General features: G+C 38.2%; 6 protein-coding genes, 1 long non-coding RNA gene and 2 other non-coding genes across 10 annotated transcripts; 3 read left to right on the forward strand and 6 right to left on the reverse strand.

The window, feature by feature from the left end:
- Window positions 1-16,971: 16,971 nt before the first annotated feature.
- LOC138892644 (uncharacterized) lies at window positions 16,972-18,853 on the reverse strand. The gene is made up of 5 exons (XM_070176379.1): window positions 18,583-18,853; window positions 18,356-18,540; window positions 17,825-17,932; window positions 17,269-17,491; window positions 16,972-17,108 (listed from the first exon to the last, which is right to left on the reverse strand). The coding sequence occupies exons 1-5, from the start codon at window positions 18,851-18,853 to the stop codon at window positions 16,972-16,974; spliced, it is 924 nt and encodes a 307-aa protein (XP_070032480.1).
- A 2,514-nt stretch (window positions 18,854-21,367) lies between these two features.
- On the reverse strand, window positions 21,368-21,883 carry LOC138892645 (uncharacterized). Its single transcript, XM_070176380.1, has one exon. The coding sequence runs from the start codon at window positions 21,881-21,883 to the stop codon at window positions 21,368-21,370; it is 516 nt and encodes a 171-aa protein (XP_070032481.1).
- Window positions 21,884-21,946: 63 nt separating this feature from the next.
- Window positions 21,947-22,276, reverse strand: LOC138892646 (uncharacterized). Its single transcript, XM_070176381.1, has one exon. It carries the CDS (start codon window positions 22,274-22,276, stop codon window positions 21,947-21,949), a length of 330 nt encoding a protein of 109 aa, XP_070032482.1.
- A 6,634-nt stretch (window positions 22,277-28,910) lies between these two features.
- On the forward strand, window positions 28,911-29,303 carry LOC138892647 (uncharacterized). The gene has a single exon (XM_070176382.1). It carries the CDS (start codon window positions 28,911-28,913, stop codon window positions 29,301-29,303), a length of 393 nt encoding a protein of 130 aa, XP_070032483.1.
- A 12,934-nt stretch (window positions 29,304-42,237) lies between these two features.
- Window positions 42,238-49,490, forward strand: LOC104087810 (uncharacterized). Of its 2 annotated transcripts, none has more exons than XM_009592379.4 (12): window positions 42,238-42,397; window positions 42,503-42,568; window positions 42,657-42,827; window positions 43,970-44,035; window positions 45,587-45,652; window positions 46,130-46,243; window positions 46,630-46,778; window positions 46,935-47,025; window positions 47,150-47,218; window positions 47,685-47,776; window positions 48,396-48,459; window positions 49,108-49,490. In XM_009592379.4, exons 1-12 carry the CDS (start codon window positions 42,323-42,325, stop codon window positions 49,210-49,212), a joined length of 1,128 nt encoding a protein of 375 aa, XP_009590674.1. In that variant the 5' UTR covers window positions 42,238-42,322; the 3' UTR covers window positions 49,213-49,490. The 2 variants fall into 2 exon arrangements, with proteins under 2 accessions (XP_009590674.1, XP_009590667.1); XM_009592372.4 differs by having other exon boundaries at window positions 42,240-42,397; window positions 46,624-46,778.
- On the reverse strand, window positions 42,952-43,036 carry LOC117274566 (small nucleolar RNA R44/J54/Z268 family). The gene has a single exon (XR_004504687.1). It is a non-coding gene; the product is annotated as a small nucleolar RNA R44/J54/Z268 family (small nucleolar RNA).
- LOC117274564 (small nucleolar RNA R44/J54/Z268 family) lies at window positions 43,348-43,438 on the reverse strand. The gene has a single exon (XR_004504686.1). It is a non-coding gene; the product is annotated as a small nucleolar RNA R44/J54/Z268 family (small nucleolar RNA).
- Window positions 49,491-64,611: 15,121 nt separating the features above from the next.
- Window positions 64,612-67,160, forward strand: LOC104087798 (two-component response regulator ARR17-like). Its single transcript, XM_009592359.4, has 5 exons — window positions 64,612-65,086; window positions 66,289-66,368; window positions 66,568-66,645; window positions 66,773-66,843; window positions 66,947-67,160. The coding sequence occupies exons 1-5, from the start codon at window positions 64,942-64,944 to the stop codon at window positions 67,035-67,037; spliced, it is 465 nt and encodes a 154-aa protein (XP_009590654.1). The 5' UTR covers window positions 64,612-64,941; the 3' UTR covers window positions 67,038-67,160.
- Window positions 67,161-67,641: 481 nt separating this feature from the next.
- Window positions 67,642-68,611, reverse strand: LOC138891549 (uncharacterized). Its single transcript, XR_011407872.1, has 2 exons — window positions 68,227-68,611; window positions 67,642-68,078 (listed from the first exon to the last, which is right to left on the reverse strand). It is a non-coding gene; the product is annotated as an uncharacterized lncRNA (long non-coding RNA).
- Window positions 68,612-71,459: the final 2,848 nt, after the last annotated feature.

The following is a 71,459-nucleotide window of genomic DNA, read 5'->3' on the forward strand; positions in this document are numbered from 1 at the left end:
TTTGCTATGTCCATACCATTCATACAAAAAGTCAAAGGGAATGTAGGACTTATTCAAGCAGCCTAATTCGTCATTCTTCTTGTTCCCGAACATTTTCAGAAAACTGTGAGGTGTACGATTTTTCGGTACCAACAAACTCAGACTATCCCAGGGGAGTCTATCAAAACCTCTAATTTCCTATAAAATTGGGGTCATCTCCAAGTTTCCGACTTGAAATACGGCCCTCTTCTCATCCAAAACATAGTAGCAGCCTCGATCAGTTTGCTGCTCGGCCGAATGTCCATTAAAGACAGAAAATTACCCAGTATCCTTTTTGCATGATTCCTATCACACTGAGGGAGGTCGTTCCACCAATCAATCAACTTGGGTGGAATATTTTGGACCGTACCGAACCTAGGAATGTCGTGCTTCATTTTCTGTATTGAAGAAAAGAGTTAGCCCTACCCCCTTCAAATTTGAATAATTAAGTGACAATAGTCCACATGTTGGCACATTTTCTCCAAGTAATGCACATAGTATGAATGTATCCCTCGGGATTATAGAGATCCCTTTGGACTTCGGACAAGGTTTATCTAAATGGATTTAAAACGCCTCGGGTATTTAATCCATCTTAGATTTAACATAATGCATGCAAAGTTTCAATCAGAGTAGGTATCTAAGGGGTCTAAACCGGTACTCTCAAGTGGACAACTTGAGATAGAAAGGCACGGGACCGTCGACTGCACCACTAATTGGCTAGTCTGCCGCTAATAAGCCTTTCCGATTTAAAAAGGAGTATTTTTGGAAAGCGCAGACACTCATCAAGCACCGCTATGTTGATAGTAGGCACAAGTGGAATATAATGTTAAAATCATGCTTATGCAAAAGCGATAACATATAGTCAAGTAATTTTACATGGTGAAGAAACACATAAATAGAGTATTTAATAAAGGAAGGAGAGAAAAAAGAAAAAGAAGAGAGAAAGGAAAATAGTTAGCATGGTTTACAAAATTCGAAAAGCATGATTAAATCAATAAAGCAAATAGAAGGGGGGAGGGAGGTTCATGGTATAACAATTTCAAGCAAGTAAAGGGACGAGGGAAAGGATGTACATGAAAGAAATCAAGCAATTCTATTAATAATCCCACGCAAGCAAAAATCTATTATGGTAAAAGCCAAATATATTCTCAGCAGAGTTGTCATGTTGTCACGCCCCATTTTCTCGCAAAAGCGGGTTTCGACATGTGACAACTCTTTTAAATGGGTGCTGAAAGAGAAGAATGACCACCTAATAATTTTTAAGGTGCGTTAGGGAACCAGTTCATAAATAACTCTGTCGAATTGGTCTGTGTTACCAAAGAACCGGTAAAGGCTCAAATTACCTCGAAGAGAAAGTGTTAGACACACTCTGAGGTCCACAACTGTGGTTCCAGGGCGAATTCTAAACTATGTGGGATTTATCAAATTATAAATAATTATTCTAAGTGAGCATGCAAGTTAATCCATTATTAAATTAAGGGAATAAAAGGTATAAGTAAGTGATTAGTTATTCTAGATAGAATGAAATAATTAATCGAGAGAAATAATACATAAATGATGTAAAGGGACGAATATAAGTCATCCATTAACTAACATTAATTGGTACAACATATCGATTACAAATATGTTTAACCAACTTACAAATCTAAACCCCTTAACAATACTAATTACCAAAATATACATGAGCAATTATATATGGTGGGGGGTCCTAAATTTTTTAGCCTAAAGGATCACCCCGTGCAACATAAATAATACTTCACAACCTTTAAGTGCAGTGTTTGATCATATTATCCAGCGAGCACGGATTATCATATCCAGCTACCCGATTACTATCTTTAAGTTATTTACCTAATACACATTAATTCAATTCTAAGTCATACCCTAAACGTGCCTACCCGTCCCATGCCTATTGTCCAAAAGGTATTGGATAACTATATGTGTGGTTCCAGACTCATCCTAGGCTGCTCAAATTAAAAGACTATGCGCCACATAGTTTAAACAAGTAGGACTTCACAATGGTACAATTAACACAATATGGCTCATATTTATCTCCACAAGTAGACTCACATGAACGCCCAACAATTATCCATTAACATTATGGGGTAGTGGCAAAATTGATAAGTGAATCGCCGTATGAACATGATCTTCTAGTTATGAGGTTAAGCCGGACAATTATGAGTTAGGGCGTTATTGAATTAATTAGACCTAAAATATGATTTCTATGTGAAAACGTACACGTCCAGTAGTGAGTTAATCAAGTCTATGACTTATACATGGATAATCAACAAAGCAGATCTCATTATTGATGGTAGGCTATAATCGCGTATTTGAGTCGCTTATTGCACTCTAATTCACTGCACTTTATTCATGTTTGAGCTTTAATCGATAGTGTTTTGCACTTATGGTGTGTTTTATGCCTTGTAGGAGTGATACTGAGCTATGTAGATGTTGTGGAATGAATTCGAGTGATTTGGAGCTTTTAAGTCTAAGAAAATACCCAAGGGATCAAGCCGGGATCGTGTTCGAGGGTCGGGAACCAAGTCTCGACGTCAAAAATCAAAGTTTGGTCCATACTCTGAGAATTCCCCACTGCTGCGGCACGTAGGGCGGCACGTGGGGCTCTGCGCTTGTGCAATCCTCTACTGTCTGTCAGAAATTAGCTCTTTGGATTTCCCGACTAATGCCCCGCATGGCGCGTCGCCCCATGCGGCGTGCCTGTGCAATGTTTACAGAGTTATTTTCCTATTTCGGCTAGGAAAAGGTGATTTCATCTGGGCCCGACCCTACTTGGTATAAATACATGGAAAATGTTATTTTCTGGACTTTTGACACATATTCGACCTAAGGAAGCTAAGGAGGAGTTGGAGGGGCAAAAGCATAAAGATTTCATCATTCCTTACTTACTCAAGACGAGTTTGGATTGTATTTATGTTTTTCTCTACATTAACTTTATTTGTGATGAATTGCTCCATATCTATGGAGTAGTTCTCTTTAGGGTTTGATGGATTTGGTGTATTGATGATTGTTTGTGGATTATAACTCTAGTTTTATGTATTAAAGCATTTTTGGATAATTTAATTGTTGCATCTATATTCACTTATTCATGTAATCGAGAGAGGCATAACTTGTGATATCTTTGAATTATATTATTGGTTGAGTTCTTTAAATCTTCTTAGTAATCGAAAGAGGCTAGTTAAATCATTGATTAAACCTAGTTAGGAGGATAATCGAGAGAGGTTCTCCTAAAGACCAGTCAATTATGCATTCTTGCATATCTTCACGTGCTTAAATTAGTTCGTCTCGTGAGGTTAAGACTTAATCGAGAGAGGCATTTTTCCTGAACGTTTGAACTAATAATTGAGTGAATTTGAGAGACTCACTTAAATAATAGAAGTGAATTACCTAGAGTTAGATCCCAAACAATTATCTTGCACCTATCCTATCAACCCCTATTTTCTCCCACTAATAACTTCCTTGCTTATCTTTGTTTTGATTGTCATTAGTCAATAGCTTTAGATTCTTGGTTAATTGTAGTTAGAAATCATAGAAATCTCAATTGTTGATCATCTTGAATAGCAATCAAGATAAAAACTACAAGAATACGGTAATGATCCGACCGGTCATTTTTCTTTCTAGATCCTCGTTCCCCTAAATAAGACTCCCCGTAGGTGCTTTTAATATTTTATGACTTACGGGGATGGTTAGTTTGGGTTTGGAAGGGTTCGGGTTGAAATCGGAACACTTAGTTCCTTATTATTGGCTTAAAAGAGTTAAGTTTGACTTGGGTCAACATTTGCAGTAAACGACCTTGGAACTGGGATTTGACGGTCCCAATAGGTTTATATGATGATTTTGGACTTGGGCGTATGTTCGGAATTGGTTTTGGATGACCCGAGAGCGTTTCGGTGCATTGAAGGTTTTAAAGTTCTTTAAATTTGGTTTGAAGTTGGTTTTGGTGTTATCGACGTCTGTTTGGGATTCCGAGCCTGGGAATAGCTCTGTATGGTGACTTAAGACTTGCACGCAAAATTTGGTATCATTCTGAGTAGTTTAAGTATGATTCGGCGCGTTCGGAGTGAGTTGGAAGAACTTGAAGTTCATAAGTTGATTTGATTTGATTCGGAGTGTAATCCTTAGTTTTGATGTTATTTCTCGTGTTCCGAGGGTTCAAGCGAGTCTGTTTTATGATTTTGAACTTGTTGGTATGTTTGGATGAGTCCTCGAGGGACTCAGATGTCATTCGGACGATGCGCGAAACTTGTTTGGACTTGGAAGAATTTTGAAGCAGCAGGGCTTCTGGTGCATTCGCACCTGCAAAGAATTGGTCGCAGGTGCGGCACTACTGAAATAGCTGGTTAGCTGCAGGTGTGAATCTAGGCTCCGTTGGCTGAGTCCGAAGGTGCGGACATGGGGGAGCAAGTGCGCGACCGCAAAAGCGGTCACTGGTCCGCAGAAGCGGCCTTGAGCTGGAGGGCAGGTGCGAGGTCTCGACCGCATATACGAGCCCGCAGATGCGATGAGGGCACCACAGAAGCGGAAGGAGGCAATCTGGGGAGGACCGCATCTGTGATGCTTTTTCTGATGCAGAGCCGCAGAAGCGGCCGATTCTCCGCAAAAGCGGAACCACTGGGAGGCAAGAAGGGTGCATTTAAGTCGGGACTTAGGCTGTTTTGGCTCATTTCTTTCATCTCTTGGGAAATATTTGAGCTCTTTGAAGAGGGGTTTTCACCTAGCTATTGGAGGTAAGTAAATTCTATCTAATGTAAGTTAAATACATAGATTATGGATAGATTTTAACATGTAAGATTGTGGAAATTATGGGTTTAGTTGAAAAACCTAGGCTTTGATTAAAAAAATGAGATTTGACCACGAAAATGATTATGGAATTGGGTGAAAATTATATATTTGAGTTCGTGAGGTTATGGGTAACATTTATCTTCGAAAATTTTCGGAATCTAGGCACGTGGGCACGGGGGCGATTTTAGGAATCTTCCAATTTGGGTTGGGTAATTACCTCAATAAATAAATTATGAACTTTTGAGTATATATTGATTTATTTATATAATATTTGGCTAGTTTCGGGTTGTTTGGCACCAAGTTGAGGATTTAGCGCGGATTTGTGGATCGGAAGTGAGCTTGAGAACAAGGTAAATCTCTTGCCTAACCTTGTAAGGGGAAACTCATCCCCTTAGGTGTATTTTTTTATTGTGAATTACTTGTGTGGGGAGCTACGTACGCACTAGGTGACGAGGGTCCATGCGTAGCTATATTTCATGAGATGTCCGGGTAGTCTTAGATTTACATCATGCTTTAATTGTACTGTCATGTTTGTTGTGCATATTAATTATCTTAAATAGAGCTGAGACTAGAGATTTTAAAGTTGAAGACTTCCAAGCTAGATTTCTTATTTTGGGGAAAGAATTGAAGAATACTTAATAACTCTGAGAAATCCATGTCCTCTCACGTTGCAAGTACTTCTGCGAGCGAGGTAAGCGTCTCTATTCTCATGGGAGCGGGTCGTTCGTCTCGGCAGTATAATAGATGCATCTATGGTTTGTGTCGTTTGACCCTCGACAGTGCACACAGTATTGTGGATCGGGTCGTACGACCTCGGCATAAATCGTGCGTGATAATACTTGGAACCCGATTACACTTGATATTATGTTATGGCTTGAGAGGTATAATTTATTTAATGACCGAAAGTGATTTGGAACTAGTATGTGTTAGATGGAGATTTTGGAATTTATTATCAGCTAAGGAATCATTTATCACTGCTTGTTATTGTGTTATTATTATTATTTCCATGTTCCATGCATGTTTAGAATTCCTGCATTTTATTATTGGCCCATAGTAAGTGTCGATGTCGACCCCTCGTCATTACTTCTTTGAGGTTAGACTGGATACTTACTGGGTACATGTTGTTTATGTACTCACGCTATACTTCTGCACAAATCGTGCAGGATCTGAGGCAGGTGCATCTGGCAGTCATCCCAGCGTGTGCCCCCGATACCCTGAGGCTTAGTGGTGAGCTGCTTTCCTAGTCCGCTCTGCAGCACCCAGAGTCTCTTCTTTGCATTTTCTTTCTGTCTACTCTATTTCAGACAGTAGTTTAGTATTTTGTATATTCTACTAGTAGCTCGTACACTTGTGACAACGGGTCTTGGAAACATGTTAGTAGACATTTGATGGATTTTCAGTATTTATTACACCACGCTTGCTCTTATATTTGTTTACGCTTTATTTTATTAAATTTTTCACCTCTTATTTACTTAATAAATAAAAGTCAACTATTTCAAAATTGTTAAAAAGAATAAATACATGGCTAATTCATTATTGGCTTGCCTAGCGGCGACGTTAATCGCCATCACGGCCTATAGGAGAAATTGGGTCGTGACAAATACTATTTAAATCCAATCCCCATGGATATGATATTATACTATACTATATTTGACTAGCGAGCATAATTTAGGTGTTTGTTTTGAGCTCGTCAATTATTTAAGTCCGATGAGCTGGATCTCTAAATGATCATGTCTTAGACTGTTTTTGAACGATACAACAGTTAAGTGATGCAAGTTCTTGTTTATGGATCCTATAGCCATGATTTCTAGGCGTGAAGTGTTAAGAGCATAGTTGGTAGTATGAACAGTTGAAATAATTAATAAAATCCTATATGCATCATGATTTCTAAGTGTAGTAGCAACGAGTGAACACAGAATATGTCCTATAGGCATGTTCTCTAAACAATATTGTAAATCACGTAGGCAATGTCTAGTTACCAATTGCTTGAGGTCATAAATTCATGATTCCTAAGTGGAGTTGGAAAAGTTGAAGATCCTATAGGCATGATATCTATTAACAAGCAATATACAGAAGTAGAGCGTGATGGACAGGTAGCAGGTAAAGTCATTTGATCATATAGGCATGCTTTCTACCCATTTATGCGAGAATTAAACTAACATAGGTCCCTTATAACTATTTTCCCCATTATCTATCTTTACAAGTTATTACATACCAAATAAAATAGCTACATGCCCAATATAAATACAAAATAACCCAGTAAAACATCTGGGCCTTCACCAGCTTTAAATTTCATGTAAAACCAACAGGCCCAAGCTCCAGGTGCACTAGGATGAACAAAGCACGCTTGGATTCAGTATTCAGACCGGGCTCAATACGCCAGACCCAAACCATCAAACAGGCTCAATTATCCAACAGGATACCCCAAAATGTAAGCAGACAATTACACAGCCATGTTAACTTAGCACTCAAGCAAGAAATTCACACAAGATCAATCCCTGATATTCACAGATTATTCAAGAAGCAGGATTTCCCATATGACATCCTAAGGTGTGAGGTTTAGGGAAGTATGAGAGAATATAAACAAGACAAGAACGATTCAAACCTATCCACCCTACTTTGGAAGGTTCATAGGCATACTCTGAGTGTAATGCTTAAGGGTAGACAAAAATACATGTACTTAAGATAAGCCATACACCTATTTGAATTCATTCGAGTACACCCATCATGATCAAGGCTTAATCCTAGGAACACAACCAAACAGAAGCTCCTATAGGGAGGGTCTAGCATGAAAACTCAAGGCAAAACATGGTCTAGAACTAATTTTGAGAAGATAACGAAATCGAAGTTCTTGCAGGATAGCCTTTAGCATGAAAACCTAAGATAAAGCATGGTCAAGAACTAATTTTGAGAAATTGGCGAATAGCAGTTCATACATGAAAGACTTAGCATAAAAACCTAAAGTAAAACATGGTCAAGAGCTAATTATGAGAAGATAACAAATAGCAGCTCTAACAGGGAAGACTTTTAGCATGAAAATCTTAAGGGAAGTGTTACACCCCATATTTTCGTACGTGAAAGTACGCCATAAATAAATTGGTGAAAGCTCGAAAATGAGATGTTACATCCCGCATTTTCGTATGTTAAAGTTTCATCGTAAGTTAATCGACGTAAGTTCGGGAATGAGATTATTTTGGAGATCATAAGCATTATGCTATTTAAAACAAGTGGTGAGTAAATTCATGAAGGTGAGAGGGTAAGTAAATCGAAGAATATGAATTTCATCGAAGTTTGACATTTTGAGATAAAATATGGCCCGAGCTAAAATACCCGATATTTATGGACTAGTGCCATACAAGGTACCACATGACCATGATAGTGAGGTGTACAAGGTGTGCTAAAAATATGTAATATTTTAAGTAATTTGAGATAATTCTTAATTATATGAATAATTGGGTAATTATAGATTTTTAGTGGGATATTAACTAAGTGATTAAATTAATTAAGTAATTTGGATATGCTTGACAAGCCAAAAACGTGGCAACCAAGAACCTTGGTTAAAATATGACTCTTAAGTCATAAAGAAATGTGGAAACTTTAGAGAATCAAGTGTCTTAGTCATCTTATTATGTGGGGCCACCTAAAAAATTGGATAACTTTTATAATCTCATAAGAAAGCATTTCAACCAAGCTTCCATACATTAGTAACGTTAATTGTAAGAGCTTCAGCCAAGATTCCTTACATAGTAAGTGTTAAATCATTTTCCAAAATATCCTTGCATAGCAACGTTATTGCTAAGTGCTTAAGGAAAAGTTTCGGCCAAGATTTTCTTTGCATAGCAACGTGATTGCTTCGAGCTTTTCATACGACTTGTTCCGTGTTTTGTCGCAATTAACGTGTGTTAGAGAATTGTCAAGAGAATCGATTCAGGTATGTTAAGGCTATCCTTTTTTTCCTTTTGGCATGATCCAAATGATACAAATGAAACGAGCAAAATACGCAACTTTCATAAATGACTCTATTCATAGAAGTACTAGGGGTGTCTATATTCTTGATTTCCCATGTGAATTATTATTATTATATCTTCTGTTCATGGGTCTCAGAAAAATACGTATTTGATAAAGTTTATCCCATAGCCATATTATTTTTATGACAAAAGAAATCTTATTAACGTGCTTCATATGCATTTCATGCATTTATACATGCACATTGACTCATGATCATATGGCGTTATATACACGTATATATATATATATATATATATATATATATATATATATATATATATATATATATATGTGTGTGTGTGTGTGTGTGTGTGTGTGTGTGTGTGTGTGTATGTATATGTGATATGGAAAAGGTTACAGTGTTATATACGCACCACCACCTGATCAGTTGGTATACGTTGATAATTTACCCACAGTGGCCGAGATGATATGATGGGATGCCCTTAGAGGTTTGATGATGTTATAAACGCATATACCTATACATGGTATGACATTTATACGCATATGCATGGCATTGTAAATATCAATGATTCACAAAGTTATTCAAATTTACATGTTGAGTCTTTTACTCCATGTTTCTATCATATCTATTATTTACTGAATTTCCTTCCTTACATGCTCGGTACATTATTTGTATTGACGTCCCTTTTGCCTGGGGACGCTGAGTTGCATGCCCACAAGTCCCGATAGACATGCCGAGAGTCCTCCAAGTAGGCTATCAACTTAGCGGAAGATGTCGGTGAGCTTCATTTGCTCCGGAGTTGCTTGTTTGGTCAGTATAATTTAGACGTGTATTGTTTGGTATAGCGGGACCTTGTCTCGACCTTTATGATAAGTATGTACTCTTAGAGGCTTGTAGATAGATGTCATATATACGGATACTTGTATGGCCTTGTTGGCCTATATGTTAAGTATATAATGGATCACATTGGCCTTATAGGCCCGTATGTCACAAATATGAGTTTCTATATCAGATTGGGTCGTTCTATATCGGGTTTTCCCTCATGTTTACTCTGATTATCTCATGACGCCCCTTATGGCACACTTTCCTATGATAATGTAATAAGAAAGATACGTTATGTTGGTACTCGGTTGAGTAAGGTACCGGGTGCCCGTCGCAGCCCATCGGTTTGGGTCGTGACAGAAAGACACTTTGTATACATGGTCAATATTGATTCTATGAACAAAAAGAAGTTCCTACAGGGAAGATTAGCATGAAGATTCGAGGTAAGCATGGTCATAATTTAATTATAACAAACAGAAGTCCCTGCAGGAACACTTAACAGGAAGTTTAAGGCAAACCAGTTTTTGTGAACATAGTTCAATAAGTATAACAAATTAATTAACATGTATCCACCTAATTCCAAAGAGGTTAGAGATTCTATAGGTCAATTACATATAGCAAGAACAAAAGATTACCTCAAAAGTATTAGACTCAGGCAAACTTAACATTAACATACACGTATCCATAGAACAACATTTGACAATGAAATTACAACAAACCACTCAAAAGAGTACCACATTTGATTCATAAATTGCAAAGAAACCTAAGTCATGCTCTTCTATTTTGATAAGAATTCACACAGTAGTGACATACAGAATGCACATGAACATGAACAAGTAGAGAAGTGTTAGTTTGAGTGCCTTCCTAAATTACTAAAGAACTTGGTTCTTCCCTTACTCCTTAAGCATAAACGAAATAAACAGTAAAATGCAAAGACAACAATTTTTATGTGGAAAATCACTCGGCTCAAAGGTGCGAAAACCACGACCTACCACGTACGATTTTAGCTTCAACTTCACTAAAATAAATGAGCCAAATGTGCTACTTACCAGACCTATAAATCAATACCCACACAGTTCTCCTACTTCAACTATTTGAGAGAATTATAAGTTACTCTAACTTGCACACTCAAAACACTTACTTCAACCGATAGATTATGTATGACAACTCAATTTCCTAATACATATTTACGAATTGAATCAAGAAGAACAATAAGACTAGTAATCGACTTGAGTGTTAAAAATGTTGTTCCACAATTAACGTACAAAAGGATAATGTCCTCAGTCCATCAGGAAAGTATTTAAGTTCACTGGGCTTCGAGATCTTTTGGGTGTCATATGCATAGCCAAATTCTCACTTGATAGGACTCCTACAGTCCCAATGATTCCACAAATCTAGTGACTCTTATCTATCACTTATATGCGAGCATATCTTCTTGGACAACGGCCCTTATCACATTAACCGCCTTCTTCCAACAATCTCAGACTAGAGTAACTTTGTGAAAAAGTTACTACCTTGTAAGAACCTTCAACAGCGATCTTGAGGACCTGGTTCTTAGCACCCGTTCACTGGACACACTTTGTTAATCATCAAAATCCCAATTCTCAAAAAATAATCCCCTTTTTTTATGATGACAAACTTTGTGCGCATAAACCAGGTAATGGCGTAATTTCATTCATGATCAGCTCGTCACAACAGCAGCAACACAACACCATATCAAACACCCCCCAACTCAATCTTTCCCTTTTTGGTATCATAAAAAAAATAAAACTGTTAGACAGTCCAAGTATAGTTAATGCAAGATTCATTGCCATCGAGGCTACAATACAATCACAATATAAATCAAGACAAATGAACTACGCTAATAATAAAAACTATGCAAGAAGCAGGTAAACAACATAAGAGAGTTAAATAGTGCCAAATTAAGCCTTGGTCCTTGAATTAAAACATTTAAACAAAATAAGCTGAAATATCCAGCAAACGACTCAAAACTAGAATAACAAAAAAAATAAAGGCACCATTAGGTTAACAAAACAGATTGGAGACAAGGGGTAAAGGACCAGGATCAAAGGTGAGAAGAAGAAGGGGTCAAGGCTTTCCCAAGGGTGGCAATCTATTGAGCATGAGCCTCGCTGTCTTTTCTAAGCTCCTCCCTGAGTTTCCTGGTTTCCTTTCGTAACTCATCATTGTCTTCTCTAAGCTTAGCATTCTCCTCTAAAGCCAATTCCAACCTTTTGGAGAGTTCAGCTGCCCTGTTGCTCTCAAGTAAAATGGCAGAACTAGTTGGCCCTATAGCCTTTATCTCTTCATAACCACGCTGCTTGAGTGTAATAGTATCCATAACATTATTTTGATTCCCAAACTTCAGCACAGGAAAAGCTATGTTGAGCTTGTCAAATAGCTCAGTTAGCATGAAGCCATAAGGCATGGCATGCTTAGGATGGGAGGTGTCTGCGGCCCTTGCCATGTGCAGAATCATCAGGCTAGGAAGGTTTATGGCTCTACATGTATCCAGCAACTCCATTACAACCATATCAAGTAAGGTGGCCTCATGCCTCCTCTCAGATCTCTATAGAATGCAGGAGTTCACAAAGTGAAATAGCAGTTTGTGAAAAATGAGTCATGTCAGTCTTGTACACCTTCTGGGGATCATCCAGCTCAAACTTCCGGGAGAACTTTCTGGTAGCTACAATGCATGTGTCCACATCATTGTATATAGCAGGCCACTTCTTCTTCAGATAGTTGTCAAATCCTAGGGAAGGAATGTTCAGTAGCAGCCCAAGCTCTTCAACATCAAACTTTATATCAAATTCTCCTACAGAACTCTTTACTACCTTGCCGTCAAACTGGAAGTTTGCATAAAACTCGACCACAGCAGGCACGCATTTCAACCAACTAGGTCATACCCTTCTCATCAGTATTTGAACTATCTTCCAATTCAACACTTTTCTATTCTTGAACTCGATCAGCATGTCAACCACAACAGACACGGCTTTCTTCTCCTTCCCTTTGCTGGTCTTCTGAGAGGTAGGAGTTGCCCTGATGGGTTTAACAGTAATCTTTTTCACTGGTGGTTTCTTGGCCTACAAAAAAGTACCAGGTACATCCTCTTCATCCAACTCAACTATAGGTTGAGCAACAGGAATTTTCTTTCTTATTTTCTTGGCACTTCTAGACTCCTTGATCATCTATTCATCAACAGCTTTTCTTTTGCTCCTGGTGAGAGGAGTCCTATCAGAAGGAGCCACTTTATTTCTTGCCTGGGGAACTGGTCTTGTAGATTTGACATAGGCCTTTCTGCCCTTTTTCCGTACCTCAGATAGGGGAAAATCATCCTCATCATTATCAACCTCCTCAAATCCAATAAAAGGAGTTAACAAAGACCTAGGTTCTTTAGGTCTTTCCTCTTCACAAACTTCTTCTAAAGGGGGCATGACTATATTCCCAATAGCCACGGAGCCTTCAGATTCCTCACTGGCATTCTCCTCACTTTCACTTCCTTTTTCATCTTCATAACCCTCACTCACTGAGTCACCTTCTCCCTCACTTTCTTTTTCTTCTTCTGTAGAGTCTCCCACTTGATCACCTAGTTGTTCTCCTACCTCACTCTCTTTTCCTCACCTGATTCCCCCTTATTCTCATTCTTCTTCTCATCAGTACTATGAGCTTTTTCCTATACCTGGTTCTCCTCCTAACTGTCTTCTCCTTCTCCCTCCCATGAGCTTCCTCATCATCCTCATCATTAGTCCAACTGTAAGAAGTACCATCAGAAGCCTCTTTATTTTCTGTTTCTTTCTCTGCTTCCCCCTCAACCACCGGTATATTATCAATGGTGTCCACATTTTTCTTCTAAGTTACAACTTCCTTTTCTACAACAGTATCCTCTACATGTGGTGTGTCACTCATGGGTGCAATAATTTCCAATAGGGCAACCTCAATAGCAGACATTAGAACATTAAGTTTTGATTGAGGTTATTTTACCTGATCAGCCGTGACAGATGTAGATTCCTATTTCCCCCTGAGTTATAACTTCCTTAACTTCTGGTTCGCCCTTAGTAGTAGCATGAATCACCACCTTGCCACTCTTTACTGATTTCCTTGAAGTAGCCTTGACCGTAGTGGGTTTAGAGGTAATTTGGGTGACAGATACAAGTGCATGGGCAGTTGGTTTTGGGGATGGAAGTCCAGTAGAGGTAGGAATTATAGGTGCAACAATAGTAGAGGATGACGGTGTAGGTACAGTAGAGGGCATGGGTGGAGATGCAACAGGAATGGGTACAGATTCACTGGTTGATTTTGCACTTGTCTTAGGCTTGAGCTTCATAATTTTGGGGTTCTCTTCAGTCTTAGATGAAGATTTCGCCTTCGAGGGAGTTTGTCTTAACTTTGTCATAGTGATGAGAGAATGAAGGATTTGGTTTGGTTCTTGCTTAGGGTTTGAGAGGAACAGTGAGATCTGAGATATGTATCACGATAGGGTTTTAAAAAGAGTGTCACGACCCCAAATTCCCTCCGTAGGATATTGTGACGACATCTAGTATCTAAGACTAGGTAAGCCTAATCAATATGCAGAAACATTAAACAAGATATTTAAAACTTGAACATCCCAACAATTTTATAAAAAGAATCTACCAAAACTCAATACGTAAAATACCAAAACTTGGTGAGATATAAGTCACAAGCTTTAAGTGCAGTACTGAATAATCCTATACATCACTGTCTATCAAAAAAATAAAGAAATAAGAAAAGAACGGGATAGAAGGGGACTCCGAGGCTTGTGGATGCGGGTAGGTGTACCTTGAAGTCTCCAAGCAGATATACCTTGAAGTCTCCACACACGAGCTAGCTCATTGATATCTGGTCTGGTGGGAAAAACTTGGATCTGCACAAAAAGATGTGTAGAAGAGTAGTATGAGTACATCACAACTGTACCCACTAAGTACCAAGCCTAAGAGTAGTGACAAGGTCAGGTCAGGGCCCTACTGGAATAATAGGAAAAACAAGGCAGGAGATATAATAATGTAATTAGATGACAGAGAAGTGTAACAATAGAAATTCACAGAAGATAACAACCCGGAATACAAGAAGACAACTACAACACGTAAGGAAACAAGAATCTTACAAGTTAAGAAAATAACAACAACAAAAACAACAATAATATAGCAAATAGAGGTAAACAACAGAGGCACTCCCGAGGTACCGCCTCGTAGTCCCAAAAGTAAATATCCCACAACGGCATGGCAGAAACCTCGTGCAAACAATGATAACTGCACGGCAGAAACCTTGTGCCACAATAACACTCTGCACGGTAGAAACCTCATGCCACAATAACACTCTGCATGGCAGAAACCTCGTGCCACAATAACACTCCACACGGCAGAAACCTCGTGCCACAATAACACTCTGCACGGCAGAAACCTCGTGCCACAACCAATCAGTTATCTCAACAAAAATCACGAAAACAACAGATAATCAATGAAATCACAATAAGGAATCCTACAGTTAAAGGATGAATACGAAATTAAAGGAAGCATATAATTCAACTACGCATGTTGCACAAATTGCAAGTAAGAGATATGACACGTAGACATGTGACATTAGGCTAAACATGATGACTACACGTGCTAGAGTAACTCAATTAAGGGAATAAAAAAGAACTACTCAGCAAAAAATGAATTTTCAACATTTAGCCTGAGTACGCACTCGTCACCTCGCATGCACGGCCTTTACGTATTGCAATTTACCATGACAGTACCAAATCCTATGGGGAATTCTCCCCCCCCCCCCCCCCACAAGGTTAGACAAGTCACTTACCTCAAACCTCGCTCAATCAATCAATAAGAAGGCCTTTTCCTCGATTTTCCAACTCTGATCGGCTCGAATCTAGCCAAAACAATTACATACTATAAATATAACTAAACGAAACAAATTTAAATAATGAAACTACGACTTTAGCAAAAAATTGAAAAATCGCTCCAAAAGGTTGACCCGGGCCCACGTCTCGGAACCTAACTAAAATTATAAAATTAGAACACCCATTCAATATCGAGTCCAACCATACAAGAATTACTCAAATCCGACCTCAAATCGCCTTTCAAATCCCCAAATTTTAGCCTAAGAAGTTTTCCCAATTTTTATCTAAATTTCCAACTAGAAACACTAATTAAATGAAGAAAACAACAATAGATTCATGGGAATTAATCAAAAATGAGTTAAGAATCCTTACCCAAATGATTTCCTTGCAAAACCCTCAAAATATTTCCACAAACTGAGCTCTCTAGGTCCAAAAATGGATAATGAAATCAAACCCTCGAACTTAGCCCTTTTCTGCCCAGCGAAACTGCAGACCTCGGAGTCCCCCTCTATCCTTATTATGGTGTCTTCCTTATTCTCTTTAGACTCTGATGTATAAAGATATTTAGCATTTCTCTTTAGAGCTTGTGACTTATTTCTACCGGGTTTGGGGAGTTGTAACTATTTTGAATCATAGTTTTTATTTATTTCAGATGATGAGGTTTGAGTTTCAGCTTTATATTCAGTTATTCCGCATAGTTGTTAAGCTTACCTAGTCTTAGAGACTAGGTGTCGTCACGACATCCTACGGAGGAAAATTGGGGTCGTGACAGAGTGTAGTCCTGATTTGACTAGAAGAGAGAAGACAACTAAATTTGAGTTCTAATGGGACTCTAATAACGGTTACTTTTGATTGTTGGACTTTTAAAATTAATTAGACTCTAATTTCTCTAGGATTTTCCCTTGATCCTCGGCTTTGATAACAAATAGGAGTGATGCTAACATGATTAGAGAGTCTGAGTGTAGCAGTAATTCCAGTTATTAAGTTCAATGATTTAAGACAAGATGGCATGTACCTGAGTCCAAGAACCAACTTCTTAGAAACTCCTTAGTCATTTCTGCAGTAAAGCTTCAGCACAGTAAGTTAGTATCATAAAGAAAAGTCATCAGCTAGGCTTTTCTAGGCGTGTGTGCGCTTAGGGCAAGCACGAGACTGAATCAAGCATTTTATACTCAACTATCTACATCTAATGACTTCTCTTCTAGCCAATCATTGGGGTTCTAGTTAGAGGTGTTGATTAATCCAAGTTCTAGTCTGTTTCTTTCAAAGTGGTCCCTATTCAGTGCCTTAGTAAAAATGTCAGAAATTTGATCTTCAGTTTTACGGAAATGGATTGAGATATTTCCTTTATCAACATTATCTCTAAGAAAGTGATGTCTGATATCAATGTGCTTGGTTCTCTTATGCTGACAATGATTTTTAGCAATATTTATAGCATTGGTATTTTCATAGAAAATAGAAACACAACATAGTCCCAGAGTTGCTGCCTTATCCATAGCAATTGAGCACATCAAGATGTTGCTGCCACATATTCTGCTTCAGTTGTAGATAGAGCCACTAATTTTTGCTTCTTTGTTCCCCAACAGACCAGGCAAGAACCAAGAAAATGTGTTGTTCCTGAAGTGCTTTTCCTGTCAACATGAAACCCTGCATATCAGCATCAGCATAACCGACTAGATCAAAGATGTATCCTCTTGGATACCGTAGACACAAATCAGGAGTCCCTTTAAAATATCTAAGTATTCTTTTGATAGCCTTTATATGAGACTCTTTGGGATTTGCCTAAATCTTGCACATAGTCCCACACTGAACATAATATCAAGAATGCTTGTTGTGAGATACAGCAGTGGTCCAATCATTCCTCTATACAACTTTTGTTCCACATTTTTCCCTTCTTCATCAAGATCCAGCTTTGTTGTAATGGAAATAGGAGTGCCAATTGACTTAGAAGAGTCCATGTTGAATTTTTTCAACAGTTCTTTGATGTATTTTTGCTGATAGATCATGGTTCCAATAGGTGTTTGTTTGATCTACAGCCCCAAAAAGAAATTTAATTAACCCATCATGCTTATTTCAAACTCATTCCACATCATTTTAGCAACTTCCTTGCACATTGCTTCATTGGTAGCTCCTAAGATGATATCATCCACATAAAATTGCACAATCAGAAGATTTTTTCCTTTATTCCTCAGAAACAATATGTTGTCCACTTTACCTCTTATAAAGTTATTGCTTAATAGAAATTTTGAAGCCTCTCATACCAGGCTCTTGGAGCCTGTTTTAGTCCATACAATGCCTTGTCTAACTTGAACACATAGTCAGGGAACTCTTCACTTTCAAATCTAGGAGGCTATTTAACAAACACATCCCCCTTCAGGTAACCATTCAAGAATGCACTCTTCACATCCATCTAATACAGAGTGAATTCCATGTGTGCAGCAAAAGCAATTATCATTCTTATAGCTTCCATTCTGGATACAGGAGCAAATGTCTCATCATAGTCAATGCCTTCTTCTTGATTGTACCCCTGAACCACCAGTCTGGCCTTGTTCCTTGTGATATTTCCTTGCTCATCCAGTTTGTTTCTGAACATCCGTACGGTACCTATGACAGTTCTATTTTTAGGTCTTTGCACCAGGTGTCAGACCTTGCTTCTCTCAAACTGGTTTAGCTCATCTTGCATGGCTATTATCCAATTTGGGTCCTTTAAGGCTTTTTTTTTTTTTTGGTCAACAATCCTTTAAGGCTTCCTTTATGCTTTTAGGCTCAGTTTGTGAGAGGAATACAGTGAGTGCACACAGGTTTCTCAGAGATGACCTAGTTTGCACTCCAGCATTTGGATCAGAGATGATGTTCTCAAGGGGGTGTGAGCTTTGATGTTTCTATGGCCTAACTTGCATACCCAGAGAGGGTTCAAGCAAGGAGTGACCCAAAGGACCAGGGTCAGTAGTTGTAGCTTCACCTGTCTGAGTTTCAATCGGTGTGGTTCTCTCTTCTTCCTGTTCTTCTTGATCACTCTCATTTCCCTCAGGATTCCCTAATCTCCCTTCAAATTGTTGTTTAGGTTCTCTAGAAGTTCCTTCATCAGTAAGCCCTATATCATAGTCTTCATACTACAAACCTTTCTCAGCCATATTGTTAGAGTCATCAAAAATAACATGAACATTTTCTTCAATACGCATAGTTCTTTTATTAAATACTTTGTAAGCTTTACTATGTGGTGAGTAGCCAAGGAAAACTCCCTCATCACTTCTGTCATAAAACTTACCTAGAGCTTCTTTGCCATTGATGTGCACAAAATATTTGCACCCAAAGGCTCTTAGGTGAGTGATGTTGGGCTTTCTTCCTCGAAGTAACTCATAGGGAGTCTTCTTAAGAATAGGTCTGACCATGCATATGTTTAACAAGTAACAGGTAGTATTGACTGCCTCAGCCCCAAAAGTTCTTAGGCAGTCCACTGGCAATTAGCATGGTCCTGCCCATATCTTCTAGAGATCTATTCTCTCTTTCCACAACACCATTTTGTTGTGGAGTTCTGGGTGCAGAGAAGTTGTGATCAATGCCATGAGTGCTACAGAACTCAAGGAATTTAGAGTTTCAAACTCAGTCCCATGATCTGTTCTTATGCTTGAAACAACACTTCCCAGTTTCTTTTGAATCATTCTGACAAACACACAGAAAACATCAAAAGTTTCATCCTTAGATGCCAGAAACAAAGTCCATATGTACCTATAGTAGTCATGAACAATCACAAATATATACTTTTTCCCTCCCCTGCTCTTCACTTTCATTGGTCCACATAGGTCCATGTGAAGGAGTTCTAGGGGTTTGGAATTACTGAAAACCTTCTTAGATTTAAAAGATGAACTTACATGTTTGCCTCTTACACAAGCATCACATACTTTGTCTGATGCGAACTCAACTTTTGGTAGTCCAAGGACAGTCCTTTGTTGCCAGCTTGCTGAGTTGAGATAGACTGGCATGTCCCAGTCTTTTATGCCATAATAGTGTGTCATCTTTCACTACACTTAAACATGTATGCTCACTCTGAGAAAGAGACATAATAGATATCTTGTAGACATTGTTATGTCTCTTACCATTCAGAACAATTTCATCAGTATCCAGCTTAGTGATAGTGCAAATTTAGAATTAAACTTTACCCCATTGCCTTTATCAAACATTTGAGAAATGCTGAGAAGATTATGTTTAAGACCAACTACATAGTACACACCTTCTATAGCATGAGATAGTGACTTACCAACCTTACCAATACCTGTTATTTGTCCCTTTTTCCCATTTCCAAATTACACACTCCCTCCTCGGAAGGCTGTCAATGAAAGGAAGTTTTTCTTTTCACTAGTCATATGTCTTGAGCATCCACTGTCCAGATAGCAGTCTTGATTGTTTCTTCTCACTTTAGCCTGCAACAAAAATTACAAGTTAGTCTGGGGAATCCAGACAAGCTTGGGTCCCTTATTGTTGGAAAAGGGATGAATCAAATTTCTCCTTGCCTAGAAGGGGAGAGTGTTAACAATTCTTTTCTTATTAACCTTAATCCACTTAGTTTGGACAAGGGAATTTATTGTGGGTTCTTCTTCCTTCTCCCCATGTTTAAATAGCCCAAAGGTGTTTTTGAACTAAGCATGAATTAAAGCAAAAGCAGGGCAAATATCCCTTAAGTGTCCTACCTTCCCATAGTGAGTGCACATCTTATTGTCGGAGATTCCTACATACTTGGGATCAAACCTAGGTATAGGTTTGCTATAACCAATTCCTGATTTGTTAGTGTTGCAATTTTCATTTAGCCAATTTAGTGCATCTGAGGATCTATGCCACTTGCTTAGCCTAGATAGTTCATACTTTAACTTTTTAAGATTTTCTTGCAATACTTTATTCCTACAGTCAGCATCACAAAGACTATCTTTAAGCTCTTTCAATTCCTTTTCAAGATTGTCTTGCTGATCACTCATTATTCCCTTGCCATGTGCAGTAGATTGTTGCTCATTTTTAGAAGTGAGTTTAAGAACCTGGTTCTTAAGATCTTTGACCTCTCCTTCAAGATCAGCTTTGTCAGATTCAAGTTTTTTGAGGTCAAGCTTAACACATGAAAGCTTTCTTATTAACTGATCATTTCCAACACTCAACCTATCCATCTCACTCATCATGGTCACTATTATGGCCATTAGCTGCATTTTAGACATAGCATGGATATTTTCTTTCAAGTTAGAAATACTTACCTAGTTTGTTTCATCTTCAGCTTCTAAGTCACTCATAGCCATCATCCCTATCACTTCCTCTTCCGTTTGGCTTTCTTCAATTGCCATTAGGGCAACTTCAATGTTTTTATTTCTAAAATCAGCCTCCAATGTCCTTCATATATTATGAGCAGAGATACAAGAGGACACCTTGTAGAGGACACTCCTTGGTAAACTTCTATAGAGCAGATCATTTGCCTTCACATTTTTCTGGATCATCTGACGATTCTCAGCATCATAATCCTCCTCTCTCTTGATACTTTTGTTTCCTTCACTATCCACTTTGGCAAGGATAATTGGTCCATGATTGACAATTATCCATAGGTCAAAATCAGTGGCCTGAAGGAACACTTCCATACACATCTTCCATTCATCATAGTGGTGTCCATCAAACAGAGGAGGTCTTCCAATGTGCATTCCTAGCTGTACCGGGGGATCAGTCTCAACTGCCTTGTATGCATCTATCACATCATAAAGACTTATAGCCTCTTCCTCATTTTCTTCTTATTTATCACTTCCACTGTCCTCATATGCTGCTAGAAAGGCTTGTTTCATGGCTTCAATGAATCCTTTGCCTAGGATTTTGCCTTTGTTTAGGCCCTTATCTTTCGTTTTTTTTTTCCTTTTCTCTTTTTCAGCTCTTTCTTTCTTCTATTCAATTTTCCACATTGGGCAGTCTTTGATCATGTGGTCTAGCTTGTTGCATTTGTAGCACCCATCGTATAAAGCTTTGTCAATCTGCTTAGGTTTGCCACTATTTTCTCTGTTACATGTATTTGTGGAATTTTTCATGAACTTTTTGAACTTAATGAACATTGCTAGGCCGAGTTCATCATTGTCAGACTCATCTTCTTCGGATGCCTTAAGAACCAAGGCCTTATCCCTCTTTGGTTCCTCCTTACGTAGTTCCATCTTTCTCATCTCATGAGTCTTCAAGTTTCCAATCAACTCGTCCAGTGAAATATTATCCAACTCCTTTGCTTCCTGGATGGTTGCGACTTTTGATTCCCATGAAGCTGGAAGAATCCTTAGAACCTTGCTAACCAATTCTTCAGAAATGAATACCTTTCCAAGTGACTCTAGTTCATTTGTGATTATAGTGAACATAGTCATCATCTCCTGAATGGGTTCAGACTCCTTCATAGAGAAGAGCTCATAATTTCTCATAAGCAACTCAATCCTTGATCTCTTCACTTTATTAGTTCCTTCATGCGCAGTTTCAAGTGCATCTCATATCTTCTTTGCATTTAAGAATGCAAATATCCTATTGTACTCATCAGGACCAAGTCCACAGATGAGGATCCTCTTGGCCTTTGCATTCGTCTCCATCATTCTGAAATTTGGTGCCACAAATTTAGAGGGGTCTTTGGAAACAATCTCATTTTCCCCATTTTGTTTGGTCGGAGTCAGTGGTCCTCGATTCACTATTGTCCATAGTTCATAGTCCTCAGCTGTTAGAAAATTCTCCATTCTTTCCTTCCACCAACTGTAGTATTTTATGTTGAACAGAGGTGGTCTAGTAGTTGATTGTCCTTCGTTAATTCCAAGTGAAGCACTCATTTTGCTTCCAAGATCTCTCTAGGTATTAACTGAGTTTGAGAGCTCTGATACCAATTGTTAGTTTGAGTGTCTTTCTAAATTACTAAAGAACTTGGTTTTTTCCCCTATTCCTTAAGCATAAATAAAATAAACAGTAAAAAGCAAAGACAACAAATTTTATGTGGAAAATCACCTAGCTCAAAGGTGCAAAAACCACAACCTACCACGTAGGATTTTAGCTTCAACTTCACTAAAATAAATGAACCAAATGTACTAATTTCAAGATCTGTAAATCAATACCTGCACAGTTCTCCTACTTCAACTATTTGAGAGAATTACAAGTTACTCTAACTTGCACACTCAAAACACTTACTTCAACTGGCAGATTATGTATGACAACTTGATTACAAATCAATTTCCTATTAGACATTTACTAACTGACTCAAGAACAACACTAAGACTAGTAATCGACTTGGGTGTTGAAAATGTTGTTCCGCAGTTGACGTATAAAAGGATAATGTCCTCAGTCCATCAGGAAAGTAATTAAGTTCACTAGGCTTCGAGACCTTTTGGGAGTCCTATGCATAACCAACTTCCCATTTGATAGGAGTCCTACAGTCCCAAGGACTCCACAAATTTGGTGATTCTTATCTATCACATATATGAGAGCATATCTTCTTGGACAATGGCCATTACCACATTAACCGCCTTATTCCAACAATCTCGGACTAGAGTAACTTTGTGAAAATGTTACTACCTTGTAAGCACCTTCAACAGCTACCTTGAGCACCTAGTTCTTAGCGTAGGTTCACTAGACACACTTTGTTAATCATTAAAACCCTAATTCTCAACAGGAAGTAACAATTAAATTTTGCGAGTCAAGAACACTAATCAGTTGCAAAGATAAATGAGCAAAGGAATGAGAAAATCATAGTTTCAACATTAGTTCAGTAGCAGCAATTGAAGGAGAACAGTGAGAACCCCAAGTCTGCGGTGCTTCAGAGTTCACAGAAGCCTCAATGGGCTCCGAGCAGCGCTTGAACTGGAGGAGGTTATTGTGCCATACAACGGTGGCCTTGGCTTTCAACCGGCCAAGTACCAAAACGAACACAGTAATTTTAGAGAAACCAGAACAAAAATATAACAAGTGCGAGTGTTAGAATCGTGAATAAAAGTCTATCTAAGGGGGAATTGGGGAGGGGTTTATATAGTATTCGATTCACACAAATCAAAAAGGAAAATAATCACAAAATAAGGAAAGAATCTCATGCAAACCGTTTTCAAATTGGATTAGGGCATAATTAGGCAAACCCTAGCTCGGCCAGGGAATCGAAAAATAGCAAAGAATATCATCAAATCAAACTTGTGCAGCCTTGTCTTGAGTGTATTAACTCAAGAATATGGTAAACATCCATAATCGGAGCCAATGATAGCCTTTCCAAAAATAAATCGATGCCAAACGAACAAAGTCAAGAATCGGGGAAGAAACATTATTAGAGCTAGAAAAAGGAAAGAAGATTAGCAGAAGATCTCCATGTCAAATTGGGTTTAGGCTAAGGTTCTAGTGGGTGAGGCAACTAGGTTTCAGGGGGGGGAGAGAGGCAAAGAGAGAATAGAGACGGCTGAGGGGTGGAAAATGCTTTAGGTTAGGGGTTGTGAGGATATAAGGAAAGACGGGAAAAATATATAATAGGTTGTGAACTGGGTAAGAGGAAGTTGGGTTGTCCTGTTGGGCTTGGGGTGATTGGGCATGAGGTTTCAGACCTCTTTTGGGTCCGAAATTGGCAAGGTTTGGGCTGAATTGGAAAATAGGCAAAATTAAGGAAAAATAAATTAATAACAATTACTAACAAATATATAAAAATGCTATTTATGAAATTAAATATTTAAAAGTAGTAATTTGTGATTATACAAAATATAAAATATTATTTTGACATAAATAGTATGATAAACATAATTATTGTGAAACAAATAGGATATTATCGCAAATGATGCATAAATGATATAAAATACAAATAATTAAAGGAAATGATATAAAATATGCATAAAATGTTACCATATATAAATAATTAGTTTGGCCAACTAGTGACTCATAAATGGTTCTAAGAGAATAATAAATAAATTATTTATCAATTACAAATGCTAGAATCAGTTGAAAGTGCTTATAATATAAATAAAAAGGAAAACTCCATAATAATAATTTTAGAAACAAATCCATGAAGATAATAAATTGATATTTAAAACATGTCATGGAATAATAATGCAGAAAAATATTTTATAAATAATGCTCAAAAAATATATAGAAATACATTATAAAATATACCAAACCACAAATTGAGTTTTAACATATACTGGATTGGTTTGCACGCTGCAACAGTATTATTATATATTTGGATAAGGTTGCATGCCGCAACGATATTGGTATTAGTATGTGGATCGAGTTGCGCGCCGCAACAGAAATAATGTATTGTGGTTATTCTTCGTTGTTATATTCTGCTACCGTGTGTTATTGTAAGACTGTGCTATGATAATATTCTGGGGGCCTCTAACATTTATTTTCTTATTCTGTTTATTATGTAACTATTCGTTTCTCTATCTTGTTATTGTTTTTATACTTATAATACGTACAGGTTCACAGTGAACGTCTTGTCATAGCTTCGTCACTACTTCGTCGAGGTTAGGATCGATACTTATTGAGTGCATGGGGTCGATTGTACTCATACTACACTTCTACACTTCTTGGGTTGATTCTGGTGTTGGTCCCAGCGGCATTTAGAGGTGATTTCTCGGATCTGTTCTAGGAGACTTGAGGCAGTGATGTTTACCGTTTGCATACCCTGGAGTCTCCTTCCTATCTTTATCTACTGTTTTTGTACCAGACAGTATTATATTTTTCATTTCGGACTTGTATTTAGTATTATTAGTGACTCATGTACTTGTGACACCAGATTTTCGGGATAGTCTTAGACATAGATGGTTGTACTTCTATACTATACGTTTATGCTATTTCACCATTTTATTATTATTAATGTATCTTAGTAGTTAAACTGCTTTAGTTTTTGTATTGATGTTGGCTTGCCTAGCAAGCAGATGTTAGGCGTCATAATGTCCCCATGGTTGAGATTTTGGGTCGTGACATGTGGACTCGTATTCGAATGGGTAGTCAGAATTTGTGACTTTTGTTGGGTTCCATGAGGCAGGTCCGAGTTAATGTTTTGATATTTGATAAAGATTTGAGCTTTATTTTTAGAGTCGATTTATATAGTCGTGTTTGATGTTATTGAGTTATTTTTGGCTAGATTTGACCCGTTCGGAGGCCGACTCAAGAAGTAAGAGCATTTTAGAGTATTGATTTGGTATGTTTGAGGTAAGTATCTTGCCTAACTTTGTGTGGGGGAACACCCCTTAGGATTTGGCCTTAATATTTTATTCGTGTTATGTGAAAATCAACGTGTACACGAGCTGACAAAGTGTACATGGGTGTTATGTGTTGCTTATGACCAAATTAGGCCTTAGGCTATTAATATGCCTTAATTTGAGGATGTATTTTATATGAAAAATGCCTAATCATTTTATGGCTACGTGAACATGATCACTACAATTGTTTTAGCTATAGTAATGCTTTATATGTTAGGCACCCATCCGTATTTTACTATTTTCACGTCCTCGTGCACCTTGTTGATAAATTATGAGCTTATATCATTGATAAAATTTTAGCATTATTATTTTGTGATAATTGCGGCACATGTGGATATGTTGAGTGGATTGATTGGTTGTTGGCACAGGGTGTTTGTCGTGCAATTGTAATTATTGTTGTACATGTGGGGCGAAATAAGGGTGGCGTTTTCTCGGGTTGCCGACGTGGCGAAATAAGGATGGTGATATACGCATGTGGCAAAATAAGGAGGCATTTATTGTTATTTTCACTTGCGGAAAAATAAGGGTGATTTTGTTAATGATATTATGTGATGATTTTTGGGGGTGTTTCTCTTGATGTTGTTTTTGTGTTGTAACGGGTTTGGTATTCTGATCATATGCATGTTTTCTTAAAACTCTGTCTTGTATTTTTAATGAGTTGTTAGTTGAATTTGACATGCTATCATATGTCGCCACTTCTATTTGATGATTTGTTTACAAAGGTGGATTCTTCTATGTTGAGTTGTTATCACATGTTCTAATGAGATTGTTGATATTATTTTTTCTTACATATTATGTTGCCAGTTATTGATACATTGCACAGATTATTTGAATAGTAAATATCATATGACTTGAACCTCATCACTACTTCACCGAGGTTAGTCTTGATACTTACTGGGTACCATGTGGTGCACTCATACTATACTTCTACACATTATTGTATCGATCCAGGTGTTGGAGGCAGTGGGAGAGTGAGCTTGCATCGATTGTGAGGATTCAAGGTAAAGTTGCATGTTGTCGCAGTCCGTTAGAGTCTCATCCTTAATGTTGATATTGTTAATTTAAATTCGAGGAGTATTATATTTTGAATACTCCGTTTATATTCAGTTAGAGCTCATGAGACTGTACTACCTAGTTCTTGGGAGATATAATGAGTATTGCCATTTCGGCTTGTGCTAACTCTATTTCTGCTTTTGTATTAAACTATGTCTTATTATATCATGTTTTATTGAATTAATGATGTTATGTGATAGGTTTACCTAGTCTTAGAGATTAGGTATTATCATGATCCCTTTGGTGGGTGGTCATGACAAGTTAGTATCAGAGCTCTAGGTTCATAGGTTTTACGAGTCATGAGCAAGTTTACTAGAGTTTTGCGGATCGGTATGAAGACTTTTGTGCTTATCTCAGAGAGCTACTAAACTATTAGGAAACATCATCTCCTTTCATTCTTTATCGTGCCGATTTGTTATTCTAAAGTTTGAATCTTTACTCTTCTATTCTCTCCCATATGATGAGAAAACATTCTGCCGGATCAACTTAGAAGGCACCAGCACCCCCTATTAGAGTCGTGAGAGGCAGAGGCTGGGGCCGACGCAGAGGTCGAGAAGGGGCACGTGCTGCAGCTAGAACACCTGCTAGATCAGAATCGGTGGAGCCACTAGTAAATACAGTTGAGGAGCAGGATCCTGATCATGTTGAGCAGGTAGGACCCGCTCGGGCACCTGAGGAGCCTGTTGCTACACCGAGGCTCCAGGAGACCTTGGTACACTTCATGAGTATGTTTGGGAGTTTGGTCAAGGCAGAGTTAATTCTGGTTGCACCAGCTACTTCTCAAGTTGGGAAGGAGCTCAAACTCCCGTCGCCCATACGCGAGAGCAGGTTGCTCATGTTTATCAGACACTGAGTGTTGTGTCGGTATAGCCAGTAGTTGTAGTTCAGCCCGAGGTAGGGCCAGTTATTTTAACTGAGGTGTAGAAGATTTGGAGAGGTTTCAGAAATTTCATCCGCCCCTGTTCAGTGGAGGGGCTTCTGACGATGCACGGGGCTTCTTGGATCAATGTCATTACATTTTGTGTACCATGGGTTTGGTAGAGTCGAGCGGGGTCGACCTTACTAATTTTTAGTTGACGGGGGCAGCATACAGATGGTGCCAGACTTATGAGGCAAATAGGCCAGCTGGCGCAGCACCACTTACATGGTCCTAGTTCTTCGATATTTTCTTGAGAGAGTTTAGTCCACTGACCTACAAGGACGAGTTGTACATCGAGTTTGAGCAGTTGCGCCAGGGAAGCATGACTGTGTCCGAGTATGCTATGAGGTTTACAAAGTTATCTCATCTTGCCCCTTCCTAGGTTTCCACAAATAGAGAGAGAGAGAGAATGTACATTTATTGAGGGTCTCACTTAAAGCCTCAGATTTGGGATGGCACGGGAGTTGGATACCGGGACTGTATTTCATCAGGTTGTGTAGATTGCTTGGAGGTTAGAGAATATTCGTGGGCAGGAGAGGAAGGATGGGGAGGCTAAGAAGCCTCATGGTTTTGGATAATTTAGTGACTCCTACTATGGGGGAAAGGTCTGTCATGGTAGAGGTCATATCAGTCGGCCAGTTCAGTCCGCACTTCAAGTTTCCCGTAGTGCTCCAGCTAGCCATGAACCCTAGAGCACTCGTTTCGGACAGCCATCTTTCAATGTACTTGCTTGGGGTTCCTACAATGGTTATTCCAGTCGTCCAGGGTAGACTCAATACCAAAAGCCACGCCCACAGAGAGGTTGTTTTGAGTCTGGTGATACTAGGCACATTATGAGAGATTATCCTAGACTTCGGATGGGTGGACCTCAGCAGGTACTCAGGCTATGGTTCCCTCACCAATTGCTCTCCACTTGCACAGCCAGATAGAAGTAGAGGATAGGTGAGTATAGGCCATCCTAGAATGGGGGCCAAGCTCGTTGTTATGCTTTCCATAGTGGGACTAAGGCAGTTGCATCAGATGCAGTCATTACAGGTATTGTTCCGGTCTGTCATAGATATGCATCAGTTTTATTTTATCTAAGTTCTACTTATTCCTATGTGTCATCCTACTTTGCTTCATATTTGGATATGTCTCGTGAATCTCTGGATACTCATGTTTATGTGTCTATGCCCGTTAGGATTCTATGTGGTGGATCGTGTCTATCATACTTGTTTGGTCACTACTAGGGGCTACGAGACTAGGGTTGACCTGTTGTTGCTTAATATGGTGGATTTTGATGTGATTTTGGGCATGTATGGGTTATCTCCAAATCACGTTATTCTTGATTCTCATGCTAAAATAGTGACGTTGACTATGCTGGGGTTGTCGAGGTTAGAATGGAGAGGTTCTTTGGTTCATATTCCTAGCAGGGTAGTGTCTTTTCTGAAGGCTCAACGGATGGTTGAGAAGGGGTGCTTGGTGTACTTAGCCTTTGTTAGAGATATGAGTGAAGATACATACACGGGTGCTTCAGTCCCCGTGGTGAGGGAGTTTTCAGATGTGTTCCCTGTAGACCTACCAAGCATGCCACCTGATAGAGATGCCGATTTTGGTATTGGCTTGGCACCAAGCACTCAGCCTATATCTATCCCATTATATCGCATGACTCCAGCATAGTTCAAGCAAATGAAGGAACAACTGCAGGAATTGCTAGATAAAGGTTTCATCAGGCCAAGTTTATCATCTTGGAGTGCGCCGATTCTATTTGTGAAGAAGAAAGAGGTTCCATGAGAACGTGCATTAACTAGAGGCAATTGAACAAGGTTACCATCAAGAATAAGTATCCATTGTCACGTATTACTAATTTATTTGATCAGCTTCAAGGTGCTAGGGTATTCTCAATTGACTTGACATCGGGGTACCATTAGTTGAAGATCAAGGCTTCGGATATTCCTAAGACGGCCTTCAGGACCTGTTATAGGCATTATGAGTTCTTGGTGATGTCTTTTGGACTGACCAATGCCCCAGTAGCTTTCATTTATTTAATAAATAACGTGTTTACGCCTTATCTAGAATCCTTCATCATTGTGTACATTGATGATATATTGGTATATTCCCGTCGTAGGGAGGAGCACTAGCAGCATTTGAGGACTGTGCTTAGACTCTAAGGGTGAAGAAGCTATATGCAAAGTTCTCCACGTGCGAGTTTTGGTTAGACTCAGTGGCATTCTTGGGTGACGTGGTGTCTAGTGAGGGGATTAAGGTAGATCCAAAGAAGATTTAGGCAGTTCAGAGTTGGCCCATACCTTCTACCACTATAGAGATTTGGAGTTTCCTAGGGTTGGCTGGGTATATCGTCGCTTTGTGGAGGTATTTTCATCTATAGCAGCCTCATTGACTAAGTTGACTCAGAATGGTGCCTCATTTAGGTGGTCTGACGAGTGTGAGGAGAGCTTTCAGAAGCTCAAGATTGCCATGACTACAGCTCTAGTTCTGGTTTTACCTTCGGAATTGAGTTCATACACTGTTTATTATGATGTGTTGTAGGTTGGCATTGGGTGTGTGTTGATGCAGAAAGGTAGGATGATTACCTATGCTTCACGTTAGTTGAAGCCCAATGAGAATAACTACCCTATGCATGATTTGGAGTTAGCCGCTATTATACACACACTCAAGATTTGGAGGCACTACTTATATGGCATGTCTTGTGAGGTGTATACAGATCACCGGAGTTTTCAACATCTATTCAAGCAAAAAGATTTGAACTTTAGGCAACATAGGTGGTTAGAGCTATTGAAGGACTATGATATCACCATTCTTCATAATCCGGGAAAGGCCAACGTGGTAGCCAACGTCTTGAGTAGGAAGGCGGAGAGTATGGGGAATCTTGCTTTTATTCCAATTGGGGAGAGGCCTTTGACTATGGATATTCAGGCTTTGGCCAATAGGTTCGTGAGACTGGATATTTCAGAGCCTAGCAGAGTCCTTTGCTTGTGTTGTATCACAATCATCCTTGTTTGAGCGTATCAAGTCCTGTTAGTATGATGATCCCCAGTTGCTTGTCCTTAAGGACACGGTGCAACGAGTTGGTGCCAAGGAGGTGTCTATTAGAGATGATGGTGTATTGTAACTTCATGGCCGGATTTGTGTTCCTCGTATGGATGGATTGAGAGAGTTGATCCTTAAGGAGGATCATAGTTCACGGTATTCCATTCACCCAGGTGCTACGAAGATGTATTGTGATTTGAGGCAGTATTATTTGTGGTAGAGGATGATGAAAGACATTGTTGATCATGTCGCACGGTGTTTGAACTATCAGCAGGTTAGATATGAGCATCAGAGACCAGATGGTTTAGTTCAGAGGCTAGATGTATCGGAGTGAAAGTGGAGCGTGTCACTATGGATTTTGTGGTAAGGCTGTCACAAACCTTGAGGAGATTTGATGATGTGTGGGTCATTATGGACAAACTGACCAAGTCTGCATATTTCATTTCAGTCATGACTTCCTACACTTCAGAGTAGTTGGCTCAGATTTATCTTAGAGAGATTGTTCACCAGCATGGTTCTTGTATTTATTATCTGGGATTGAGGCACTTAGTTTACATCATATTCTTGGAGAGCGGTGTAGTATGAGTTGGGAACACAGGTTGAGTTGAGTATGATATTTCATCTCCAGATAGAAGGGTAGTACCATTCAGATCTTGGAGGACATGTCGAGATCCTGTGTCATTGATTTTAGGGGCCAATGGGATTAGTTTTTGCCTTTAACAGAGTTTTCCTACAACAACAGCTACCAGCCGAGTATCGAGATGGCTCCGTATGAGGCTTTATATGGGAGGCGATATCGCTCTCCGGTTGGTTGGTTTGAGCCTAGCGAGGCTAGGATATTAGGCACAGATTTGGTTCGTGATGCTTTAGAGAAGGTGAAATTGATTCAGAAGTGGCTTTGTACAACACAGTCCAAGCAAAAGAGTTATGCTGATAGGAAGGCTCGTGATGTGGCATTCATGGTGGTTGAGAAGGTTTTACTTAGAGTTTCGCCCATGAAGGGTATGATGAGATTTGGGAAGAAGGGCAAGTTGAGCCCTCGGTATATTGGTCCTTTCGAGGTATTGGAAAGAGTTAGAGATGTGGCCTACAAACTTGCTTTGCCACCCCACTTATCGAGAGTTCATTCAGTGTTCCATGTTTCCATGCTTCAAAAGTACTATGAGGATCTGTCACGTGTGTTGGATTTCAGCTCGGTGCAGTTGGATAAGGATTTGATTTATGATGAGGAGCCACTGGCCATTTTTGATAGGCAGGTTCGAAAGCTGAGGTCGAAGGATATTGTATCAGTGAAGGTTCAAGGGAGAGGTCAACTGGTCGAGGAGGCAACTTGGGAGACCGAGCATGATATGCGGAGCAAACACCCTTATCTTTTTGACATCCCATGTATGATTCTAAACTCGTTCAAGGACGAATGTTTATTTAAGAGGGGGAGAATATAATGACCCGGCCGATCATTTTGTGTATTTGAGCCATATTTCCCCATTTGATGCACCCCGTATGTGTATTTGTTGTTATGTGACTTGCGGGATGGTTGGTTTGGTTTCGAAAAAGTTTTGTATTGAAATGGAACGCTTAGTTCCAAGGTTGAAAGCTTAAGTTATAAGAGTTGATGGAGGTTAACTTTTGTGTAGATGACCTCCGAATGGTGTTTTGATGGTTCCAATATATTCGTATGGGGATTTTAGACTTAGGCGTATGTCTGGATTTGGATTTTGAGGTTCCTAGGTTGATTTGGCTCTCTTTGGTAAAAATTGGAAGGTTCAAGGTTTGTAAGGTTCATAGGGTTGACCAGGAGCTGACTTTGATGTTATTGGGTTTAGATTATTATTTTAGAAGTTATAATAGTTCATTATGTTATTTGGGACTTGTGTGCAAAATTTGGAGTTATTCCGAGTTGGCTTGACGTGGTTCGGCATGAGTTTTAGAGGTTTGAAAGTTGATTAGTTCATTAAGCTTGTACTTTTGATGTTATTTTATGTGATTTGAGGCCACGAGTAGGTCAATGTTATATTTTGGAACTGGTTGGTATATTTGGACGGGGTGCCGAGAGGTTCGGGTGAGTTTCGGATGAGTCTCAGATTATTTTGAAGCTTGAAGGCAGTAAGGTTATGGTGTTTTCGCACCTCCATGGTTTGGACTGCAGGTGCAAGACTGTAGGGGCGGACAAGATGGCGCAGAAGTGAAGTTTGGGCTGGACAGGGAATTCCGCAAATGCGGAGTCATGTGCACAGAAGCGCTGGCACAGGTGCGAGGAATTATCCATAGAAGCGGAAGGTGGTCTGCAGAAGCGGATGGTCGGCATTTGAGTGGAGCTCGCAGAAGCGAGACCGTGGTTGCAGAAATGAGCTCGCAGGTGTGAGTTGGAGCCCGCAGAAGCGAGAATCGCTGGGCAGTGCATCAAAATAGAGCGTTTGGCTTATTTTATCATATTTTGAGATTGGAAACTTGGATTGGCGATTTTTGAGGCGTTTTCACCCATTTGGATTGGGTAAGTATTCTTAACTCAGATTTGATTATTATTCATGATTCCATCCTTGAACTTGGCATTTGATGATGAATTTAAGTGGGAAAAACTGGAGATTTTGGCAAACTCGTTCTAAAATTAAAAAAAATAGAGATTTGAACCCCGATTCAGAGTCGAATTTTGGATGAAATTGTATATTTGGAATTATATTTGAATAGGTAGTCAAAATTTGTGACTTTGTCGGGTTCCGGGAGACATGTCCTTGTTGACTTTTTGATAAAGATCGGAGCTTTATTGCTTGGAATCAATTTTTATAGCCATGTTTGATGTTATTGAGTTATTTTTGGCTAGATTTAACCTGTTCGGAGGCCGACTCGAGAGGCAAGGGCTTTTTAGAGTATTAATTTAGCTTGCTTGAGGTGAGTATCTTGTCTAACCTTGTGTGGGGGAATACCCCCTTAGGATTTGGCCTTAATTGTTTATTCATCTTATGTGAAAAGCAACGTGTACACGAGGTGACGAGCATGTACACGGGTGCTATATCTGGCTTATGACCGGATTAGACCTTAGGCTATTAATATGTCTTAATTTGAGGATGTATTTTATATGAAGCACTTAATCACTTTGTGGCTACGTGAAAATGATCATTTTAAATAATTTAGCCGTAGTAATGCTTTATATGTTAAACACGCATTCACATGTTCCTATTTTTATGTCCATGTGCACCTTATTGATAAATTATGAGCTTATATCGTTGATGAAATTTATACATTATTGTTTTGTGATAATTGTGACACACGTAGATATGTTAAGCGGATTGATTGCGTGTTATCATGAGGTCTTTGCCATGTGATTGTGATTATTATTGTGCGTGTGGAGCGAAATAAGTGTGGCGTTTTCTCGGGCTGCCCACATGGCAAAATAAGGGTGGTAATATGTGCATGTGACGAAATAAGGAGGGCATTTATTGTTATTTGCACATACAATAAAATAAGGGTGGCATTGTTGATGATGTTATGCGATGATTTGGGGGTATTTCTCTTAATATTATTTATGTATTGTAACGGGATTGATATTCTAATCATATGCATGTTTTCTTAAAACTCTGTCTTGTACTTTTAATGAGTTGTTAGTTGAATTTGACATCCTACCATATGCCCCCACTTTTTTTTGACGATTTGTTGATAAAGGTGGATTCTTCTACTTTGAGTTGTTATCTCATGTTCTAACAAGATTGTTGATATTATTTTGCATTACATATTATGTTGCCAGTTATTGATACATTGCACAGGTTATTTGACTAGCGGGTATCATATGACTTGAACCTCGTCACTATTTCACCGAGATTAGTCTTGATACTTATTGGGTACCGAATGTGGTGTACTCATTCTACACTTCTGCATATTTTTGTACAGATCCAGGTGTTGGAGGCAGTAGCCTTGAGAGTGAGAGCTTGCGTCGGTCGTGGGGATTCAAGGTAGAGTTGCATGATATCCCAGACCCTTGGAGTCTCATCCTTTATGTTGATACTGTTAATTTTACATTCGAACAATATTGTATTTTGAATATTTCGTATGTATTCAGTTAGAGCTCATGACTCTGTACTACCTAGTTCTGGGAGATGTATTGAGTATTGCCATTTCGGCTTGTATTAACTCTACTTTCACTTTTATGTTAAACTCTGTCTTATTATATCATGTTTTGTTGAATTAATGTTGTTAAGTGAGAGGCCTACCTAGTCTTAGAGATTAGGTGTTATCACGACCCCTTTGGTGGGATTTGGGTCGTAACAAATATATATAATTCACGAATAGGATATGTGGTATATAGCTAGAAAAGGAAAGGAGATATATGTACTCGATATCCAAAAACCTTCTTGATTTGGTGAAGAAAGATTGCAATTTGGAAAACAAAGAGGTTGTGATACCGGCACTGGAGGAATCGATCACTACCCACGTGGAAGGGTACCTGAGTGTTTACTCGATCCGGTCATCATCGATTTTTGCAAGAAATAGCAGGTGACTCTCGGCCAAATTTATTCTTCTTTCTGGAGGATCATGATACTGCTCCGTTTTTTCGTGAGCAAAATCGATGGGCTTCTCTTTACCCTCGACCACCTCGTAAGGTTATATAGCCCTCGACTCTACCGAGGCGGGTTGATAAAGCTTCAAAGTCGGGCCACCAAGGTGTTTACCTCAAGTATAGATGAAGATAAAGATCGGGGTTGGATGGGCCGGTTCGTTAGGGTAAAGACCTCGGACCTGATTCCAGCTGAGAGTATGCCATTCCCCGAGAAATGGAATATGAAATGTAAGTATGATTTCCTTTTAAATTTTTGTTTGTTGTTTTACTTTTTCATCTTTTCTTATCAGTATTTTTCTCGATGCAGTCGTTGCTTGGATGCCAGGTGCGGTTCCCCACCTCGAGAACTGGGTTAGGAGCCTGGTTTCGACATCTAAATACACCGAGCGCGCATGGCGCGATTTGTTAAAGGGCCAGTGAAAGGCTCGTACTCATGGTAAACCTTCTTCTTAGCTCACCGATTTGCTTACCGTTCAAGCATTTTTTTCAAGCATAAGTTTTACTTACTTTTCTTTCTTTGTAGGTCTCAAAAAAGACGCGGTTATGAGACCCCCCATCAGGTGATGAAGAATCCTTACCGCCTATTTCAAAATCGGAGAAGGTGATTAAAAGAAAAAGGGCCTCGGACTCCAAGGGTCAAAAACCTAGGAAGAGAGCGGCTCGAAAACCCAAGGCGAACATAATCCCTTTGACTATGGAGTCGGTCCTGAGTCTAAGGGAAGAAGAAGAAGAAGAAGAAGAAAGTGATTCCGGGCTGGTGGCCCGTGCACGGGCTAGCATCGATACTCAAAATACTTCGGCATCGGTGGAGTTGACACTGCTCCGTCCAGGCTTGATGGGGTCGAGTAGGAGGCTTTGACCCAAGTCCCTGAGCCGAGGGAGACCGAGAATGTTTTACCTCGGGGCAAAGAGATCGTGAGAAGTTGTGGATGTCGGTGTGCGAAGAGAGCTTGAGGCTCCCCAAGACGGAGGTGGTGCTCAAAAAGACCTACTCGGGGGAATAGAGATCGGGAATTCCCCCTCTTTTCCTTCATTTTCCCAGTCGATGATACGTGACGCTCAAGCTGTAGAGACTTGTCATGGGGAGGGAGCCCATGGAGAGGAGGATCCTTTCCATGGTTATTTTATCAGGGTAGAAGATGCCACCGGTCCGAGTGACTTAGAGGTTTCGAAAAAGAGCTCGAGCGAGGTGGGAGCGTCTTGCCTTTTCAACGAAGCCCAACGGACCCTGAATCGGGTAGGTTCATACTTTCTTTTACAATTTTCATACTTGTTTTTTTTTTCTTGTATAATCCCTTCCTTTTATTTTTGTAGGCTTTTGTGCTTCATCATGAGGCTTTTCTCCAATCCCGAAGGGAGCTGAGTTGGTACGAAGCCGAAGTTCGAAGGCTTACTGAGGAGAGAGATGCCTTCAAGCTTCTCAGTGAGCAGAGAGAAGGAGAAGTAAAAAGACTTCGGGGTGAGCTTGAAGCATCTCGGAAAGAACAAGCTGAGTTAGTCGAGCAGGTAAAAAGAATCTTTGGATTTAATGATATTGATTCAGGAGTGATGGCTAATAGTTCGATCCCGCAGGTCGAGCAATAGCTCGACGTGATCAGGCAGCTTCGTGTTGAAGTGGACGTAGTGAAGTCGGAGGCCGAGGAATGGAAGAAGAACATGGACCGCATCACCTCAGAAAAGAAGACTGCCCGAACTCAACTGGCTTCGGCTGAGGCCCAACTCCGAAGCTTGAAAGAGAAAACCTTGGTGTAAGCCAAGAAAATCGAGGAGTTCTAGTTTCGATTGAGCTCAGCAGATTCTGATCGAGAGAGATTGGCCACGGAACTTGCAGCAGCCAAATCGAAGGTTGAGAATGCCATGGCCAATGCTGATGCAATGGTGGTTGTTTATCAATCTGATGCCGAAGCTGCTCAGGTTCGAGCAAAAGAGGTTGATGAGGCTGCTCAGGCTCGAGCAAATTGGGTTTCCGAGCATGTTAATACCAGTCTCGAAGGGAGATTCTTGAAGAGATCCATACTCGTGGCTTCGATCTTACAGTCGAGATCGAGAAAGCTAAGGAGCTTGAAGCCGAAACTAGAGTGTTGGCTTTTTCCGATGATGATGATACCGAGAGTACGAGCGGATATAACAGCGAAGGGGGCTTCGAGGGCGAAGATATTACTCCTGCAGAGGGCTAAGTCCTTTAGTATTTTTTGTGTTTCTTATAAGACCGTTTTGGTCTTTTGTAAAGAGATTTGATCGGGTCATGCTGCCCTTGTAAATGATTTTTGACATGTATAAAAAACTTTCTTCCTTTCTGCTTTATAGAATTGTGAAGTTGTATTCTAAGGTTGGGGTTTACATAATTTGATCAAAACCGAAATAGTGTAGCCCTTAGGCCTTTTGATCGAGTGAGTACTTACTCGAACTCGAAGTAAAGTAACCCTTAGTTTTATAGTTAAGCGAGGATGGTTTCTCGAACTCAAAGCATAAAACAGCCCTTAGGTTTTATGGTCGAGTGAGTGTTTGCTCGAACTCAAAATAAAAAATAGCCCTTAGGCTTTATAGTCGAGTGAGTGTTTGTTCGAACTCGAAATAAAAAATAGCCCTTAGGCTTTATGGTCGAGTGAGTATTTGCTCGAACTCGAATTAAGGTAGCCCTTAGGCTTTACGGTTGAGTGAGGGTTTGCTCGAACTCGAATTAAGGTAGCCTTTAGGATTTACGGTCGAGTGAGTGTTTGCTCGAACTCGAAATAAGGTAGCCCTTAGGCTTTACAGTCGAGTGAGAATAATTTCTCGAACACGAATCAAGGTATCCCTTAGGCTTTTTACGTAGTCCCCGATTCGGGGTTATAGTTCGAACTTGAATCAAGGTAGCCCTTGGGCTTTGTAGTCGAGTGAGAATTTGCTCGAACATGAAGTGACGTAGCCCTTAGGCTTTATACGTAGTCCCCGGTTCGAGGTTATAGTTCAAACTCTGTCAATGGTCGGCCCTTAAGCCTGTTTGCATAATAGATCGAGAATATGAAGCAGAAGAACCATTCTGAGGTATGAGGTATGAGATATCAGTAAAGAAAAATTTCTCTTTATTGGTTATTATACATGCGTACATATTTAGGACTCGAGCAAACTATGCGGGCATGGTTCGTTTGACCATTTGGCCCTTACAAATTTTTCCTATCGAGACCATGTTGCCATAGAGTAACGAGCTTGCCCAAACTTGATATCCGAGGGCGATGCCCCCCAGTATTCGAGGTTGATTTGTAAAGAGGCCTCTGATACTGTTGAATCGTTCTAAGTTAGCACGATCAATGGTTGCCTCGTTAAAAACCTCACCGGAAAACCCATTTGGGACAAAATCGGTCTAAGGAAAAAGGAGTGCAACATGTGCTTTCACACATAAAGGTTTTGTGTTTGAAGAATCCATCCCTGTTTCTGCTCGAACACCTGCAAGGATTAGTATCGAAATACAAACGAACATGGAAGGGTCGTACCTTAGCAGTAGTATCGTTTTATGTGTGATACGTTCCAATTGCTCGGTATTTATTTACCGCTTATCATACCGAGCTTGTAGGATCCTTTTCCGACAATTTTGAGAACCTGATACGGTCATTCCCAGTTCAGACCCAGTTTCCCTTCATTCGAATTTCGGGTGTTGAGAGTGACTTTTCTTAGTACCAAGTCCCCTATGTTAAAATGTCAAAATATCATCTCAGCTCATTGACGATCGCATTAATTACTTCATCCAACAACTTCCTTTGATTAGTTTTATCTATTTAAATTCTTTGCTTCAATAATTAACCTAAAAAGAATATATATATATATATATATATATATATATATATATATATATATATATATATATATATATATATATATATGTATAAATCTTTCATTTAGCTCACGCGACAGCAACAAACACACATATCAACCAACTCAAACATAAAGTCTAGAAAGAATAAATTATAGCTTGTTGTTTTAAAATTCGCTAAGGTAAAAGAGAATAACAAGAGGAGAAAAGCAAAAGATAACAGACCATGTTTTTAATCAAAATTATGCATAGAATTTTCTTTGTTAACGTTTTTGTTCCTCTGATCATTTCATACCTATGAGACAAAGACCTAGTTAGAATATAGAATTTTGCAATTGTTCTCCGTTCACCATTTTGTATTAGTTGGTTTAAGATCTAAGAAAATTATGTTTGTTATATCAGATAACAGCTTCTGTTATCTTCTGGACCCGATGATTTCTTTCTACATATTACGTATTTGATCAATAAAGAACTCTAGATTATACTTACATGAATAATCCAATCCAAAACATGGTCTATTATCTGCTAAAAGTAGGATTCACAAAAGATCTGCCACCTGACCCTGCGACATCGTCTGGTGTGACAATATCGGTGCAATCAAACATAGCCTTTGACTACGCCGGCAAACACTTGCAAGCCGCAGGTTAGAGGACATCAGCGTATATATTTTAATCTTTGTAACAAAGTTTAAGTTTATTTTAAATTACAAAATTTTAAAAAAAAAACATGAAAGATATTATATCATTTTACATAGTTTAAATAAGGAAATAAAGAATTAATATGAAGTAAAGTCTATTAATTTAAAGTCCAAAATAGCAGGACTTTTTACGTAGGTCAATAAGGAAAGATTTAATAATTAAAATTTTAATTTGAATAAGGAAACATATAATAAATAAATTTATTTTATTTCAAATTCCTAAATATTAGGACGATAATTGTAAAAGACTATTTTGTTCAGTGCAAACTCTATTTTTAGAGAGTAAAAAAGACGAACGACATTTCGCTAAATGCCTTTGTGTTTTTAGTATAACTAGTTTCAGTATACGTGCGATGCATGTGTGTTCTGCGTCTATTATTAAAAGGACGTACAAAATATAGAATAAGAATGAATTACATGAAATAACAATTGATGTCGAAATACATGCAATAATGTTTTAAATAAATAACAAATACTTTACATATAGATGAATTCAAAGTAATTGAATATTTTCTAAATCTTCAAAGATGAAAGATTTAGATGAGTTAGTTATTTAGTAGTAATTATAATTATATGTATTTTATTGTACAAAATAATGATATATTATGTTGTTGTATTTGGCATAATCTACCTTATTTGAGTTTTAGTTTTTCTTTGAAGCAAGGGCAAATGCCACATTTATTTTGTTACTTTCCTTAAAAGGAAAATATAAATCTATTTCTTATTTGGCTAATTTTCTTTTTTGGAGAAAAATGTTTGTATACTATTTTTTAGTAAATTGCTCATATATAGGTCAAATGACCAAATCATATTATTGTATCTCATTTTATATATTTCTCTTTTCTCATATGATTTATTTTTATTTAAAGTTTGCTATGTGAGCTCCATATAAAACATGGTTATTTCAATTTCAATAAATTAAATTTAATGAATTTCATAATGAGCACACGGTTTGGACTCCACAATAACTTTGGTATTCATTCCAAATAAACCTAGACAAATTATAAATTAAATAAGCAAAACCTAAACAAATTACTATAAACACAAATCAGAAATAAACATACATGTATTAAACAAATCAAATATATAAATAATTACAAAGAAAACTAATTGCAATGACATTCTAATCTTAAATTTTAATTTGCCCACTGACTTTAGACTTGGACATTTGATCTAAACCAAATATAAATAAATTATCAAGAAAATCAAAATAGAAACACATCGACTGAACAACCCTCACCTAGACTTTTATAGAGCAACATTCAAGTAACAATTTTTCAAAATTCAATTTTTTTAAAACTTTTTATCAATTCTATTTTCCATCTCAAAAGAGTAAAATTATGGCATTGAGAATCTAGTTTCACCTTTTTCAAATGAGAAGAAAATTACTCTTAAACTAATGCTAAATTAAAAACATAACATAAGTACAATAAGTTCACTCCTATAGGAATACAAAAAGATGAATGAAAATTTTACATATAAAATTACCCCTAAATGTAACATACAAACTGATTTTGATGGTCATATCTTTTGCTACCAAAATCAAACTTTTATGGCCCTTGGTCGGACATTTTTTTATAGCAAGAACCATCTTTTGGTGACCTTGAAGAAATATATATAAAATAACGGACAAACACTGACAATAGTCTATAGAATAACATATAATCTTTAACCATGAATTAAGAAATATGATGAAATTAAAGAAGAACGACAGTATTTTAATCAAAATAATGGATGCTCAAAATCATATTTTAAGCGAGTGATGTTTAATTTTAAAGACCTAAATATATTATTTTAGTCCTAAACTTGTACATGTTTTACTATTGTTATTTGCAATGGGAAGCTATTGCTTTATCGATATTAGAGAACCCGTTTAACCTCATTTAAATTAAATAAGAGATCGGCCACTTTAATTTCACAAATTGTTAGAATTTTACAGTTAATTAAAGAAACTCTATTCGATTTTGTCGTTATTTATGGTAGAAAGCAATAAATTATAATCATTCAAGTTTCCATGTTTACCTAATTAACGTTAGGTAAGTTTTTAAAGTTCGTTATTTCTGTTTTTGTAGAATAAGAAAATCTTTTAAATTGATTTTAAAGGCCTAAGCCTAATGCAAATAAGAAAAAATTTAATAAACTAAATTTTGTTGATCTTAATGTCCTAAATATTAGGAGAATCGATAAATGACAATATTATTAGATGTAAAATCATATTTTAAAGGGTAATAAATGCGAATGATATTTCACTAAGGACCTCTTTTAATATAGTATAGATATATAGACAGATATAGATATAGATATATTTTATATATTTATTGTAGAATCTGTTATTCTTATACTAATTGTAGATTATGAAATATTTTATAAATCCGTAAGTAATTATGAAAATATCCATCTAGAAATATCATTTTCACTTTGGGCTTATGATCTTCGGCCATCCAAAACAAATATGGCCCATTTTCAACATGGACAGAGCATTCCAAATTTCCAATTATGCTCCAGCCCACAAGTGAGAATAAAACCCTACAAAATCCTATTTTTGGTCGATTTGAACAATTGAAGTGAAGTTTCTAGTTCTAAAAGTAAATACACCAAAGAATCATCGAACCATGGCATCTGCAGATCAGAAGCAAAACATTGTTTCAGCTCTAAGCAATCACCTCTCCACCCTGTCATTAAACCCAGTAAGTTTTTTTCAGCCCTAACATTTTTTGCAGTATGCATGAATTAAGTTGAGTGCATGTAACAAATACAAATTGATGGATTATTTTTGGTGCTAAATTATGCAGAATTCGGATAAAGACATTAAAAGCTTGTGTACAGACATTTTAAATTCTTCCCAAAAAGATAAAGAGGTAATATTTCAACGTTCGCTAGCTTTTTGTACTGAGTTTTGGATTTATTTAGTTTCAATTTGACGTTGAGATGAAATTTTCATTTCAGTTAGTGAAATGGGTGGAGTTTGCCAGTAACTTCCCTGCTGATTCTGGGGCAAGCTTTAAAGCTCTAAGTGAGTTGAATGAGGATTTGAGTAAAAAGTCTGTTATTTTGGGCAATGGGTTCAAGATTTCAGCAGCTGATATAGTTGTTTTTGCATCGGTGTATTCATTCATGGTATGTATTTCCTTCTCTTAATTGTTCTTTCGAATATTTTATCATAGGAAATCATTTTCTTGATTATATTACTAGTTAGAAAAGGTTAAGCTGCCAAAAATCACACTTGAATACAAAATGGTATAATGCATCAGAGAGATTCCCATCGATAAATCATCAATACCCTTCTGGGTTCTGATGTCCCTGTCTGTTTTATCGTCATTTGCACGGACAACATGAAAAGACATAGGATTAAAAATAATGGAAAATGAGTAATTATAACAAAGGTGCATATCTAAATTTGCAATTGTACATGACATACCAGTACAAGCATAATTATACCCATCATATGCTTCGATAAGGAAACCTATGGTATTTTCGTTTCAGATTTAAAATAAGAGCATAATAGAACAATAAACAACTATCTCACGTATTCCAATCATACCATAAAAATTGGAACAATGCAAGCAAATAGTGCTCTACAATAACTTTTACTGTTTAAAAGTGAGCCGAGAACTAAAAGAAATTTTATCTTAGCTGAATTGCATCAGAGAGATTCCCATTAGACTTAGTCATCATTCCCCATTTGATGGAGATCTGATGTCCCTGTCTGTTTTATCATCACTTGCAAATCAACAAAAGAGTTAATTTGTCATTAACAATAACAAAAAGGCTAGAAAAGATAAGTCACAATTTCATACAATGGAGATCTGAAGTGTTATTTTGGAGTATTAATGTCGGCAACAATTACTAAATGTTGACAGCAACAAGTACTTATATTTTTGATAAAGAAACAAGTAGTAATCTTGAATAAGAGTTGATATATTTGTAATGGAAACTGATTCTTCCTACAAGTGTCGGAAACTGTTTCCTCCCTTTTGTTGGAAATGGACATTTTCTATCACACCCGACACACCTTGAAGAGTTACGTTTTACGTAAACATGATCTTTATGTCCATATTGCATTGTCATGTTAGGCATAAATATTAAAGCTTTTAATGGTCGATTAGGCGATTCTTATTCTTTGTTATACTGTAGTGTAAGTGGTTTTTTAAATGTCACCTTCCACAGTTCCTTAATTGAAATATGATATAGTTTTGAATGCAAACTTCTTTAGCTCACTCTTTCATTCTAACATGCTATCATCATTCTACTGCCATCAGATCAGTCTTTCAAACTCTGATAGAAACAAATTGCCATACTTGCTTAGATGGATGGACTATATCCAGGTATGCTAGAATTTTATATCTATCTTTAAACTGAGATTAGATGATAGTAGAGTGGTAGTATCTAGAAATTGGGATCTTCATCCAGCAGTATATCGAATGTCAAAAGGAAAGGCTTACGCGATGGCCTTGATGTGTTGAGTTTGGTGATGTCCACAGGTTGCTCTACTTAGGATGGAATCTTTCTACTAATTGAGCATGAGTATGTCAGTCATTTTATCATCAGATTGTAAAAGCTGGTTTTGTTTTGGCTGTGACTTTCTTTGTCTTGAGGATTGAGTAATAGAGAGAGAAGATTAATTGTTACTAGGGAAAAAGGAAATTGGTTGCTGTTATGATTTTCCTTATTTGGTGGTTGTTACTATTTTGACAAGGAAAACTGAAAAGACTTATAGATGATTACAGAATGAACCAAAAGTTAGCTGTGAGATTTGGTACACTTGTTTAGCATTGTAGTCGAATATAGTTTTTGATTAATTTGAGTGAAAAAAGATGTGGGGCTACTATGTAGTTTTGTGCTTTCAAATTGAAAAGTTAGTCCTTTATAATGTTCAGGTATGTCACCATCACGTGCAAAAATAAAACTATTCTGAACTACAAATGCTACAGGGAATTTGATATAATGGACATCCGAATATACTACTCATGAACTACAAATGCTACGGGGAATTTGATATAATGGACATCCGAATATACTACTCATGACATTCAAATAAAGAATAGAGCTGGGTGTAAAAGTAATTAGCTTTTTTAACCATTTCACTTCTGTATATAGCTCCTAGTTTGTTTATTCTCTGTTGAACAAAATATGAAAACTGACTTTCTTCCCTTGTTAGAATTGAACAAAAACAGGCAGAGAAAAGATTTGCCTTTCCTCTCTGGTTTTCTGAATTTCTGAGAACAAAACAACCAATTAGTAAACCTAGAATATTGCAAAGCGGAAAATTCCCTGCACTATCCATTAACTAAGGAAATGGACAAATTTTTCATTTTCTGGAAATTTTCACATCCTTAAAAAAGGACAACTTCACCCTCGATAGATTGTGATATTATTTTGGAGCAAAACCTGTGCGCAGGACATGAAGCTGGCCTACTAACCATACCATAAAATCGAAATTGGATCATTTAGTTTTGTTCTTCATGGTATGTTTAAATTGAGTGAATGAGGTAAGAAGCTGAGTTAATGAAAGAACTAAGTAGTTTAATGAAAGGCTTTCAGGGTGAGTCCGGGATGTTTGTTTTTAAAAACTAACCAAGCTCTCGTAGGCACAGCTGGGCTCCTGGTCCTGTTTTCACTCTCTAGTTCTTTCTATTTCTCCATCTTGGGGTTTTTATGATTACTGGAAAAAATCATTTCTTATTTCAAGTCTAATCCATTCTATGATGCTCGGCCTTGCAAAATATTAGCCAGTGTTTAAACAGCAAACCACTACTTTTAATAATTGAATTTTTATATGTTATGAGCGAACAATGTGAGGTAGTTTGATTGCTCCTGGATTTATATTGAGCAAGAAATCAGCACACATTCTATTGAATACATCTATTTTTGTGCAGATTAAAGGTGATGTTGGAGATAAATTCCAAACTATTTTTCTGGAGAAGGTCCAATTTGAGCCACCTGTGAGTAATGCTTTTACTGCATTGAGCTAGACTTTCTGAAGAACTATCTTGAGAGCAGAATTGATATGCTCTGACTTGTTTGAACTCCATTTTCCATGCATTGCTACATTTCCAGTGACCAGAACAGGAGCAGTGACATCCAGTCTACTGCAGTATTCGTTAATGGAACAATATAAATGGTTTTCTTCATTACTGAAATAAAAGTGGAGACAGAAATATGTGATAATTCATTTCTTTACTTGTGGCAATTCGTTTAATGCATATTTTATGGAATATTTACAAATTAACAGCATTAAGTTGCATTGCTCTTGGCTACTTCTGTGGAATACTTTTATTAAAACACGCTATTCTCAGTAACGCTTTTGAATTACTATACTATCTTGATTTGAAGCATTCCTTGAATCGATTAGTTTTTAGGCCCAGCAAAGTCCAAGAATGGGCTATTTTTAATATCTTTTTTCCCTGGCATTGATTCAGGCATCTAAAAGTTTGAAGAAGGTAGAAGTGGAGTCAAATATAAAAAATACTGAGTCGGAGACCAAAAAGGCTAGTAGCTCAGATGCAGACTCAACAAAGAACAGTAGTGGTGCGGTATGTTACTTGTAACACATTGGCCTTCGGTTGTTTTTATTTGCTGATAAATTTCTTGGGTCCGTTCCTCTTACAGTTAAAACTTTTTTGTTATTTAACTTTGTTTCTGGTTCTCTGGACCGTTTGTTGCAAGTGGCAGAAAATTTTGCCTTTTCAATTAGTGACGGTAATAGAAAATATTGTCATTACTACACTTACCATTCCTCAATAAAAAAAGAAGAAAATATTGTCATTACCTATGATTAGTGTCTTTGTTGCAGTCCTAGGTACTCTGGTATGACTTGTTTGCAATAAGGGCACGTTCTTGATGCTATCAGGTTTTTGTTACTGTGAAATATCCCAAATTTTAAACTGTTTCTAACACTTATCCCTTTAAATAGCTGAAGAAGAAAGCTGCTGCAGATAATCAAACTTCTGCTGAAAAGAAGAAGTTGCCTGAAAAGGTAGATGAGAAAGATAAAGATATCAGTGTTAGTTTGCTCAAATTACAAATTGGCCACATTAAAAAAGCATGGAAACATCCATCAGCTGATAGGTATTGTATTTTTCATTCTTTTTATTTGTAGTCTCTTTCCCGATACTTATCCATTCCCTTTTGTCCTTTTCAAGTTCTGGTGATACCATGCCTTAGCAACTTTATATGTTATCTAATTTGTTTTAAAACCTTTTCCTGTGTTATCCCTGTGTATAGCTTACTGGTTGAGGAGATAGATGTTGGAGAAGCAAAATGTCGTCAAGTGGTTAGCGGCCTGGCAAAGTTTTGCAGTCCGGAGCAGTTGGCTGTATGCCCTCTGTCATTAAGCATTAGTATATGCTATATTTCTGGCTTCTTTGAATTGGTATTGCTGCATTCTTTGGGAGCTTTTATTTCTTCTAATTATTTTATGTTGGTTGTTGTCCCTGCAGAATCGCCTTGTGGTACTCGTGACAAACATGAAACCATCGAAACTAAGGGATGTAGCATCAGAGGGAATGGTATTATATTCCCATCTAAGCTATGCTTAATTTCACATTGTATTTTCCAGTAGCATGGGAGTCTAATTCGGTGTAAATTAGCATAAGCTAGTTAATTTTTTGCGTTATATTGAATGTTCTGCCTCCTCTTCCTAATATAATGGTAATTTAACTATTCATTTGCTATCTGCTTGTGTTGACTTCTAAGTGTCTGTTGAGAACTCTAGGTCACTATGGTACTTTCTCATTATTCGAATATCTAGCGTTCTTAATGTAGTTAGAACATATCCACTAAAGCAGTTTGAAATCCAGACAAATGTAATTTGTGCATAGGAATATTTAGGTATTATATCTGAAGAAAGATGGGTTAGCTGAATGTGTAGAGTTGTCCAGCTCAAGTTAATCTGTTTGTAGTCTTCTCTCTGTTCGCAGTACTATCTCTCATTTCTTACTGATAGTAACTCTTTTTTCCTAATTTTCTTTATAGGTATTATGTGCTTCTAATGAAGATCATACTGTGGTGGAGCCTTTGATAGCACCAGAAGGTGCCAAAGTTGGGGAGTGCATCTTATTTTCTGGGTATGTTTTTGTAGCTAAATCTGTTGGTATTGCATAAATTTCAAGGTCCACATTCTCTGGGCTTGATTTATGGCACCGATTCGCGTAATATATATTATGTGGAATGTATTAATAAAAGATTTCCTTCATAAAAAAAAAGTTGTTCTTTCACAAAACATCTGTCCCATGTCCTTTTTTGTTCTTGGACTCTACCTTTCTGCCATCAACCTTCTAAATTTCCCCTTTCTGTTCCTGGCCCAAGATTTTCGGAACTACTATATTTATCACCTTAAGAAGCAGAGAGAATTATAGCAAGCAAGGTCTTTCAACTAAGGTGATTTTTTAAAAAAGTACATTTGAAATTCCAGTGCCCTTAATTACTAGTCAGTTGTCAGTCCTTCAGATCGAGTGACCTCAAGACCATTGTTCTCTTTTTCTGGTTATGTTCTTTTTCTCCCCCATTTTGACAGTAATTATGGTTTATGGCTGCCCTAAAGAGCGTGTGTTTCCTCTGTTTTCTTTAAGTTGTGCCATTAGGCTGGATATAACATTATGGCTTTTGTTCTTTTTGGTACCATGTATTTTTAACGTAAGACTCAGATTCTGTTATGGTTATTAATGTCTGCATTTGTCTATCTAGGCATGATGGGAAACCAGAAGATGTTCTGAATCCCAAAAAGAAACAATTTGATAAAATTGCCGTGGTATGTATCTTTGATTTTTTCTGTATATCTAAATCTTGTTATGTTTGGTGGACGAATAAACTTACTGCATTCAGAGCTCTATCTGTCATGTTCTCTTAGTTGGCAACTACTGCTACTAGAAGGCTAGAACCCATTGGTAACTGACTGCTCTTCATGATTGAGATCTCATTCTCAACTGGCCTTTTCAATTTCATCAGAGGCTTCAGTCTTTTGGGCCAAAGTACAAATAGAAAACCTATATGATATTGTCAGGGCTGATTGACTCTTCAAATATATAATGAAACTCATTGTTTGTGAAAAACCTCATGATGTAGCTTACCATGGTTATTAGAATGAGACTGATTAGTTTACTAGAGGGACAGGGGCATTCTTCTAAGTTAATTGTTTAGCTCGAGAAAGATAGGGTCCCTTTTTGAGTTTTCAGTTGTTTAGAATTCAGAAGCTGTAAAATTAGGTTTGCATTAACTTTTCAACTATATAGTATAGGTAAATTTTCATAAATTCATATAGCTGACCTCAACCTGCTTGGAAATGATGTGTTGTATAAAACGGGGAAGGGAAACTTATAATGATAAAAATATCACATCCATGGTATGGTTGTCTCCTTATCCATTTAGATGTTTCTCATGTGAGAATCATGTACTGCAGAACCTTTTCACTGATGATAAAGGAATTGCCACATTCAAAGGAATCCCATTCATGACATCTGCTGGACCATGCACATCTTCAATTCCCCGAGCAAGCATCAAGTGATTGCACTTTGCTGAAAATGCATTGTTTAAACATTTGTTGCATTGTGCATGCAATACCGTTCTTTTCTTTTCTTTTTGGGGCACTTGCACTATTTTGAGGTGAATGAGGTTAGCATTTCTTGGGGGGGGGGGGGAAAGAAAGGTAATTTAGTTTTGTTGTATGTGTTTCTTCTGTAGTAAAAAAAAAGTACTTTAAAATTAGAATGGTGCTTCTTACATATCTTCAGAAACCCTGCAAATATTATAAGGTTCTCCTTTCTTTTCTGTGACTTAATTAAATATCTTGCTGTCTCTGGTAACAAAATAGCTAACATCTCCTCCTCTAGTGCGAAGCGAAGGTTTGAAGAGTTACTTTCACTACTTCCAGTTAGCCAAAAAGATGTAGGAGATGACAAAAAGATGAATTGACAGTAGTGGTGGAGGTTTTCCAGTTATGTGAAACGAAATTAAATCATAGGCGATAAACACGAATGTCTCTAGTCATATCCTTGACATGATTTGGTGTGCTGGCGCGAACTTGGTGTTTTCCTCGTACTAGCATAGGAAAGAAATTGGAAGTTTCCCAGATTCTGTACTAGAATATCTATCACCAAATGGCAAATAGTTGTTTCCACGACTAATAAAAAGCATTAGCATTCAAACATTACGACAGTGTTATCAAATAGGCGGGATTGCAGCTTATTTTCTGTAATCCAATCGAATCTTCATGTATTAACAAGCACATCACTTGGACCCCTTCTTTAGGCTACCAATAATGTTTATATATCTGTTTGGGACGAGGATAAATGTGTCCTCTTCCCCCCACCCCCCCACAAAAAAAAAATAATAATAAAAGGGGAGAAGGGAGATCCACTTGGATTCATATTGATTTAGCAGGTGTAACAGATTCACAAATTAGCCTAACTGCAAGTATTTATTATTACGACCAAAACTTACAGTGTTGTGGTAATAATGGGAGTAGTTAACAGTATATGGGTGACCTTTATTTTTCACAGTCGTGGTGTGAATGGTGAATAGACTATATTTCTCTTATTTATTTCATGGAAAATTAAGTAAAGTAACAATGCTAAGGATAAAACTCGAACATGGGATCTTTGAGTTACGATGTTGTTATCTTAATCAGGAGATGATTTCTTTCCAAGTAAGTAAAGACCCCTTCTCCCTAACCCCCTAAAAATGAATTTAATAAACACAAGCCTTCTTTATTATTTATTCAAATCTATTCAGGTTGAGCTTATGAGAACCTGCATTGGACTTGATTAGGATTTGGTTCCAACTTTAAAAAAAGGTATATATTTTAACCTCAACTTGGTGCATATAGTGAGTTGTTTCATTAAGTATCATGCCTCAACCTTGCGTGATTTTTGTGTTAAGGACAGCAACAATATGCTTAAAATTAAAGGTAAAAAAAAATACTTTCAATGATGAAAATAAGTATCACTAGTGATAGTATAGTGGAAAATGAAGTACTAGACGATCATATGAATAAAAATTATAGTAGTACGTAATAAGTTTGAGAAAGGAATGCGATGGCATTGTGAATAAAATAGGAAAGCAAATATTTGGGAGCTTCTGGTTTAACTACTTTATCTCACCAAAGAAATGCTGCTGTATGCGTAACACATAGGAAGTGATATGAATGATGAATCAGTATATTAGAACGTACTGTATTTCTCTCTCTAGCTAAAAAGAAAGAGAGAATAAAAAATAAAAATTTTATTCCCTTCATTATTGCATTGAAATCCGATCCCTATAATATCCAAACCAAGCATATTTAACCTTTAATAATAGTATTTTGTACCTCTAGTCCCTCCACTAACAAATGTCCATAAATTTAGCGAAATCTTAATGATATTGTTAAAACTGTGTCCTGTGTGAGTAATTGTATTTTATGCAAGCAATTAAAAGTTACTTATCACTTCCTCCTTATCTTTGCTTAAAATATTAAATTTTAGATTTGAAAATGTGGCAGTGAAAAACCAAAAGCATGCAATTGTTTTAGTTGATGGTTGAAATTTGTTTAGTTAGACAGCAGACGTATCAAAATTAAAAATTAAGGGACTATAATTGCAATCTTTCTGTATACGGTCAAAATCGAGTCTGCCCTTCGTATGACAAATCGAGATTGGAACATAATGGTCCGAGATTCATCATTATAATATCGAGCCATGACTCGAAGTTAGGTTGTCGAGCTCGGGCCCCAGAGACCGATCAATATCGAGTTCGACCAAGATCGAGCTCGAGACCCAGAGACCGATCAAGATCGAGATCGGCTACGATCGAGACCGAGCCAAGAAACAAAAAAAGTCGTTATAGCCGCAAGTGGGGAGAGAATCTCGGCGGAAATCACAGCTTGAATCAAGGAAAAACTAATTAATTAATCTATCATGGGATCTCCACTATATATTTTTAATTATATCCAAAGTAGAATTCTTCTACTATATTAAGAGTAGTTATCATTTGTAACAGGAACATTCATTGATTCAGACACACATTCATTCTGAAATATAGAGGAAAGAGAGCAAATATTACCTTCTTTGGCTTTTGATATTTAGTCATATTATTTTTTTTATCAATCGTTCTTCATTCAATTTGGAGGTGATAAAACTTGAAGGCTTAAGTTAACTAGTTCATTCGGTTTGTATCCATTTCTTTTATAACTAATTTTGATATTCATTTGTATATTTTTTACGATTTGTATCAATTAATATCACATATCCTTAGAACTACGTATAAATTCAACTCTATCCATTTTTTGGGTAAACAGTTTGGCGCCCACCATGGGGCTAAGAATAATAGTGGTTATTTGGTACGAATTTTTATAAAACGTACTATTTTACACTTGCTCTTGGAAGTATCTTTGATTTCAGGTTAAAAACATCAAACTCTCAATTAATGGCCCTACCTATCGACAACGAAGCTGGCCTTCAAGATGAGAATAAAAACCTGACGCCCGGGGAGGAAAGGCCACTCGTTGACCCCGTTGGAACTCTGGCCTAGATCCAATTGACGTTAATTCACATGTGGCCATTGAGGCGAACCAATATTCCGACCCCGAAAACAACATTCATAGTAGAACTCGATCTGCAGTTCGAAATACCCAAAATGTTGGAGAAGACGGGATCAGCCAGCATATGATTTTCGAAATGTTGCAAGCTCAACAGGTAGCGATAGCTCAGTTGCAGAGCCAAACCCAGGCACCGAGCAGGCCCGAGCCCGGTCCACCCCGGAAGTCACCCACAGAACGGGGTTAGCTATAGTAAGGTCAAATGAACAAGAATCGGGGACTAACCCCGAAATTATAAAGATGCTCGAGGAACTGACAAAACGGATAGAGTCAGGAGAAAAGAGGATCGAAGCAAACGACAAAAAAGTAGAAACTTATAACTCCCGGGTTGATCAGATCCCGGGGGCACCACCAATATTGAAGGGTTTGGATTCCAAAAAGTTCGTACAAAAGCCCTTCCCCCCGAGCGCAGCTCCCAAACCGATCCCCAAGAAGTTCTGCATGCCCGACATTCCTAAATATAATGGAACGACCGACCCCAACGAACACGTCACCTCTTACACATGTGCCATTAAAGGGAACGATCTAGAGGATGATTAGATCGAATCTGTATTATTAAAGAAATTCGAGGAAACCCTGTCAAAGGGAGCAATGATATGGTATCATAATTTACCGTCTAACTCTATCGATTCTTTTGCCATGCTTGCAGATTCTTTTGTAAAAGCACATGCCGGAGCCATAAAGGTCCAGACCAGGAAGTCGGACCTTTTCAAGGTAAGGCAAAAAGATAACAAGATGCTAAGAGAGTTCGTATCTCATTTCCAAATGGAACAAATGGATCTACCATCGGTCACAGATGATTGGGCCGTTCAAGCTTTCACCCAAGGACTGAACGAACGAAGCTCAATGGCTTCACGGCAGTTGAAGCAGAACTTGATTGAGTACCCGGCTGTTACCTGGGCCGATGTTCACAATCGATATCAATCGAATATTAGAGTCGAAGACGACCAGTTGGGTTTTGGGTCCGTTATTAAAAAGGATATCTACCGAGAATCGAGGTCGAATAGGTACTGATACCGGCCGTATAACAGAGAACGTAAAGGTAGCGAACCTGGATGCAACTCCGTACGAGGCGAAAGGAGAAGTGATCGAGGCCAAGGGTCTCGAGGGCTGATGAACAAGAATGGTTTCGATAGGCATACCGGACCTAAGGAAGCACCGCGGTTATCGGAGTATATACAACATTGATGCATCCGCCATCATGTCGGCTATCGGACGCATCAAAGATACTAAATGGCCTCGACCTCTGCAGTACGATCCAACCCAAATAAATTCTAATCAAATGTGCAAGTATCATGGCAGCCATTGCCACAGAATGGAAGATTGCAGGCAGTTGAGAAAGGAGGTAGCCCGGTTATTAAATGAAGGGCACCTTCGAGAGTTTTTAAGTGACCAGGCCAAAAATCATTTCAAAAACAGTGAATTCAATAGACAAAACAAACAAGAAGAGCCATAAAACATTATCCACATGATCATCGGAGGGATCGATGTCCCCAGGGGCCAGTGCTTAAACGCACTAAGATGTCGATTATAAGAGATAAGCAATCTCGAACTCAGGATTACATACTTAAAGGAACCTTGTCCTTTAATGACGAAGACGCAGAAGGAATCAAGCAGCCTCATAACGATGCATTGGTAATATCTGTACTTATGAATAAAACTCAAGTTAAGCGTGTGTTAATTGATCCAGGTAGTTCGGCCAACATCATTCGATCGAGGGTCGTAGAGAAACTCGGTCTACAGGACCAGCTCGTTCCCGTAACCCTGGTACTAAACGGATTCAATATGGCATGTGAAACTAATATGGGCGAGATAACTCTACCAGTAAACGTGGCCGGGACCATCCAAGAAATGAATTTCCACGTGATCGAGGGCTACATGAGGTATAACACCCTGTTCGGGAGGCCGTGGATCCACAAAATGAGAGCAGTACCCTCGACCCTTCACCAGGTTCTAAAATTCCCAACACCAGAGGGAATCAAAATGGTCTACGGGGAGCAACTGGCCGCAAAGGAAATGTTTGTTGTCGATGAAGTGATACTGATATCATCACTATCATCAACAAAGGGATCAGATTCAAAGGAGAAACAGGACACCAAATAGCAATCACAAACGACAGCCTCGACCCAACTAGAGAAGCAGAAGACTGACGAAGATGATGATTATGGGATCCCTCGATCCTTCATGGTCCCCGATGATTCTGACGCTACCAAATCAACGGTCGAAGAGCTGAAGCAAATCACGCTAATCAAATATCTGCTCGAACGAAAGGTATACCTGGGCACGGGGTTAAATCCCGAGCTCAGGAAAAAGCTTATTCAATTTCTTATAGCTAACATGGACTATTTCGCTTGGTCCCATCTTGACATGATAGGGATCCCACCGGAAATAACCGCTCATAGACTAAGCTTGGATATGAAATTTCATCTGGTAAAGCAAAAAAGAAGACCCCAGTCCGAGGTCAAACATGCCTTCATCAAGGACGAGGTAACCAAACTTCTTAAAATAGGATCCATTCGAGAAGTAAAATACCTTGAATGGCTAGCAAACGTGATGGTAGTCCCTAAGAAGGGAAACAAACTTAGAATGTGTATAGATTATAAAGACCTGAATAAAACATGCCCTAAGGATTCTTTTCCTTTGCCTAATATCGATCGTATGATCGATGCCACAGACGGCCACGAGACTCTCAGTTTTCTCGATGCCTACTCCGGTTACAACCAGATACAAATGAACCCGGAGGACCAGGAAAATACCTCGTTTATCACTAAGTACGGTACCTACTGTTATAACGTAATGCCATTCGGTCTAAAAAATGTTGGTGCAACTTATCAACGCCTAATAAACCGAATATTTGAAAAACAAATAGGAAAATCAATGGAAGTTTATATTGATGACATGTTAGTTAAGTCCCTGCGAGCAAATGACCATTTAAAGCATTTCCAGGAAACTTTCGATATACTGAGGGAGTACAATATGAAGCTCAACCCCGAAAAATGTGCATTCGGGTTTGGCTCGGGCAAGTTTCTTGGTTTCATGGTGTCCAATCAGGGAATCGAGATCAACCCCGATAAAATCAAAGCTATCGAGGATATCACGGTAGTAGATAATGTAAAGGTCGTGCAGAGGCTAACGGGACGGATAGCCGCCCTAGGACGATTCATTTCGAGATCCTTAGATAGGAGCCACTAATTTTTCTCACTACTTAAGAAGAAGAGCAACTTTGCATGGACTCCGGAATGCCAGCAGGCTTTGGAGGAATTAAAGCGGTATTTATCGAGCCCATTACTGCTTCATACCCCGAAAGTGGACGAACAGCTTTACATGTACTTAGCTGTCTCGGAGATAGTGGTAAGTGGAGTCCTGGTTCGAGAAGAAAGAGGCACACAATTCCCTATTTATTATGTCAGTCGGACCTTAGGAGAGGCCGAAACTAGATATCCACACTTAGAAAAATTAGCGCTTGCTTTAATAAGCGCCTCTAGGAAACTAAAACCATATTTCCAGTGTCATCCGATATGTGTTGTAACAACTTATCCTCTTCGAAATATTTTACACAAACCCGAGCTTTCGGGTCGATTGGCCAAATGGGCCATAGAAATCAGTGGGTATGATATTGAGTATCGACCCCGAACCGCCATCAAATCTCAAATCTTGGCGGACTTCGTGGCTGACTTTACGCCGGCCTTCGTACCCGAGATTGAAAAAGAACTACTGATAAAATCGGGTACCTCTTCGGGAGTCTGGACCCTCTTTACGGACGGTGCCTCGAATGTGAAGGGGTCCGGACTAGGCATCGTACTAAAATCACTCACAAGTAATGTAGTTAGATAGTCTATCAGAACTACAAAATTGACTAACATTGAGGCTGAGTATGAGGCCATGATTGCAGGTCTCGAACTAGCTAAAAGGTTGGGTGCGGAAGTCGTAGAGGCTAAGTATCCTCCTCGTGGTAAACCAAGTTAACGGAACATTTGAAGTCCGAGTAGATCAAATGCAGAGGTACTTGGATAAACTACAGGCGACTCTACATCGATTTAAGGAATGGACCTTGCAACATGTACCCCGAGAACAGAATAGCGAGGCCGACACTCTTGCAAACTTAGGTTCATCGGTCGAAGATGACGAACTCAACTCGGGGACTGTCGTACAACTCATGAGATCGGTAATCGAAGAAGGTCACGCCGAGATAAACACCACAAGTTTAACCTGGGATTGGAGAAACAAATACATAGAGTACTTTAAGAACGGGAAGCTTCCATCAGATCCAAAGGAATCGAGAGCTCTGCGCACAAAGACAGCACAGTTCACCTTGTACGAAGACGGAACACTGTTTAGAAGGACGTTCGATGGACCATTAGCAATATGTTTGGGACCGGGAGATACCGATTACATCCTACGGGAAATTCAAGAGGGCACTTGTGAAAATCATTCCGGTGCCGATTTGCTGGTCCACAAAGTAATCAGAGAAGGGTATTATTGGACCGATATGGGTAAGGATGCAAGGGAGTTCGTTCGAAAATGCGACGAATGCCAAAGGCATGCGCCCATGATTCATCAACCCGGGGAACTACTCCACTCGGTCCTATCCCCATGGCCCTTCATGAAATAGGGAATGGACATCGTCGGCCCTCTCCCATCGGCCCCTGGTAAGGTTCAGTTTATTTTGTTTATGACTGATTACTTCTCTAAATGGGTTGAAGCACAGGCTTTCGAGAAAGTCATAGAAAAGGAAGTCATAGACTTCATTTGGGACCACATCATATGTCGATTCGGGATGCCCTCCGAGATTGTATGTGATAATGGAAAATAATTCATCGGCAGCAAAGTAACTAAATTTCTCGAGAATCACAAGATCAAAAGGATTCTATCAACACCTTATCATCCCAGCGGGAACGGACAAGCCGAATCGACTAACAAAACCATCACCCAAAGTTTTAAGAAGAGATTGATCGACGCCAAAGGAAAATGGAGAGAAATACTACCCGAGGTCCTTTGGGCATACCGCACAACATCGAAATCCAGTACCGGAGCAACACCGGTCTCGTTGGTTTATGGCGCCGAAGCTCTGATCCCGATCGAGGTCGGAGAACCTAGCATCAGGTTTCGATATGCAACAGAGGAGTCGAATAACGAGACCATGAATACGAGCCTAGAATTGTTGGACGAAAGGCGCGAAACCGCTCTCGTCTGATTAGCCGCCCAATAACAGCGGATCGAAAGGTACTACAATCGAAGAACCAATCTTCGACATTTTAACATCGGGGACTTGGTGCTAAGAAAAGTCACCATCAACACCCGAAATCCGAATGAAGGGAAACTGGGTTCGAACTGGGAAGGGTCGTATCAGGTTTTCGAAATTATCAGAAAAAGATCCTACAAGCTCGGCATGATAAACGGAAAACAACTATCGAGCAATTGGAACGTATCGCACCTAAAACGATACTACTGCTAAGGTACGACCGCTCCCATTCTCATTTATATTTCAAAACTAACCCTTGCAGGTGTTCGACTAAAAGAAGCGATGGACTCTTCAACACGAAGCCTTTAGGTCTGAAAGCACGTGTTGCACTCTTTTTTCCTTAGACCGGTTTAGTCCCAAATGGGTTTTTCGGCGAGGTTTTTGATGAGGCAACCATTGATCGTGCTAACTTAGAATAATTCAACAGTATCCGAGGCCTCTTTACAATCAACCTCGAATACTGGGGGCATTGCCCTTGAATATCAAGTTTTATGCGAAGAAATTACTTCATGGCCGCAGGATATCGATAGGAAAAAATTGTAAGGGCCAAACGGTCGAATGAACCATGCCTACGTAGTTTGCTCGAGCCTTGGCACAAAACATGTACGCATGTATAATGATTTATAAAGAGAAAAATTTCTTATTTAACGATATCTCATATCTTTGAAAAGTTTTTCTACTTCATATTCTCGATATATTGTGCAAACAGGCTTAAGGGCCGACCATGACCGGAGTTCGAATGATTGCCCCCACAATCGAGGACTGCCGTCCAAAAAATCAACGAGATCGATTTATATAAAACTCCGAAGATCATAAGACCTCTTAGGCAATCCTTGATTTTATAGGCTACGACCACCCCACTCGGGGACTGACACTTCGGGAAAGCTTGAAGTAAAATGGGAAAACAAGCCCAAGAGGCAAATCCCGAACTAAAGAGGCTATGGCCGAATTAACAACGGATCGGAGACGTCCAAATTTCGTAACAAAACAGGCCTTAGAAATCTTTTATAAACCGGTTAAAAATTCTACCCCCGACAAAATCATAAAAGGCTTCTATAATAGCAAAGCCTCAAAAACTCTAATGAGTACAAAATTGTTCGAACTCTCGAACAATTTCTTATTTCATGCCAAGGCATTACAAGTTTCGCAAACACTAATGATAAGAAACTCTTTCAAGCCAAAAAGGGGACAAAGACATAAACAATCTTTTTTACAAAAGCCTAAGGGCTGTCTTTTATCTTGAGTTCGAGAGACCGTCCTCGCTCAAATAAAAAACCTAAGGGTTACTTTACTTCGAGTTCGAGCAAGCAATAAATCGACCATAAAGCCTAATGGTTGTCTTTTGTCTTAGTTCGAGAGACCATCCTCGCTCAAATAAAAAATCCAAGGGTTACTTTACTTCGAGTTCGAGCAAGCACTCACTCGACCCTAAAGCCCAAGGGCTGTTTTTTGTCTTGAGTTCGAGAGACCTTCCTCGCTCAAATAAAAAACCTAAGGGTTACTTTACTTCGAGTTCGAGCAAGCACTCACTCGACCATAAAACCTAAGAGCTGTCTTTTGTCTTGAGTTCGAGAGACCGTCCTCGCTCAAATAAAAAAACCCAAGGGTTACTTTACTTCGAGTTCGAGCAAGCACTCACTCGACCATAAAGCCTAAGGGTTGTTTTTTGTCTTGAGTTTGAGAGACCGTCCTCGCTCAAATAAAAAACCTAAGAGTTACTTTACTTCGAGTTCGAGCAAGCACTCACTCGACCATAAAGCCTAAGGGCTGTTTTTTTTTGAGTTCGAGAGATCGTCCTCGCTCAAACAAAAAACCTAAGGGTTACTTTACTTCGAGTTCGAGCAAGCACTCACTCGACCATAAAGTCTAAGGGATATACTAATTCAGTTTCAATCAAATTGTTTAAACCTTGGATCTTAGAATACAACTTCATAATTTTATAAGGCGGAAAGGAAGAAAGTTTTATATATATATATATCAAAAATCATTTACAAGGGCGCCATGGCCTGATCAAGTCTCTCTACAAAAGACCAAAACGGTCTTAAAAGAAACATAAAAAATACTAAAGGACTTAGTCCTCTCTGGGAGAAGCATCTTCTCCCTCGAGGCCTCCTTTTCTTTCAGATCCTCTCATGCTCCCGGTATCATATCATCAGGAAAGTCCAACACTCTGGTTTCGGCTTCAAGCTCCTTAGCATTCTGGATCTCGCCTGTAAGATGGAAGCCACGAGCATGGATCTCCTCGAGAGTCTCCCTCCAAGATTGGCATTTAGCATGCTCGACAACCCAGTTTTCTCGAGCTTGAGCAACCTTGGCAACCTCCTTTGCTCAAACCTGAGCAGCTTCAGCGTCGGACCGGTAGACGGCCCCCATTGCATCAGCATTAGCCGTAGCTATTTCGACCTCCAATTTGGCTGCTGCAAGTTCTGTGGCGAGTCTCTCTCGATCAGAAGTTGTTGAGCCTAACCGAAACTGGAACTCCTCGATTTTCTTGGCTTGCACCAAGGCTTTCTCTTTCAAGCTTCAGAGTTGGGTCTCAACCGAGGCCAGTTGAGCTCGGGCATCCTCCTTTTCTGAGGCAAGGCGGTCCATGTTCTTTTTCCACTCCTCGCCTCCGCTTTCACTGCGTCCACTTCAATACGAAGCTGCCTGATCACATCGAGCTTTTGATGGACTTGTGGGACTGAACTGTTAGACATCACGCTCAAGTCAGTGTCATTAACTTCAAAGATTATTTTTACCTGCTCGGACAAATCGGCTTGTTCTTTTCGAGCTGCTTCTAGCTCAGCCCGAAGTCCTTTTGCTTCCCCTTCTCTCCGCTTACTGAGAAGCTTGAAGGCATCTCTCTCCTCAGTAAGCCCTCGGATTTCGGCTTCGTGCCGGCTCAGCTCCCCTCGGGATCGGAGAAACACCTCGTGATGAAGCATAGAGGCCTATAAAAATAGAAAGACGGGACTATACAAGGAAAGAAAATACAAGTATTAACAAATAGAAAATGAACTTACCCGATTCAGGGCCTGTTGAGCTTCGCTGAAAAGACAAGAAACTCCCACCTCGCCTGAGCTCCTCTTCGGAGCCTCCAAATTACTCAGACCGGTGGAATCTTCTATCCCAACAAAATAACCACGAAAAGGGTCTTCCTCTCCATGGGCTCCTTCCCCGTGACAAGTCTCCACGGTCTGAGCATCACGTATCATCGACTGGGAAAATAAAGGAAACGAGGGGGAATCTCCGATCTCTATTGCCCCAAGTAGGTTCTTTGGGGCACCACCTCCGTCTTGACAAGCCTCAAAACCGGTTTCTGCATCAGCATCCACCGCCTCTTCAACGGTTCCTTAGCCCCGAGGTAAAGCATCTTTGATTCTCCTCGGTCCGGGAACTTGGGCCGGAGTCTCCTCCTCGACCTCATTGAGCCTGGACGGAGCATTATCAAGCCTCGCCGGTCCCGAAGTTTTCTGAATATTGGTGCCAGCTCATGCACGGGACACCAGCCCAGAACCACGTACTTCTTCTTCTTCTTCTTCTTCATCCCTTAATATTTGGACTGACTCCACAGTCAGTGGGATTGTGTTCCCCTTGGGTTTACGGGCCGCTCTCTTCTTGAGTTTTTGACTCTCAGAATTCGAGGCCCTCTTTCTCTTAATCACTATCGCCGGTTTCGAGACATGTGGTAAAGCTTCTTCATCGCCGGACAAGGGTCTCATAGCCGTATCCTTTCTGAGACCTACAAAAGGAGAAAGTAAATAAACCAATACTTGAGAAGAAGAATGCTTGAACGATATGCAAATCGGTAAGCCAAAGAAGAAGGTTTACCATGATTACGAGCCTCCCACCGGCCCTTTGACAAATCGCGCCACGCGCGCTCGGCGTATGTTGATGTCGAAACCAGGCTTCTGACCCAGTTCTCGAGATGGGGAACCGCATCTGGTATCCAAGCGACGGTTGCATCGAGGAAAACACTGATAAGAAAAGATGAAGAAGTAAAAATAATAAAAACTAAAAACGGGATCATACTTACGATTCATATTCCATTTCTTAGGAAATGGCATACTCTCAATCGGGATTAGGTCCGAGGTCTTCACCCGAACAAACCGGCCCATCCAGCCCTGATCTTTTTCTTCATCTATACTTAAGGTGAACGCTTTGGTGGCCCGGCGTTGAAGCTTTATCAGCCCACCTCGGTAGAGTCGAGGGCTATATAATCTTATGAGGTGGTCGAGGGTGAAGGGAAGCCCGTCGATTTTGCTCACAAAGAAACGGAGGAGTATCACGATTCTCTAAAAAGAAGGGTGAATCTGGCCGAGGGTCACCTGGTTTTTCTTGCAAAAATTGACGATGGCTGGATCGAGGGGACCCAACGTGAAAGGATAAGTGTAAATACTCAGGTATCCTTCCACGTGAGTAGTGATCGCTTCCTTCGGTGCCGGTATCACAACCTCTTTGTTTTCCCAATTTCAATCTTTCTTCACTAGATCAAGAAGACTTTTAGGTATCGAGCATATATATCTCGATATCGGTTCGCATCCACCAACAACCGATAAGGGTTTCTCGACCTTAAAGTCAGAATCAATAACACACACCCGGGAATAAGTTCTTCAAGGCGTGGCTCTACCACTAGTTTCTCGCCAGCCAGACGAGATGAGGAAGTAATCTCTTTCTGCGAAACGATTTTAGATGTTTTTACCATTTAATTTTTGTGAATAAAGGAGATAGGAGATTAAAGTATTTGGTATTTTAAGAAGAACAAGCGAAGAAATTTGAAAACCTAGAAATAGGGAGCTTTGGAGAAGGCAAAAAACTATGAAGATAGGAATGAAAAAGATTTGAAAGTAAAAGTCCGGAATGATGAAGAAAGGAGTTATTTATTGGTTTCACAACGACGGTTCAAAACTGGTAGTGGCCGACCATCGTCTGACGCGCATTTAATGTCTTGGTAACTGGACCGACGGGACGTTTGTCACATACGTCACAATCGGGCTCGTCGATGACATCACCATCCACCAAGTCGAAGTTCGGAAATTCATATCGTTTCTCGTCATCTTCTTTCCGAGAAACGAGGGGACTATCTGTATACGGTCAAAATCGAGTCTGCCCTTCGTATGACAAATCGAGATTGAAACATAATGGTCCGAGGTTGATCATTATAATATCGAGCCATGATGCGAAGTTAGATTGTCGAGCTCGGGCCCCAGAGACCGATCAATATCGAGTTCGACCAAAATCGAGTTCGGCCAAGATCGAGCTCGAGACCCAGAGACCGATCAATATCGAGTTCGACCAAGATCGAGCTCGAGACCCAGAGACCGATCAAGATCGAGATCGGCTAGGATCAAGATCGAGCCAAGAAACAAAAAAGTCGTTATAGCCGCAAGTAGGGAGAGAATCTCGGCGGAAATCACGGCTTGAATCAAGGAAAAGCTAATTAATTAATCTATCATGGGATCTCCACTATGTATTTTTAATTATATCCAAAGTATGATTCTTCTACTATATTAAGAGTGGTTATCATTTATAAAAGGGACATTCATTGATTTAGACACACATTCATTCTGAAATATAGAGGAAAGAGAGCAAATATTACCTTCTTTGGCTTTTGATATTTAGTCATATTGTTTTTTCTATCAATCGTTCTTCATTCAATTTGGAGGTGATAAAACTTGAAGGCTTAAGTTAACTAGTTCATTCGGTTTCATTCCATTTCTTTTATAACTAATTTCGATATTCATTTGCATATTTTTCACGATTTGTATCAATTTATATCACGTATCTTTAGAACTACGTATAAATTCAACTCTATCCATTTTTCGGGTAAACACCTTCCAACAAATATCAACAGAGATATGGGAAAATTAGATGTAGACCAAACTCTTCAACAAATGCAAAAAAACCGTTCGTATATATCGTCATTAAGTGGCATATGGAGAAGGAGAAGGTGAGGGTTGGTTAAATTTGAACCTTACGCCTTTATAATAGCGAATAATTATTTTTATTTTTATTGAGCTTCTTTTACTTGAGTGTTAGTTAATCAAAAAAAGTTAATGAAATTCTATTATAGCTGTCAAAATGTACTATTCAAGTGATTTTATCAAATTGCACAAACAATTGCATGGCCCGTGTAACTTGCTCTACTAGGTTTTTCTTTCTAAATGCTTTTTAGTTTAAGTTTTGTTTCACGTTCTATAAGTTTTAAACACTATTGCAAACATCTCTTACGTATGTTAGAATATACACCATCCGTCTCAAATTATCTGTTATATTTTTCTTTTACACGCCTCTTAAAAAAGTATTAAGTAGGAGAGATTTTTGATTATTTTACTATTATTTATGTTTTTAAATATAATCTCTCTTCATTGCATATTTACTCTATAGTTGAGGAGTAGTCTTCAAGAACAATTACTAGAATTAAGGGTAAAATGGAAAAAAATTAATTAATTTTGTCTTAAACTTTTAAAACGATAAATTATTTGAGATAATTATTTTCAAAGAACACGACAAATAATTTGAGACGGAGGGAGCATATTGATAGTGTAAATACAAGGTAAATCCATTAACTACTGCAGCGAATCACCACATTAATGCAACTTAATTGAATAATGAAGTATTGAAATTGAATGAAAATCAGAACCCATTGATTACATGCTTAGTAATTACTCTGACTGAGTTCAAGAGACAACACATCTCTTAATGAAAATTTATTGTGGGAAATCTTAACAATGCAGCATCCAGATTTTGGTCCCCATTATGAGGAATTATTTGGATACCGTATCGTTTATTTTCAAAATCCTTTCTATTTTGCCAGCAGATACTCTGCATCCTATTCCATCTTTCATATGACCACATCAAATGAAATACTGAGACCTACTTGACTTTTTTTTTAAATCAAATAGTTGAGTCATTTGTTTATTGATTTAACATGTATAATGGCAATATAATTTGTTTTTGCACCATCAGTGTAATTTAACATGTTGTTACTTATACAGATGGTCTGTCTTCATTTTCATTTTACTAATTTCTCTCAACATGTGCAGTTACCTATAACATTCTTTTACACTACCCATGATTACCCTTTAATTACGTACATATACTAAGCACGAAAAAGAAAGAAAATAAGGAATGAGCTGGAGGGAGCATATGAGGAATCGGTGTGCAGATATACTGATATGGATATTGTTTAAGTGAAAATCAAGATCACGAAATATCTGTGACAATCCTTTTCTTTGATTTTGTTTTTGCTGATTCCTTCCCTTAAAAAAACCACCCCACGCCATTCTTTTAGTCCCATAATCACCTCTCTTCTTCTATCTTCTTCTTCTTCTTTCTTTCCATTACTTTTCCTTTAAAGTTTCATTCTTGATTCTTCTCTCTGCATGTTATTCTCCTGGGTAAAAGTGAAATTTCTGCGGATTAATTAAGTGAAAGAAATGGAGAGGTTTGCTTCTTCTGCTTCATCGTTATCAATTTCAAGAGGAATAATTGCAAGTGATGAACCCCATGTGCTAGCTGTGGATGACAATCTTGTTGATCGTAAACTTGTCGAGAAGTTACTCAAGAAATCCTCTTGCAAAGGTAAGCACTTTTTTTTGAATATCCTAGATCTCCTTGTACTTTAAGTGGATGGTGTGTTTCAGTTTCTATTTATTTAGACTTGATATCAATATAACGTTGAATGTTTCTCAAGCACTGCATTGTGCAACGTAGAGTCGTAGACAATAACAATATTCCCAGAAAAGTGGAACATAAGAAAGACTGGAGATGAAGATTTTATAATGTTGAATCTTTCAACAGGAGACACCCTTTAGCAAGGATGTCATCAAATACTGCTTTGCAAGAATATTTTCTAATATTGTGTGTACACAAAAATTTTCTACGTAGATAATATATAGGTCGCCACCACATTAAAACAAGGCAGATTCATCACATCGCCAGCAGGTTCATGTATTTTCAATATTGAACATTGATTTATAAGTGAAAAACTACTAAAATGTACATAAAATTAGATCTGAACCTATAATTTTAAAACTTAAATAAGATTAGTATTAAAAAAATTATAGGCGGAACCTCTCAAGTTTAACCGTGGATCTGCCTCTAGTTTAAAACAATACAAATATTAGTTGGTATATGAAGTAAAGCTTTAATAAGCACCAAAACCCCGATCTAATCCCGCTTAAAAACCAAATTATGAATATATGTTTGTGTAAGATTCTGCCTACGCTAGGACTCAAACCCCAATATAGAATAGTCGAAGGGGGGAAAAAAATGTAAAAGCGTGCCTGAAAACTAAATCGATATTGGCATTTACCTAGTCCTTTGGTCAACCTTTTGGATTTGCCAACAGCTGTACCTACGTGATCACACTGCTTTTCTTTATGTTTGTTTTACATCTTTAAATCTTTACTTTTCAGCCTATGTGGTTCATAACGTGCGTGACTGATCAACTCATGGCTTTTCATTATTTTCCTTACCCATAAATAGGAAAGATACAGCCCCGATAATATAAATTACTATATTGTATGAAGATATTGTCTCAGTTTGGTCGGAAATTAACACCATGCCTTCACTGGATTATCTGTACCTTGAACATACAAGCTAAGTTCTTTTTTTTTTTTTTGCTGCAATCCAACTGTTAAATTACGCGATTGTTTTGCGCTACACATGGCAATTAAAGATGTCTAAGCTATTAACATAAATGTGAAACATTATATTAATGCACAAGCTAGTGAAAGATGGATCAATATAATCTATCTCATGATTTGCAAGTTTCCCTTCAGTAACTACTGCAGAAGATGGTCTGAGGGCTTTGGAGTACTTGGGTTTGGGAGCACATCATGACAGCTCTACAAATTGCAATGTGAGTCCCTATTGAATAAAGATTGAGTTTGCATTTTGCGCAATGGTCACGTTATATGATAATCTCAAAAATAAAATAATAACTTGTTATATAACCAATTGATCGAAATGCAATTCTGTGTATATAACTTAAAACTCAAATACTTGAATGCAGGCTCTACTAAGTTGTGGTGTTAATATATATAGTTTCTTGTGTGCAGGGTTCGAAAGTTAATATGATAATAACAGATTATTGCATGCCAGGAATGACAGGTTATGAACTGCTTAAGAAAATCAAGGTAGTTTTCAGAGAGCTGCAACGTAGTTCAGCACATATATAATTATATTCTACAAAAACAACTCTTTCTGTTGATCTTTACTCATCATGAGTTTGAACTCAAATTTGCTTTATTGCATTGCAAGCAGGAATCATCGATCATGAAGGATGTGCCGGTTGTGATAATGTCATCCGAGAATATCCCAACTCGAATTAATCAGTAATTTTTGTCTTATAAATAACCACCTCAATATTATATATATTTCATTTTTGTAGCTGTCATATCTGATACTGAACAAAGAGTACTTGTGTGAAATGGACAGATGCATGGAAGAAGGAGCTCAGATTTTCATGCTGAAGCCTCTGAAGCACTCCGATGTCGAAAGGCTGAGATGTCAAATAATGCAATGCTGATGCATAGAGTGACTCTTTTGATCATCTGTCATCTTCTATTACCATGTATAAGAGTGATTACGAGATTCTAAAGACTCGTGAATTCAATTGTATATCTCTGGAGCTTTAGAAATTCCTGCTTTCATTAAGGCATCATCTTTTTTTTTCCAATCATTTTACAATAGCTTAGTATGACTTTTCATCCTCTACACTGGACTTATGTTACATACACATCAACATTGTAAAGTTTTTTTCTTTTACATAATCAATGTTGTTTAACTATTTTAAAACTACGGTCAATGCTTTGTCTGGATTTCATTACCACTTTCTTTTCATCTATTTTGCTCTTCTCTGTCTCATCCCAAGAAGGAGCGTACCTTTTGTGTCAGAGCTTGTAATTTGTGGCAAAATTTTGTATCTCATTAGCAGTTAGACAACATTTCTTAGTTGTTTAGCATTATATTTCTCCTTTTAATATGGGGAAGTTGGAGATTCACAATCATCATTCTGATTCTCCAAAATGATCACATCTGGAGGACTACTATCCTTGGTTTTGAATCACAAATTCCCAAAAAAGAAAAGCAAAACATATGGAACTTGGTGATTAATGTTTTGAGACAGCAAATGGTTGAAAAGATTCTATTGTTCTTCAACCCCTTTGGACTCCGAGTGAACAAACAATAACTCAAAAGTAAACTAGCAGGTACAAGATAAAAAGTATACACAACAACCAAACTGAAACACTAACAATCCTCTGAAATTGAACACAAATTCACACCTTTATCTTGCTAGAGTTGAAGACTCAAAAAAGCAACTTCTTTAATTCGAGATTAACAGAAATGGCTGTGGTGGTGGTGATGATGGTGTCTGTGTTCATCCCATCCAAGACACTGCAGAAAAGGATAACAGGCCATAAAGATACACCTGCTAAACATAGAGAAAACAGAGGAGAGTAGCAAACAAGGGCAGCAACAACATGCCAAAAATGGATCATCATACGGACTGCCTCCTTCGTGGTGGTGGTGGTGATGATGGTGGTGATGACCCATCTTCTTCTTTGACCTGAATTGAGAAAACTAATGATTACCTATTACTCAATTAGCAAATTCAAAGACACCCACTTGATCATATAATGATTATTGATCAAAAAGATGAAAATCTTTGGGGATAAAAATGAAATTCAAATCAAGAAATCAAGAGCACTACATACATTGTGAAATGAAGCTACGTTTTTTTGTTTTGTTTGTGTAATTGAAGATTGTATAAAGAGAAGGGAGATTGGCAATAATACAGATTTTTTCTTTTTGAAAAAAAAAAGGGGCTAGTTGCACGCAGATTCCAGCTAATTTTGGAAGAATCAATTTTTTCCCATCCTATAAATACAGTTCTAATCCAATGGGACAAATTATCAGACGTGGCAACACATAGGCGGTAGAGTTGACACTGGAAATTAACATATTAAAAAGCCCACTTCTCTTCTCATACGCGGGCAAACGCAATGATTCGTTTCTCATGGGTAATAACTCTAGAGGGAGCTTCGTAGAAAAGAACTCAACTTCCAACTTAAGGAATTGGCGTTTGCTTCAAACATTCAAGACGAGTTTTTGCAATTTTTCCTTTTAAACTTTTTTCCCCCAAAAAAATGTCTTTCCACCTAACACCAAACTACTTATAAGTATCGCTGTCCAACGGGACGGGACGGGACGAAACGAGACAGGGCAGAATTTTACCGGGATAAAAAAGGATCGAGCCTTATCCGGGACGGGATAAACAGGACGACCCGGTAGGCCCGTCCTGTCCCACTAACAAACGGGACGGATTGTAGGCCCTAAGTGGGCATTTTTTTCTAAATTTAAATATTTAAGCATTAAAGTTGACAACAACTATATTTTTTATAGAAAGCAACAGTTATTTTTTTAAAGTTGACAATGACTAATTTTTTTAAGTTTGCAACGGCTAGTTTTTGACTTTTTGAACTTAAAACTTAATAAATTATAAATAAATAAAACTAAGTAAAAAATTATAAAATATTAAAATAAAAGACTTATAGCGAAATATTTTAGTAATTGTAATAGACTTATAATTTATTTAATTTAATCTCAAGCTATAAAGTAACTAAGTAAGACAATTCATAACAAAAATTCAAGGCTAAAGCCTTTTATTTTATTAATAAAAATTTCAAATTTCACACACAAATACAAGTCTTTTGAAGAGCACCTCATCTACACAGCCACCTTCTAGTAAGGGGTCTGTTTGAACTAAAGGTGTTAACTGGACGGGCTGGTTCGGGCTGGACACGAAAAAAAATAGCCCGTCCGGTTATTGTTCCGGGGCTGGTTAGTGGGCTGGGGTTCCGGGCTGGTAGTGGGCTGAGATTTTTCGGATTTTGGTGGGGCCGTCCGAGTTCGGGCTTAACGGGTCCGGACCGGGCTGGGTTACTTATTATTATTATTTTTAGTATATTTTATTTTTCTTATTTAATGTTATTGATACTTAAGTGTTTGCAAACTTTTAAAGCTTAGAATTAAGGCTTAGAATTAAACTTTAAACATTGAAGTTTAAAGTTTTAAATTTTAAATTTGAAATTTGAAAGTAAGTGGCTACAAAAAATTATTTAATACGACCAATAAGCAATATATAAGAATCAAACTCTGAAGGCTTTCGTTTTATATTTTCATTGAATAATAAATAATACTTCAAATTAATTTGCAAGTTCTATTTTGATTTTTTTATTTTTGAACTTGCAAATTAAAAGTTTACAAAAATTATAAAAAATAAGAAAGAGTACATCACATGATTTGCATCATTTTTGTAAGTTCATCCATGTCAACATGAGGTTCTTGGTTTCCGACATTGTTTGAATCGGAACCATAAACCATTATATCTCCAATTTCTTGGTCCTCCGCTTCATCTACTTCTTCACGCCCTTGATTTCGTTGTTCTGATCTTATCCAATCTCTAAAGCACACTAGAATTTCCAAAGCGTTGCTATCCAATGAATGACGGGTATCTCCTAGTTGTTGTCTTGCTTGGCTTAATACGCTATCTGATGTCGACTATTGAAATTGGCACATTTAGCACGTCTCGACCCATGACCGAAAGAACAAAAAATTGATTTGAGTTGCTCTTCTACCAACTCAGCGGTAGAAATTCCTTTGTGCAGGTCTCTGGTGATTTTTGCAAGTAGAATTGGAGTTCATCAATATTCCTGCTACTGATTTGTTGATGCTCTCCTAGTGTAGACCAAATCAAATAATCTTCAACACCATCATTACCCTCCAAAGCATCGGTCCTAGATGTTGAAACTGAACTTGAAGGAATATTTGCATCTACAGCAGCAGAAGCATCAACAATGTTAGCATAATAATTATATAAAGTTTGTAAATATTTGTGTAGATCAGAAATACAAGTTTCAATATCAGGGGTTTCAGTTGGTCCAATATCCATATAAACATATAAAGCAGTGATTAATTGGCGACAAGTAGCCATTTTGATAGAAGGGTTTAAAATAACATCAATTAGGTAAATAGGGAGAATTTGGTAGAAATAATTTTTAAATTTATCTAGCATAGATTCAACAACAGAAGTATATCCTTCTTTCTTGTTCAAATTATGGTATAAAAGAGAAATTTCGGCAATATGAACTAAACCATTTGCAATAGTAGGATAATAAGCTCCTGAAAACTCAAGTGTAGCCACATAAAATTTTTGTAAAAATTTTACAACATCTTCAATGACATTCCAAGTTCTAGATGTTAACAAACGGTTAGGATCGGTACAATGAGAATTAGAAACTTCAGTTATAGGCATTTTATATTTATAACAACATCTTAAGAATAAATAAGTATAATTCCACCTAGTAACTATTTCTCCAGGCATGAGTCTTGGTTTTATCCATATTGTACATATTTTTTCTTAAATGCATTTAATCTAGTACTTCTATTATTTCCTTGAATTACACCAACAGCTCTTCTAACTAAAGTGATCTCATCTCTAAATAATTCAAGGCCACTCTTCACAATTAAATTATAAATATGACATGCACGTCTAACATGAAATATTTCAGAAAGTGGTAGGTGTAGATGCAATTTTAGTATTGTAATAGCAGCATTGTTGTTAGAAGCATTATCAAATGAGATACACAAAACTTTTTCTGTAAGATTATAAAATATAGCAACTTCATGGATAGTATTATTTATAAATGCACCAGTATGACTTTGATCTTCATCATATTTAAAAGCAATAATACGTTTTTACATACAAAAATTATCATCTATCCAATGGCATGTAACAGTCAAATAATCATTTTCATTTACAGCACGACCAATATCAGAAGTAAGAGAAACTCTACAAGAAAGACTGGCGAATAAATAATGGATATATGTCTGATATTGTCCAAAAAGCCTAAAGATATCAACTCTACAAGTACTTCTAGGAATACCT

Source organism: Nicotiana tomentosiformis, chromosome 5 (assembly GCF_000390325.3).
Source record: "Nicotiana tomentosiformis chromosome 5, ASM39032v3, whole genome shotgun sequence".
NCBI lineage: Eukaryota > Viridiplantae > Streptophyta > Magnoliopsida > Solanales > Solanaceae > Nicotiana > Nicotiana tomentosiformis.

Bases quoted from the DNA above. Each gene is read 5' to 3' on its own strand.
- LOC138892646 (XM_070176381.1), bottom strand. From the start codon at position 22,276: ATGAGTGCTTCACTTGGAATTAACGAAGGACAATCAACTACTAGACCA.
- LOC138892647 (XM_070176382.1), top strand. From the start codon at position 28,911: ATGGTGGATTTTGATGTGATTTTGGGCATGTATGGGTTATCTCCAAAT.
- LOC138892645 (XM_070176380.1), bottom strand. From the start codon at position 21,883: ATGAGAAATTATGAGCTCTTCTCTATGAAGGAGTCTGAACCCATTCAG.
- LOC104087798 (XM_009592359.4), top strand. From the start codon at position 64,942: ATGGAGAGGTTTGCTTCTTCTGCTTCATCGTTATCAATTTCAAGAGGA. The intron at 66,369-66,567 runs GTGAGTCCCTAT...TCTTGTGTGCAG, and splicing joins ACAGCTCTACAAATTGCAAT to GGTTCGAAAGTTAATATGAT. The intron at 66,844-66,946 runs GTAATTTTTGTC...TGAAATGGACAG, and splicing joins ATCCCAACTCGAATTAATCA to ATGCATGGAAGAAGGAGCTC.
- LOC104087810 (XM_009592372.4), top strand. From the start codon at position 42,323: ATGGCATCTGCAGATCAGAAGCAAAACATTGTTTCAGCTCTAAGCAAT. The intron at 47,026-47,149 runs GTATGCCCTCTG...TTGTCCCTGCAG, and splicing joins GCAGTCCGGAGCAGTTGGCT to AATCGCCTTGTGGTACTCGT. The intron at 47,777-48,395 runs GTATGTTTTTGT...TTGTCTATCTAG, and splicing joins GAGTGCATCTTATTTTCTGG to GCATGATGGGAAACCAGAAG.
- LOC138892644 (XM_070176379.1), bottom strand. From the start codon at position 18,853: ATGGTCAGACCTATTCTTAAGAAGACTCCCTATGAGTTACTTCGAGGA. The intron at 17,492-17,824 runs GTTTGTTAAATA...TTGGGGCTGTAG, and splicing joins GGTTACCTGAAGGGGGATGT to ATCAAACAAACACCTATTGG. The intron at 17,109-17,268 runs GTGTGGGACTAT...GCTGATATGCAG, and splicing joins CATTCTTGATATTATGTTCA to GGTTTCATGTTGACAGGAAA.